Source organism: Mobula hypostoma, chromosome 5, assembly GCF_963921235.1.
Source record: "Mobula hypostoma chromosome 5, sMobHyp1.1, whole genome shotgun sequence".
Lineage (NCBI taxonomy): Eukaryota > Metazoa > Chordata > Chondrichthyes > Myliobatiformes > Myliobatidae > Mobula > Mobula hypostoma.
The window spans coordinates 145,489,333-145,561,421 of NC_086101.1; the positions used below are offsets into that span (position 1 = coordinate 145,489,333).

At 41.4% G+C, this 72,089-nt stretch overlaps 2 long non-coding RNA genes across 5 annotated transcripts; one reads left to right on the forward strand and one right to left on the reverse strand.

Moving 5' to 3' along the window:
• Positions 1-1,554: 1,554 nt before the first annotated feature.
• On the forward strand, positions 1,555-51,255 carry LOC134347069 (uncharacterized). 4 transcript variants are annotated; one of them, XR_010018072.1, is made up of 6 exons: positions 1,576-1,666; positions 8,674-8,737; positions 34,916-35,059; positions 40,163-40,305; positions 43,195-48,508; positions 50,741-51,255. It is a non-coding gene; the product is annotated as an uncharacterized LOC134347069 (long non-coding RNA). The 4 variants fall into 4 exon arrangements; XR_010018070.1 differs by having other exon boundaries at positions 1,583-1,666; positions 8,671-8,737; XR_010018071.1 differs by lacking the exon at positions 8,674-8,737 and having other exon boundaries at positions 1,555-1,666.
• Positions 8,730-12,813, reverse strand: LOC134347070 (uncharacterized). The gene is made up of 3 exons (XR_010018073.1): positions 11,777-12,813; positions 11,397-11,656; positions 8,730-9,898 (listed from the first exon to the last, which is right to left on the reverse strand). It is a non-coding gene; the product is annotated as an uncharacterized LOC134347070 (long non-coding RNA).
• Positions 51,256-72,089: the final 20,834 nt, after the last annotated feature.

Below are 72,089 nucleotides of genomic sequence, written 5' to 3' on the forward strand. Positions count from 1 at the left end.
CGAAAACAGAGGAGTGCCCCAAAGAATGAATGACAGCTAAATATTAGAACCCCACTGCCCCACCACACAGCTCCCCCCTCCCACACATAAGCAGCAGCAAGGAAACAAACCCCCTTCCCCACCAGCATAAAAGCATTGCTCCTCCCTCCATCGAGCACTCAGGCATGCAGCAAAGCATCAGTAAAGACACAGACTTGCAGTACCCCAAAGACTATTCATTCATCCGGTAATTCAACATACCCCAGGCTCTCTCTCTCCCTAATAAGGGAAAAAGAAATGTCCCTATTTCACAGAGAGAGGGGAGACATAACAAACAACTCACTGATTTATGGTGTTAAAAATCCGTTGCATCGCTTTCTCCGAGCTCTGTGCCCAGAGAACTCAGGTCTCTGGACACACAGCCCACAGCAGCTAACTGCTGCTCCTGAGGTTCCGTGTTCTTCCATGATGCCTCAGTCAGGCGCACTGGCCTTGAATCAGCCCGTCTCCAGAGCCACGAAAATCCAGGACCTTGAAGGCGTGTTAGTCTTCCAAGCCATGTTCTTGGGTTACTAGGAGTTTGAGGAGATTTGGTATGCTACCAAAGACTATACCAAATTTCTACAGATGTACTGTAGAGAACATTCTAATTGGTTGCATCGTTGCCTGGTATGAAAGCTCCAATGCACAAGATCAAAAGAGTCTGCAGAGCTTTGTAGACTCAGCCGGCTACATCATGGGGACCATCTTCCCTATCATTATCAATGTCATAACTTGAGGTGTTACGTGTCCACAGTTTTGTTGTCCTGGGAGTCTATAGTTTCGTTTACTGTGGGTGTCACGTGTCCTCAGTTTTGTTTTACTGGGAGTCCACAGTTTTGTTTCTGTGAGTGTAACCTTATGATGTATGCCAATGGTATAAAAGAAATGTGGTCATAGGCTGAGAATGAGTCGAAGGAAAGAGAGAGAGAGTGAAGACTGCACTTCGAACTATCAGGGAACAACTCACGATCGAGAAGGGTAGAGTCTAATGCTTACCCAACCCCAAAGGATTGGGTTAATCAGTGACACACTGTGCATTGTGGAGACGTGTCTGTCCTTCATATGATCCATGGGCGTGGATTTTGTGACAGTCACTTTGTGAAAAGTATTCTTCGGCTGGGATCTCCGGGAACCGTTTCTTCATTCACTAGCCGTGGAATCTTTGGAATTCATTGTGATCGCCTCGTCGCTGCATTGTGAATCCACAAATCTCTCCTCTCACCTATTTCGTGAATTACTGGAACTCTCTGAACTCCCACTTTACGACTGTGCTTCAGTAAGATTTGTTAACAACGGATTCTAAGTTTGACTGTTTGGGAGCTGTAAATGCATAACACTGTTAACTTCTGTTTAAGAAAGTAGTTTATTTAATTTTCTATATTTTTGAGTAGACGTAAATAAATATGGTGGTTTTAATATTAAAACCCGACTCAATTTGTCATCTCTTGCTGTTGGTACGTTACGGGATTGTAACAGAGGACATCATCAAAAGGCGTTTCCTCAAGAATGGGGCATCCTTTATTAAGGACCTTCATCATCCAGGACATGCTCTCTTCTCATTGCTACCTTCACGGAGGAGCTGCAGGAACCTGAAGATCATACTCAGAAACAAAGGTTCTGAACTTAAAGAGGGGTAACTTTGAAGGTATGAGACGTGAATTAGCTAAGATAGACTGGCAAATGACACTTAAAGGATTGATGGTGGATATGCAATGGCAAGCATTTAAAGGTTGCATGGATGAACTACAACAATTGTTCATCCCAGTTTGGCAAAAGAATAAATCAAGGAAGGTAGTGCACCCGTGGCTGACAAGAGAAATTAGGGATAGTATCAATTCCAAAGAAGAAGCATCCAAATTAGCCAGAGAAAGTGGCTCACCTGAGGACTGGGAGAAATTCAGAGTTCAGCAGAGGAGGACAAAGGGCTTAATTAGGAAGGGGAAAAAAGATTATGAGAGAAAACTGGCAGGGAACATAAAAACGGACTGTAAAAGCTTTTATAGATATGTAAAAAGGAAAAGACTGGTAAAGACAAATGTAGGTCCCCTGCAGACAGAAACAGGTGAATTGATTATGGGGAGCAAGGACATGGCAGACCAATTGAATAATTACTTTGGTTCTGTCTTCACTAAGGAGGACATAAATAATCTTCCAGAAATAGTAAGGGACAGAGGGTCCAGTGAGATGGAGGAACTGAGCGAAATACATGTTAGTAGGGAAGTGGTGTTAGGTAAATTGAAGGGATTGAAGGCAGATAAATCCCCAGGGCCAGATGGTCTGCATCCTAGAGTGCTTAAGGAAGTAGCCCAAGAAATAGTGGATGCATTAGTGATAATTTTTCAAAACTCGTTAGATTCTGGACTAGTTCCTGAGGATTGGAGGGTGGCTAATGTAACCCCACTTTTTAAAAAAGGAGGGAGAGAGAAACCGGGGAACTATAGACCGGTTAGCCTAACGTCGGTAGTGGAGAAACTGCTGGAGTCAGTTATCAAGGATGTGATAACAGCACATTTGGAAAGCGGTGAAATGATCGGACAAAGTCAGCGTGGATTTGTGAAAGGAAAATCATGTCTGACGAATCTCTTAGAATTTTTTGAGGATGTAACTAGTAGAGTGGATAGGGGAGAACCAGTGGATGTGGTATATTTGGATTTTCAAAAGGCTTTTGACAAGGTCCCACACAGGAGATTAGTGTGCAAACTTAAAGCACACGGTATTGGGGGTAAGGTATTGGTGTGGGTGGAGAATTGGTTAGCAGACAGGAAGCAAAGAGTGGGAATAAACGGGACCTTTTCAGAATGGCAGGCGGTGACTAGTGGGGTACCGCAAGGCTCAGTGCTGGGACCCCAGTTGTTTACAATATATATTAATGACTTGGATGAGGGAATTAAATGCAGCATCTCCAAGTTTGCGGATGACACGAAGCTGGGTGGCAGTGTTAGCAGTGAGGAGGATGCTAAGAGGATGCAGGGTGACTTGGATAGGTTGGGTGAGTGGGCAAATTCATGGCAGATGCAATTTAATGTGGATAAATGTGAAGTTATCCACTTTGGTGGCAAAAATAGGAAAACAGATTATTATCTGAATGGTGGCCGATTAGGAAAAGGGGAGGTGCAAGGAGACCTGGGTGTCATTATACACCAGTCATTGAAAGTGGGCATGCAGGTACAGCAGGCGGTGAAAAAGGCGAATGGTATGCTGGCATTTATAGCGAGAGGATTCGAGTACAGGAGCAGGGAGGTACTACTGCAGTTGTACAAGGCCTTGGTGAGACCACACCTGGAGTATTGTGTGCAGTTTTGGTCCCCTAATCTGAGGAAAGACATCTTTGCCATAGAGGGAGTACAAAGAAGGTTCACGAGATTGATTCCTGGGATGGCAGGACTTTCATATGAAGAAAGACTGGATGAATTGGGCTTGTACTCGTTGGAATTTAGAAGATTGAGGGGGGATCTGATTGAAACGTATAAGATCCTAAAGGGATTGGACAGGCTAGATGCAGGAAGATTGTTCCCGATGTTGGGGAAGTCCAGAACGAGGGGCGACAGTTTGAGGATAGAGGGGAAGCCTTTTAGGACCGAGATTAGGAAAAACTTCTTCACACAGAGATTGGTGAATCTGTGGAATTCTCTGCCACAGGAAACTGCTGAGGCCAGTTCATTGGCTATATTTAAGAGGGAGTTAGATATGGCCCTTGTGGCTACGGGGGTCAAGGGGTATGGAGGGAAGGCTGGGGCGGGGTCCTGAGTTGGATGATCAGCCATGATCATAATAAATGGCGGTGCAGGCTCGAAGGGCCGAATGGCCTACTCCTGCACCTATCTTCTATGTTTCTATTGTCAATGGTTTAGGAACAATTTCTTCAGCTCTGATATCAAATCTTTGAATGTTTCTTAAACCCATGACCTGAATATCACTTTTCCTCTTTTGGACTATTTATTTATTTTAGTTTTTATTTTAACTGATAGTAATTTGTGTCTTGCAATGTACTACAGAAAAGCAACAAATTTCATGATAACACACACAAATGCTGGAGGAACTCAGCAGGCCTGGCAGCATTTATGGAAAAAAAGTACTGTCGAAGTTTTGGGCTGAAATCCTTTGGAAAGACTGGGAAAAAAAAGGCTGAGGAGTAGATTTGAAAGGTGGGGGAGCGGAGAGAGAAACATCAGGTGATAGGTGAAACTTGGAGAGGGAGCGATGAAGCAAAGAGCTAGGATATTGATTGGTGAAACAGATAGAAGGCCATGGAAGAAAGATAAAAGCTGGGGGGGGGGTGGTTGGAAGGAGCACCAGAGGGAGGCGATGAGCAGGCAAAGAAATAACATGTGAAAGGGACAAGGGATGGGAAATAGTGAGGCGGCATTACTGGAAGTTTGAGAAATCAATGTTTATGCCATCAGGTTGGAGGCTGCCTAAATGGAATATAAGGTGTTGTTCCTCCAACCTAAACTGGCCTTTTCATGACAGCGGAGGAGGCCATGGATGGTCACGTCAGAATGGGAAAGGGAAGTGGAATTAAAATGGGTGGCCACTGGGAGATTCCACTTTTTCTGGTGCATGGAGCATAGATGCTCAGCAAAGCGGTCTCTCAATCTATGTCGGATCTCACCGATATACAGGAGGCCACACTGAGAGCACCGAACACAGTATATGACCTCAACAGACTCACAGGTGAAGTGTTGCCTCACCTGGAAGGACTAGTTGGTGGCCTGAATGGTAATGAGGGAGGAGTTTTAGTGACAGGTGTAGCACTTGTTCCACTTTAAGTGCCTGGAAGGAGATCAGTAGGGAGGTACAAATGGACAAGGGAATCGCGTAGGGAGTGATCCATGCGGAAAGCAGAAAGTCGGGGGCAGGGGGTAGGGAAAGATGTGTTTGGTGGTGGGATCCAGTTGGAGGTGGCAGAAGGTTCGGAGGATTACATGCTTGATGGGGAGGCTGGTTGGGTGGTAGCTGAGGACAAAAGGAACCCTATCCCTGGTAGGGTGGCGGGAGGTTGGGGTAAGAGCAGAACTTCCCTTCCCTTCCTTTCAAATCTACTCCTCAGCTTTTTATCATCAGTCCTCCTGAACTGTTTCAGCCGGAAATGTTGACTGTGCTTGTTTCCACAGATGCTGCCTGGCCAGCTGAGTTCTTCCAGCATTTTGTGTGTGTTGCTCAGATTTCTAGCACCTGTAGATTTTCTCTTGTTTGAAATTTCATGACATGTCACTCTGATTCTAACTTAACCTGTATTCATGGCCTCTTGCATTTTGGATTGGTCTCCCATGTGGGTTCTTGTCAAATGACTTACTGAAGTCATTGTACATATCAACCACATACCCTCATTGAGACAATCAGTTGCACCTCAAGCTATTCAATCATATTTTTCAGATAAGATTTTCCACTTATAAAATCACAGTGATTACCTTTGATCAATCCTTATTTCCTTACAATGACTCATATCTAGGGACAAAGTTAAACAGGCCTCTGGGCTTGGGCTGCATTACAAACTGCACTTGGCAGCTCATACACCACACACTCTCCAGCCTGCAGATTCAGATTTTTGTCTATAAATGCTAACATTTCAAACTTTGACAAACTTCTATAGATGTGTAATATGGAGTATATAGACTGGCTACATCACAGCCTGGAATAGAAACACCAATGCCCACGAATGGAAAATCCTATAAAATGTGGAAAATACAGGCCAGTACATCAAGGATAAAACCCTCCCAAAACATTGAGCACATCTACACGAAACACTGTCGTAGGAAAGCAGCATCCATCATCAGGAACCCCCAGCACCCAGTACATGCTCTCTTCTCACTGCTGCCATCAGGAGTACAGGAGGTACAGGAGCCTCAGGAATCACACCACCAGGTTCAAGAATAGTTATTACCCCTCAACCATCAGGCTCTGGAACCAAAGAGTATAACTGTAATCAACTTCACTTGAAATGTTCCCACAACCCATGGACTCAATTTCTAGGACTCTTCACCTCATGTTCTCTATACTTATTATTTATTTATTTATTTTTGTATTTGCAGAGTTTATTGTCTGAATGCCCAAGTTAGTACGCTCTTTCATTGGTTCTGTTGTGGTTATTATTCTATGGATTTATTGTGTATGCCTGCAAGAAGATGAATCTCAGGGTTGTATATGGTGACATATGTACTTTGATAATAAATTTACTTTGAACTTCAGCAAATGCAGGGCAACTGACAGTTTTGTTGATAAATCTGAAGCATTTAATTGCCTTAGCTTTTTATAGACCCTCCAATACATCTTGTTTATCCTTAAGATAGTTTTTTTTCTGCAGTGTCTGTATTTTCCACTCGTGTATAATAGGTATTTCAGCAAACATATTGAACACAAAACAACTTGTTTCACCACAATGAAATGTGATATCCAGCTCATCTCTGAAGACAGGTGTCAAGGCCCACTGCATGCTACCTTGTTTATGTAAAAGACTTTGCTATTTGAACCAGGGAACAATGAAGTCAAGCAGAGTTTATAAAGCAGCCAGGCTAGTGCTTCCTTGAGACTGCTTTCACTGGAGGTGGAGTGTTGAAACTATTTGAACTGTTTGCCATATCATGCCAAGGACACAATTCAGCACTTTTCAATGAAATTTAAGGGCAACAGACCAAACCGTGTATCGCAAATTGCAATGCTGAAAGCTCCTTACTTTTCTTCAGCTTTCCCCTTCCTCAACAATCTGCAGACCTTTTAACCCTCTCCTTGGCATTTTCTAACCAATACTAAGGAAAATTGATTTTTAATATTTATGACTGAAAAGACATCAATGATGAATGAGTTGAACTTTTTACTTTACATCACAGATAACATGGGTTTAAATGGGGTGAATAGGAAACCTTTCCCCATATTAGCAGTGCCTAAAACTGGAGGGTATTGGCTAAGGATCTCTAAATAAAATAAGGATAAGGAATCAGGGATAAAAGTTTTGGGGAGGAAATGCGAAGGAACTTTTCTACCCATGGTTGGAATTTGCCAAGCAGGTGGCTGAGGCAGTTACTCTCACAGCATTTAAGGTAGATCTAGGTCATCTGAAGTATGAGCGAGAAAGCCATGGACTAAGTGGTGGTAAATGTGATTAATATAGGTATATATCACCTCTGGTGAAGGGACTTGTCATGTCCTCCTGGGCAACTCGCTCACCTTTGGCGAACACCTGATACTCAGCTCTTAACTGTGGCTCCATTTAGCTGTTGGCATATGTCAGCAGCCAGTGCACTGCTTCAGCAGGAGGGCCTAACCAGGTGAGGTCAGCTGGCGGGCTTCATACCCCGGTGGGATAGGGACATGCCTATCCTAGTATATGAAGGCATCTCTGGTGGACTGGTAGATGAGATCAACAGCGAGATCCAATGGCCAGAAAGCAGTTTTGCAACACTTTAAGGGCAAGATAAGGCACAGCAAATGTCATAGTCATCTACTGCAACCAAGGAAGAACCCAGCTGTGATGACTGCTCATGTTACTGGAACTGGCCTTCCGTGGTTGAGAGGGTGGAACTGCCACAGCGCACTGGCTTTTCCACTTTTAAAACTGTCCCATACAAGTCCTCTGTCATTGTCGGATACTTCAGACAACCAACCATAGGTAGGTACTTGATAGACACCATTAGCCTGATGACCTGAAGGACTTGTTTTGTGCCTTGTTGAGTTTCTGTGACTCTGTAACATGCACAGATTACCTCTGAATACTATCACAAAGCAGTCCACTTGATTACCACATCACCTATGATCTGAAACTTCCACGCCCTTCCTCCCCCATGCACAATGATAGCAATGTGTACAAGCTGCAAAATGCATCACAATTACTCACCCATACTAGTGCATCAATGCCAGCCAAATATACATTCTGTCCTACCACAAAGAACTAGGTGAACATATGGTCAACCACCATCCTGACTTGGAAATATATCACTGGTCCTTCACTGTCATAGAATATAAATCCTGGAACTACCTCCCAAATGCAGTGTGGAAGAGCCTTCTCCAGAAGTACTGTGCCTATTCAAGAAAGTGTCCCATTAACACCTTCTCAAAGAAAATTGGCAATGGACAATAAATCCCAGTCTTGTCAATGGTGCTCATATCACAAACACAAATAAAAGTTAGTCATATTTATAGTGCAATATTTTAGCGGTGAATAATAGAAAATGCATCAAAATTTGGACTTCAAAAAAGCTTGCACTACTGCTAATTACTATTTTTGTAATTTACTTGTGTAGCATTTAAACTTTCCTGTGCATTCCCTATCCCTATACATAATGGAACTGCTATCCCTATACATAATGAGGGAAGCTAGTTTCCATGCCAGTAGGCATTACCAGATCAGTTGGGTTTTGAAATCACACTGCTGGTACCAATTTTAAAGTATCCTGTAAATTTTCAAACACCTACAGTATGCTGGAGAGCTGATATCTTGAGAATTACTAGACCAGAACTTTAATTGTTAAACCCTTCAGTCCTCAATACATATTTACCTGGAGAATTCCAATGAAAATATGCAACAAAATGCTCCAAAGTTACCATAGTATTTATTTTTTGCATGGGATAATTTATCTTTACCGATATACTGTTCAAAAATAACAATTTTCCATCTACTTTAATATCTTGAAAAGAATTTTTCAAATTTCCCAGAAGATGTGACTCCAGGACATTTCATGAAAACCCATTCCTTCGCTGACTTTCAGAAGTTGAGCCACAGGTCAGTTCTTGAAGAGGATTCCCTCCAAACCTCAGTATGGTTTTTGCATAATTTCTAAACCATTTCAGTCTCTGGATATGTTAATATGATGACATCAGTGACTTAAACCTTCAAAAAATTCCAGTAGTTTGAGGGCTATTCTAATACTGTTTTTCTAACATTATTTTTGTTATTCCTGGGACAGATTAAACTGGTGCAGCTTCTGTTGTAAATGTCAACTAACTTCTGCCAATTCTATCAATTCCTTTCTAAAGTAAGAAATATGATAGCTGCCTAGAAATTATCAGTTTGAGACATGATATCCATTTTCATGCAGTTCATTTGTGTATTTGGTGTATTTTGGAAGCAGAATCAACATCACATTCAGATTTATTATCATTGAATTATATCATGTGAAATTTAAAAACGCAAACACAAGGAATTCTGCAGATGCTGGAAATTCAAGCAACACACATCAAAGTTGCTGGTGAATGCAGCAGGCCAGGCAGCATCTCTAGGAAGCACCTCAGGGTCTCGGCCTGAAACGTCGACTGTACCTCTTCCTAGAGATGCTGCCTGGCCTGCTGCGTTCACCAGCAACTTTTATGTGTGTCACGTGAAATTTATTGTTTTGTTGGATGAAAACATAAAATTTCTGTAATTACTAAAAATAAATACTGCAAGTAAAGGAATACCAAGGTAGCAACACACAAAGTGCTGGAGGAACTCAGCATCCTTGGAGGGGAAACAGTTTAGGCAATGTTAATGGAGACATTGTTCATGGACAGTTCAGAAATCTGATGGCAGAGGGGAAGAAACCATTTCTAAATTGTTGAGTGTGAATTTTCAGGCTCAAAAATTCTCTGTGGGATAGTCACAGGGCTGGCAACAGAGTCACTACTTTCTTTGGCAATGATTATTTGAGAGGGAAACACATTTCTGTGTGTAGGCAAAAAGTTGATCTGCACTGCATCCGACTAGAAATTGACGGTGAGCCAAAAGTGCGATTTGGTACGATCTGTATCCAAAATATTGTAAATAGTTCAGAAAATATCTCAAATTAAGCTTCTCTAAAGTCATAATTTCAATTTGGAATTTCACATTGATCTTATAATGACTTTATCCTGCTGAGACTGGCTTAAACACAAAGATTCATATCCAGATGGCTCACTCCATGATTATCTGCAGAAAGAGAAAACAACTGCTAGTGTTTGAAAGAATGAGATGCAAACAATAATTAAAGAACAGGATACATATCTGAGAAGATACTGAGCTATGCATAGAGACATAACAAAGGGAGAATTGAGTAGATTCTGGACTTCTTGGCCTGTGAAGCAGAGGGGATCAAAAACAGTGTCTGCAAAGAAAACCAGTGCATGGAAGAGATGTAAAAAACAAAGTAAAGATAATAGATAGCAAAGAGCATTTGAGGATCAAATATAAGAAAGAATTCTTGTAAAACTAAAGGGGTACTGCTGCTATGAAGAAATGTAAACATTGTTTGATAAAGGACAAAGGATACCTGGATCACAAATACACAGATTAGTGAAGTAATTAATCATGTGTTGGAACACCCAGATCCCCCTGCGCCTCTGCAATTTCTCACCATTTATATTATGCTCCGTTTAAACATTTCCTATCAAAGAAGACATTTTCACATTTTCCCCCAATACAATCAATCTATAGAGACATAGAGTCAGAGAAAAGTACAGCATATAAACAGACTCTTTGGCCCATCTTGTCTGTGCTGAACAATTTGATCAGCTACTTCCATCAACCTGTTCCAGGACCATTGCCCTCCATGTCCTTACTATCCATGTATCTATCCAAACTTCTCTTAAATGTTGAAATCGAGCTCACATCCACAACTTACACTGACAGTTCATTCCACACTCTCATTCTCACTACCATATTTTTTCCACACAATTATCCTGATGTCCTCAATGTTCTCTTCACAACTTACTGTACTTTCTTATCTCTTCTTGTTTATTAGCAAATGTAGCAATCCTAGTTTTGGTGACTTTCCCCAGATGAAGGGTTTTGACCTGAAACATAAATTTTCTATTTCCTTGCACAGATGCTTCCTGAGCTGCTGAGTTCCTCCAGCATCTTGTTCTTTGCCTTTATTCAAGTTGAGGCTTCATGGTTAATCCATGTGGCATACCTCTTGTTGTATCTTGCCAAATTGTGAAAAGATGTATGTCAGAAACAAGGGAAAATCTGCAGATGCTGGAAATCCAAGCAACACACACAAAATGCTGGAGGAACTCAGCAGGCCAGGCAGCATCTATTGAAAAAAGTACAATTGCAGTTACGGGCTGATACCTTTTGACAGGTATGTCAGTCTGTGTTACTCACTAGCCAGTCCTCCATTACTTCGTCAGTTTTATTCCTTCCACTCCAGACACCACAGCTTTTAATTTTTTACAATAATATTTGATGTATCATCTTAAATTGATAGGTTGATTGGCTACTGTAAATTACTCCTAGTGCAGGTGGATGGCAGGACAGTCAGGAGAGCTGACGTGATGGAAAAACAGATTACAAAGAAATATGTGAGAATGAATAATGATAATGCTCTGAGTACTGGTATAGACTTGATGTGGAAATAATCTCTTTCAATGATGTAAGGAGAAGAGAAGAAAATATTACTTCAAAGAACCCAATAAATTGGTTATACCTGATTTCTCTTTTACAAAAGGGAGGGAGTGACCATGAGATTTGGCGGCCAACATCTTTAGTTCATCAGCCTCCTCCCATTCTGTCTGTAGCTTCCTGCAGGGTTACAATGAAGCCCATACAAGTTTGAGGAACAACATCTCATCTGCCTTCTGGGCATTTTGCATTCTGCAAGAGTCAGTATCAAATTCCTCAATGTCATTCTTCCTGTTTGTTTCCATTTCTCCCTCCTGTCCTTTTTTTATTTTCTGCATAGACAGGCTGTAAAACATTAGACAGACAATACAACAGTGCACAGACTATACAACATCGCAAAACCATACAACAATGGTAACACATTGCACAGAAGCTTAATTTTATCTTAACAGCACATTATTTTACCAGATCAAAGAAATTCCTTCCGTTCCACCAGCCTTCCCCAATCTTCTCTGACACCTCTTCTGACTTGTTTCTCCTTCCCAGTTCTGATGAGGGGTGTCATATCTGAAACACCCTGTTTATCTGTGTTTTCTTTTTATCTTTGCAAGGGCAGGTGAATGGTAAACAGAATAAGAGTATAATGTGAGTAAGGAACTCTCAGAAGGAAAATTAAGTCCATCTAGTTATGGGGTAAGGTACAAAGTGAGGAATAGATAAATATAGCAGGAAGCCTAAATTCCCAGCAAATGAGAAGAGTACAAGGTTAGATCACCCGTCCATTGAGATGTTCCCACAACCAATGATCTCACTCTAAGGACTCTTTATCTCATGTTCTCATTATTATTTATAGTTGCATTTGCACAGTTTGTTCTCTTCTGCACTCCATTTGATATTTCACAGATCCTGTTATGGTTACTCTTCTATAGATTTGCTGAATAAGCCTGCAGGAAATTGAATCTCAGGGGTCGTATATGGTGACATACAAGCACTTAGATTATAAAATTTACTTTGAACTTTGAACTTATTTTAGCGCAAGGAGTCTGATGAGTATAGCAGATGAACTGAGGGTGATGATTAACATATAACAACATATTCTTGATGTCACAGGGATTAGCCAACTAAGGTCAGTGGTAAGAAAATTACCGGAAAACAATCTGAGTGATAGGATTAATCTGCACTTGTAGAGGCTGGGATTGATAGTTAATATGGCACTGACCAATTTGATTGAATATTCTAAGGAAATCACTAAACGTGTTGCTCAGGCTTGTTCAGTTAATGCTGTTTACATGGAATTCTTTCTGTAAGGCTTTGACAAGGTCCCAAACGGAATACTCTAAGCTTCAGGATCCATGGACTTCAGATCAAGTTGATACATTGGCTCCAAAGTTAGTTTGGTATAGAAGGCAGATGGTAATGATTGATGGCTATTTTTGTAGTTTTAAGTCTGACCACTGCAATTATCATAGGAAGTTGCACTGAGCCCCTTATTATTAGTCATAATGTATATATTAACAGTTCAATATGCATATAGAAGGTGTGATTAATAAGGCATAAGTTTGCAGATAATATAAAAATTGTCTGGGTGACAGGTCCATCAGAATGGGGAGAAACAAAAACAAAGAGGAGGAAACAGAGAGGAGTAGTTTCCAGAAGTCAGAAAATTCAACGGTCATGCCATCACATTGGAGACTACCAAAATGAAATATCATCCTGGCTCTGCTATTCACCCACCACCCCCCTTACTTGGTCTCACCTATCACCTGCTAGCTTGTACTCCTCACCTGCCCCAACCTTCTTATTCTGGATTTTACATCCCTTCTTTTCCAGTACTAATGAAGGCTCCTGGCCCAAAGCATCAACTGTTTACTTCCCTCTACAGCTGCTATCTGATCTGCTAGTTCCTCTAGCATTTTACGTGTGGTGCTCATGGACAATATCCGGCATCTGGAGAATAGTTTGTGTCTTACATTAAACCGTCTCTGTTTTCAGATATTGATAGAACTTCTTACTATCTCATAGACACAACATGGTAAATAAGTCCCTGCTGACCATTCGTGCTAAACCTGCGCTTATGCCATTTTATTCTCTTCAACATCCCACCCAATCCCCACAGTTTCAATCAGTTACTTAATATTTACACTCGGGACAAGTTTTCAACAAATAAACCTACCAACCTGTAAGTCAAACAAAATGTAGGACAAAGTCAGCACACCTGAAGAACGCTCATACAGTCACAAGAAGAACATGTAAATTCCACATAAGTAAACTAGTTCGAACCTGGTTCACTGGAGATACAGTATGAGGCAACCATTCAATTGGCTGTGTCACTGTGCCAACCATCTCATTAACACTCTGGCTAACTTTATCTTGTACTCTAACTTTTCTTTGCTGAATAAATTTTACATTCTCTCTCACAGCCTTTTCCAGATTATAACATCTTCTTAAGAAACACAGAGTTCTTCTCACCTCTCCTTCATTTTGCTTGTTTGCACGTGAGGTGATTTAAATGTAATTTATGTTTATTTACTAAATTAGTTAGCGATACAGTGCGGAATAGACCTTTTTGGCCCTTCGAGCTGTGCCACCAGCAACCCTCGATTTAAACTTAACCTAACCATGGGACAACTTACATGGACTGATTAACCTATAATTAGTACATCTTTGGAATGTGGGAGAAAGCTGGAGCACCCGGAGGAAACCCACACACTCCAGAGGAGGATGTACAAACTTCTTACAGAGGACACCAGGATTAAACTCTGAACTCCCACACCCTGAGTTGTACTGGTGTTGTGCTAACCGTTACGCTACCATAGTGCCCCTTGTTTTGCAGCAGTAGTACAGTGCAATGCGTAAAAAATCTATAAATTACAATAAGAAATATATAAAAATAAATTAAATAAATAGTGCAGAAAGATAGCCAAAAGAGTAAGGTAGTGTTCATGGGTTCATTGTCCACTCAGAAATCTGATGGTGAAGGGGAAGAAACTGTTCCTAAAATGTTGGGTGTGTGTCTTTTAGGTTTCTGTACCTCCTTTTTAATGGTAGTAATAAGAAGAGAGCATGTCTTAGGTGATGAGTGCTCTTAATGGTGGATGTCGCCTATTTGAGGCAACACCTTTGGAAGACATTGTCAATGCTGGGGAGGCTAATGCCAATGGTGGAGCTGGCTAAGTTCATAACACTGCAACTTCTTTCCAATTTTGTGCATTGGCCCCTCCATGCCGGATGGTGATGAGACCAATTAGAATCCTCTCCATGGTGCTTAATAGAAATTTGTGACAGTCTTTGGTGACGTACCAAATCTCCTTCAAATACTGATGAAATATAATGGCTGATATGCCTTCTTTGTAATTGCATCAATATGTGGGGCTCGGGATAGATCATCAGAGATGTTGACACTCAGGAAGTTGAAACTGCTCATCCTGATCCCTCAATGAGGACTGGTGTGTGTTCTTACACACCAGCCTGAAGTCCACGATTATTTCCTGTGTAGCAACATGTACATAAAGGTATACAGAACTCTATAGCAACACACTGTTAGGAAATTGCTTTGAATATTACGCATAAAAAGTTAGATTCAGGAATAAGGCAGACTCAGATGGTTAAAGCATAAATCTGTCTTTTGGAAGATAGAGAAAGACTCTTATTCATAGGACAGTATCACTGCAAATGTATCACTACACAGCAGGACTTTGTATATTCAATGGAATGCATGTATTTTTTACTTCACATAAACTATCTGCATATGCAAGAACTACAAACTGGCAGTGAAATAATAGCCCTGTCTATCAAATCTACTTATAAAGAGACTGTAATTATACATTGCTTACCAAACATATAATTTGTGCCAAACTTTGACATTTCTTTAGTGACTATATGATTACATGTTTTCACATTTAACACAATTTGAGATTTCACTCGAACACTCATATACAGAGAAGGAAACCTAATAAGCCTTGATTTTGTGTGAATTTCAGAACTGGAGAAAGCCATTTCTAAATCTATGTCATAGTTAATGGGCTTTACTTGAAATGTTCTTGATATTAACAAACTCTCCCTCTTGAGCAAAGGGCTGAGGTAGCTGCAATTCAAAGATTGATAGATTATATTTGACACTTGGAGGCACTAGAAACTGCAGCTGCTGAAATCTGAAGCAACGTATATTTATGTCTCTGCATAGATGCTGACTGACCCGCTGAGTTCCTCCATACTGTGTTGATAGAATTAACACATGTTGGAAACCAACATACCTCAGGAGTTAAGACACTAGAAATAAGACCATAAGACCATAAGATATAGGAGCAGAAGTAGGCCATTTGGCCCACTGAGACTGCTCAGCCATTCAATTATGGGCTGATCCAATTCTTCCAGTCATCCCCACTCCCCTGCGTTCTCTCCATACCCTTTGATGCCCTGGCTAATCAAGAACCTATCTATCTCTGCCTTAAATGCACCCAATGACTTGTCCTCCACAGCCGCTCATGGCAACAACTTCCACAGATTTACCACCCTCTGACTAAAGTAATTTCTCCACATCTCTTTCTAAATGGACATCTTTCAATCCTGAAGTCATGTCTTCTTGTCCTAGACTCCCCTACCATGGGAAATAACTTTGCCATATCTAATCTGTTTAGGCCTTTTAACATTCGGAATGTTTCGATGAGATCCCCCTCATTCTCCTGATCTCCAGGGAATGCAGCTCAAGAGCTGCCAGACATTCTTCATAAGGTAACCCTTTCATTCCTGGGATCATTCTTGTGAATCTTCTCTGAACCATCTCCAATGTCAATATATCCTTTCCAAAATAAGGAGCCCAAAACTGCACACAATACTCCAAATGTGGTCTCCTGAGTGCCTTATAGAGCCTCAACATCAAATCCCTGCTCTTTATTCTATACCTCTAGAAATGAATGTCAATATTGCATTTGTTTTCTTCACCACTGACTCAGCCTGGAAGTTAACCTTTAGGGTATCCTGCACAAGGACTCCCAAGTCCCTTTGCATCTCTGCATTTTGAATTCTCTCCCCATCTAAATAATAATCTGTCCATTTATTTCTTCCACCAAAGTATGACCATACACTTTCCAAAATTGTATTTCATTTGCCACTTCTTTGCCCATTCCCTTAAACTATCTAAGTCTCTCTGCAAGCTCTCTGTTTCCTCAACACTACCTGCTCCTCCACCTATCTTTGTATCATTGGCAAATTTAGCCACAAATCCATTAATCCCATATTCTAAATCATTGACATACATCATAAAAAGCAACGGTCCCAACCCCTGTGGAACTCCACTGGTAACCGGCAGCCAGCCAGAATAAAATCCCTTTGTTCCCACTCCCTGTTTTCTGCCAAACAGCCAATGCTCCACCCATGCTGGTAACTTCCCTGCTGACTTTGGCCTATCTTGTCATGTACCTCCAGGTACACTGTAATCTCATCCCCAACAACTGATTTCAACAACTGCACAACCACTGATGTCAGGCTAGCAGGTCTATAGTTCCCGTTCTGCTGCCTCTCACCTTTCTTAAATAGTGGAGTAACATTTGCAATCTTCCAGTCATCAGGTACAATGCTAGAATCTATTGATTCTTGAAAGATCATTGTTAATCCCTCTGCAATCTCTCCAGCTACTTATTTCAGAACCCATGGGTGCATTCCATCAGGCCCAGGAGATTTATCCACCCTCAGACCATGAAGCTTCCTGAGCAGCTTCTCAGTCGTAATTTTCACTGCACTTACTTCACTTCCCTAACACTCTTGAATGTCCGGTACACTGCAGATGTCTTCCACTGTGAAGACTGATGCAAAATACGCATTCAGTTCCTTTGCCATCTCTGCTTCTCTCATTACAATATCTCCAGCATCATTTTCTATTGGTCCTATACCTACCCTCAACTCTCTTTTACCCTTTATATACTTAAAAGAGCTTTTATTATCTTCTTTGATATTAGTTGCCAGTTTCCTTTCATAATTCATCTTTTCCTTCCTAATGACCTTCTTAGTTTCCTTCTGAAAGTTCTTAAAAGCTTCCCAATCCTCTATCTTTCCACTAGTTTTGGCCAAAATACAGCTTCTGCAGTATGTCCAGTTACGTGTGTGGCATTGGCCCAGTAAGTATATGCTCTGGAACTAAACATAGTTGATAATTTGTCGGCAGTGGGAGAAACAGAAGGCCAACTAATCATAATTATTCATGTTTCCCTCTAATGGCCTGAGTCTCAGAAGCAGAATCTGGAAATTTACTCTTGGAACAGCGATATCTAGTTGTAGGAAAGACCATAGGAAGGTTGGGGAATGAAGTAAAAGAGTGGCAGTGAATTATAATATGTTGCTCTGTCAGATCAAACATAGAACAATACAGCGCAGTCTGCGTCCTTCAGCCCATGATATTTTGCCAAGCTATATAAACTACTGTATGATCAATCTAACCCTTCCCTCCTACACAGCCCATAGCTCTCCATTTTTCTTATATCCATGTGCTATCTAACAGTCCCTAAAATGCTGAGGTATCTTTTTTTAACCCGCTTGAGATACAAATGAAGAATTGAAATAAAAATCTTACAGGAGATATTTTTTGAAATGTTGAATAAGCCAGAGTCATAGCGATATGAATCACAGCTCAGGAATCTGATTTGAATTTGCAGCCATGCATTGCAAGCTGAGATTTGATGGAAGGAAGTTTATGTTGCTTTATATACATATGTATATGCTAAACACTACATGAATGTGAAATTCTAATGGAGCTGGGCTACTAAATATGGAAATAGAAAATTTATTTGAATTGGTAATCAAAATTATTTCCATCAGAAAGGAAGTACAATGGTTATTAAAAAAGATTAAAATCTAGTTACCCTGCAAACAGAACTTTTACCCTTCATGTGCAATTACATACTGTGATGAATAAATATCTTGGAAAGGTAGAAGAGGATCACCAACAAAAAATGACCAGGGGCATACTTGGAGACAGTTGAATACTCTACATGCATTGGCACACACTGAGAAATTGGGTGTAACATCTTGTGTGTGGTTGGTTCAGATTTCATTTTACGTAATTCTGAAAGTGAGTCATTTCCTACTTAACTTTAATTATTTCTACAATCAAATTATTTTTCCCACTACAAAATACCTAAGTCTTTGCTGATTTAATCAAATTATGAGCTAAATTAAATTAGCTTATGATAATAGTGATCCCATTTGTTAGAATGCTTTTGTTTTTGAGACCAGGCAAGAAAAATAATAATATTTTAAAGCCACGTTTGGAAGACACTTTGCAATAACAATATGAAGAAGTTTGATATGGTTTGATTCAGCAATAGATTATTTTTAATGATATGTCAAAATGCTTTGCACTCATTTCATCAAAATACAAAATGCATGTACCAAGATACTACCTGTCAATTAACATTATGCATTAATGCTACACCTCATTCCAGCACTATCAGAAACACAATGCCTAAGACCTAAGATAGTAGCTTCTGATAAAAACAAGAATTAATGGAAATGTATAATGGTTATTATGACTTCTAGACTTTTCAAACATATAGTCCAAATTTAACAAGGTTCTTCTCTGAAGTTACTATTTGCAAATGAAAATTAACTATTTATTACACTGGACTCCCCCAAGGCTGTGTGCTAAGCCCATTGCTGTACACTCTTCCTACACATGACTGCATGGCCAAACACCCAAGAAATCACATTGTCAAGTTTGCCAATGACATGGCAACGGTGGAGTTCATCACCAACTACGACGAGATGGCCTACGGAGGGGAGGTGGAAGAGCTCGAGTCCTGGTGCTAGGCAAATAACCTCTTCCTCAATGTCAACAAGACAAAGGAGATGGTTATCAACATTAAGAGAACTTACACCACTCCATCCCTCTTTACGTTGGCAGCACAGCAGAGGAAACTGTGAACAGTTTCAAACTCTTGGGAGTGTACATCTTGCACAACCTCTCATGGTACCAGAAAACATTATACACAATCTGGAAAGTTCAACAATTCCTCTACTTTCTGAGGAGATTGAAGAGAGTTGGAAAATACACATCTATAATAATAATAATTTATTTCTACATCCAAGAAAGTAAAAGTTTTTATGTTGCTTCTCCGTCGCAATGTACAAGCAATAAAGAGGATATTTCCCAAACACTAAAAGTGTATACATAATTATTTTGTGTACAGTATGTACATTCAGATACAATCAGATCAATGTGTATTGATGAATCTGATAGCCTGATGAAAGAAGCTGTCCCAGACTATACTCATGACAGTAGAGAACATGCTAACTTGCTGCATCATTGCATGGTACAGGAACTGCAGTGTGGCAGACAATGCATCACCGGGAGCCTATCTGCCATCATATATATAGAAAGGTATTGGAAAAGGGGCTGTAACATCATCAAGAATCTCACCAATCATGCTCATGAACTGTTTGTCTCACTCCCATCAGGGAGGAGGCTACGTAGTGTCCACGCCTGTGACTCTCCCCAAGGACGGCTGACAAACACCTCTACCCACTAACCCACCACAAAACAATCCCCAACACCACTATTTTATAACTTCCTTTCAGTCATCTTCTGTACAGACACTTCAGTGCCTATCATCACTTTATGGAAATAAAATCAATCTATCTTATGTATTCATATTATTGTCTTTTTTAATTATTGTATTCTTTATCTTATTGTATTTTTTGTGCTGCATCGGATCCGGAGTAACAGCTATTTTGTTCTCCTTTACACTTGTGTACTGGAAATTCATTAAACAATCTTGACAATCTCATCAGAATGTAGCTGAAAATTCTGTTAGCATTTCATTGCTAATTGTCTTAACTTATTTTAATTGATTCAGGGAAAATGATTAAACTTTCCTGTTACTTAGAAAGAATGTATGCAGAGACTGGCATGAAGAATCGCACTACTTTTATTCATCAGGATCTGATGAATCTGGGATTTTGATTTTGCTGGTACAACTTTTCTAAATGATAGCTTCAGCTGAACTCTTACACCTTCAGAGACATAAGACCATAAGATATAGGAGCAACATTAGGTCATTTGGCCCATCAAGACTGTTCCACTGATACATCAAGGCTGATCAATTTCCCTCTCAGCCCCAATCAATCCCATAACCCCATAACCCTTTATCCATTTATCCCCTGACAATCAAGAATTAATCAACATCTGCCTTAAATATACCCAATGTCCTAGCCTCTGCAGCCACCTGTAGCAATAAATTCCACAGATTCACCACTCTCTGGATAAAGAAGTTCCTCATCATCTCTTATCTAAAAGGACGTCTCTCTATTCTGAGGTGGTGTCCTCTTGCTTTGACTCCACCACTAAAGGAAGCATCCTCTTCACATCCACTCTATTGATGCCTTTCAACGTTCGATGTTTCAATGAGGTCACCCTTCATTCTTTTGAATTTCACTGAATATAGGCCTAAAGCCATAACATGCTCCCTCACATGATAAGCCTTTCAATTCCAGACCCTACTTTGAACACTGTCCAATGTCAGCACATCCTTTCTTGGATAAGAGGCCAAAAACTGCTCACAGTACTCCAAGTCAGGCCTCACCAGTGCCTTATGCTGCCTCAGCATTACATCCTTGCTTTTATATTCTAGTCCTCTCCAAAGGAATGCTAACATCCCATTTGCCTTCCTCACCACCTATTCAAACTGCAATCTAAACTTTCGGGAGCATAGAACATAGAACATTGAAATCTACACCACATTACAGACCCTTCAGTCCACAATGTTGTGCCGACCATGTAACCTACTCTAGGAACAGCCTAGAAATACCCTACTGTATAGCTCTCTATTATTAAGCTCCATGTACCTATCTAAGAGTCTCTTAAAAGACCCTATTGTACCTGCCTCTACCACCATCGCCAGCAGTGTACTCCACACACCCACCACTCTCTGTGTGAAAAACCTACCCCTGACATACCCTCTGTACCTACTTCCAAGTACCTTAAAACTATGGCTCCTCGTGTTAGACATTTAAGCCCTCGGATAGCCTTTGGCTATCCACACAATCAATGCCTCTCATCATCTTATACATCTATGTTAGGTCATCCCTTTATCCTCCGTCGCTCCAAGGAGAAAAGGCCAAGTTCACTCAACCTATTCTCATAAGGCATGCTCTCCAATCCAGGCAACATCCTTGTGAATCTCCTCTGCACTCTCTCTATAGTATCCATATCCTTCCTGTAATGAGGTGGCCAGAGCTGAACACAGTTCTCCAAGAGGTGTCCAGCTGAGGTCTTATATAGCTGTAACATTACCTCATAGCTCTTGAACTCAATCCCATGGTTGATGAAGGCCAACACACCATATGCCTTCTTAACAATACTGTCAACCTGTGCTGCAGCTTTGAATGTCCTATGGACATGGACACCAAGATCCCTCTGATCCTCCACACTTCCAAGGGTCTTACCATTAATACTATATTCTGTCTTCAAATTTGACCAACCGAAATGAACCACTTCACACTGATCGAGGTTGAACTCCATCTGCCACTCCTCAGCCCAGTTCTGCATCCTATCAATGTTCCGCTGTAACCACGCACAACCATCCAGACTATCCATAACACGCCCAACCTTTGTGTCATCAGTAAACTTACTAACCCACTCTTCTACTTCTTCATCAAGGTCATTTATATAAATCACAAAGAGGAGGGATCTCAGAATGGATCCCTATGGAATACCACTGGTCACTGCCCTCCATGGAGAATACAAACCATCGACAACCACCTTTTGCTTTCAGTGGGCAAGCCAATTCTGGATCCACAAAGCAATGTTTCCTTGGATCCTATGCCTCCTTAGTTTCTGAATGGGGAACCTTATCAAATGCCTTACTGAAATCCCTATACACTACATCACTACTCTACCTTCATGGATGTGTGTTTTATTACATCCTCAAAGAATTCAATCAGGGTTGTAAGGCAAGACTTGTCCTTGACAAAGCCATGCTGACTATCCCTGATCAGTTTATGTCTCTCCAAATGTTCATAGATCCTGCCTCTCAGGATCTTCTCCAACAATTTTCCCACCACTGAAGTAAGACTCACTGGTCTATAATTTCCTGAATTATCTCTACTCCTTTTCTTGAACAAGGGAGTAACATTTGCAATCCTTCGGTACTTCTCCCGTCCTTATTGACGATGCAAAGATCATCTCCAGAGGCTCCACAATCTTCTCCCTTGCTTCTCACAATAACCTGGGGTGTATTTTGTCCAGTCCCGGTGACTTATCTAATTTAATGCTTTTCGAAAGTTCCAGCACATCCTCTTTCTTAATGTCTATATGCTCAAGAGTTTCAGTCTGCATTCCACAAAATCCCTCTTTTAGGATCCAACACCAACCTGATTTTCCCAATCTACCTGCATATTTAAATCCCCCATGACTATCATAACATTTCCCTGTTGATATGTATTTTAAATCTTCCTTTGTAATTTGTAGCCCACATCTTTGCCACTGTTCAGAGGTCTGTATATAACTCCCATCATGGTCTCTTTACCCTTGTAGTTTCTTAGCTCTACCCATAAGAACTCTACATCTTCCCATCCGATGTCACATCTTTCTAAGAAATTGATTTCATTTTTTTTTAACCACAGATCCATGCCATCCCTCTGCCTACCTGCCTGTCTTTTCAACACAATATATATCCTTGGATATTAAGTTTCCACCTATAATCTTCTTTCAGCCATGATTCAGTGTGCCTATAACGTCATTCAAAGATTCAAAGTATATTTATTATCAAAGACTGCATAAATAATACACCTTGAAATTTGTCTGCTTACAAGCAGCCACAAAGCAAGAACCCAGAATAACCCAATTTTCAAAAAAAGCCCAAAAACCACTGGGCAGAGAAATAGAGAGGGAAAAAAAAACACATCATGCAAGCAATAGAAGCAAGCCAATAGCACTCTGAACCAGACTGAGTCCCAGAGTAGGCCCTAGCCAAGCCTCAGTCCCCAGTTCATCACGTCAGCGGGGTAGAAACGCATAGCAGTTGGAACAATTCACAGAGAAAGGAATAAACATTTGCAGAAGAGTGAATGTTATCAGCCCAACCCTTGCCTCTGTACCTGACACTCCGGCTTTCGAGTCTATCTGGACTGGCGTTTAAACTGTCCAAGCACCGAGTAGTGCCACTTTCTAGGAGCAGGATCTCGGTGCCCTGATACGTCTGGGCTGCCCAGCCCAAAGCCATTCTTGATCTCGCCAAATCAGCTCAGCGCTTGGAGCGATCCAACCTCACAGCTGGGTTTGGTGGGTGGGCATTGAAACTTTTCAGCATTGATTCCTCTCCAAATCACTCACTCCATCTCTGGCAGTGATATGAACTCTGTCTCTGTCTGTGGTTTGAACCTGTTGCCCTCACAATGCCTCAGCATGGCTCATCCCCTGTACCAGCCCTGCCTCTATCTACCTCCTCAATGCCTGCGGCAATAGTTCACCACAACTTTTTTCATAAAAGATGTCATAAGTAATGTTTTCAGTTGAATCTCTTGCTTTATGATTTACCAGTAAACTGTCACCCATCTTCAGTAGTGTCATTCATGCCAATCTGTAACTGTGATACAAGTTCATCTACCTTATATTTATATGTAGCACCTACAGTCCTGTATTCATTATCCTTTTTGATTTTGTCTGCCTTTTACATTGCAGCTCACCCTGTTGACTGCAATTTTGCCCTATCATCAGACTCTCCTTTTTAGGGGGTTTCACTACACATTACCTCTGTTTGTAAACCAACTGCCTCATCTTCAGCACTATCACTTTGGTTCCCATTCTCCTGCCCAATCAGTTTAAACCCTCCTTAACATTCTGCTAAAACTGTGAAGCATGTCTTGACAACTTTTCCAAAAAAGGCAGCACATGTAGTTTCATATATTCATGAGTAATGTTCAGGTAAATAACTTATTCACCTTTAGAAATTTTGTTTCATATTTAATGGCTAGTGATTTAAGTCCTCCAGCATCACAGTGTTAATCTGCTACACATGAAGGAGGATATTCTAAATAGATTCTAATATACTGATTAGAATCTTGATTAATTTCTGGGATACAATCACTTCCCCTTGCTCACCAAACACTTTTGTTTTGTTGGACTTCTTGGTCCCCTTTGTTCCAATGTCAGAAGAATTCCAGGCAAAGTTCCACTTTTTCGCTGTATACTTATTCTGTTTTGCTTTTGTGCAGGAGAAAGCCAGTTCTATGAGGTTATGAAGCAGTAAATTTAAAACCTCTGTTAAGAATGGTGTGCAGAATCTAATGTTCACTTAGATTGTTTATTCGGAGTTCTTACATTAAACTGACCAGCTCAGGATTGTAAACAAGCTGCCAGAGGAACTCAGTTGGTTGAGCAGGATTTATGGAGGAAAGGAAATGTTGACCTTTTGAGTGAGACCATTCATCAGGACTGAGAGTGGAACAGGAAGATAGTCAATATAGAGACAAGAGGCTGAGTGGTGAGACAGGGGTCTGTAGAAAGATGATGGGATTACTGAGGAAGACTGAATGATGACAGGCAGATGGAGCTAGATGGGATGGGGGGCGGTGAAGTAGTGAAGATGGACACAGGCTAGGGGGTGATAAGCAAGTTCTCTAAGGCTACCACCACTGGAAATTGATAAGTAAGAAAGGTGATAATGGGAATTTTTGGGTGAGAGATGAAGGGCAGATGGAACCAGATAGAGGAGGGGACCTGTTAGGTGAAATGTGAGGCTAATTGGTTGATAGAATTAGGAAGACAATCGGAATGAAAATAGCCTTAATGGACTGGAGGGGATACAGGAAAGGGAACAAAAGTGGGAGCACTGATGGGGGATTGGAAGGGGAGAGAAGCATTGCCTGAAATTCAATGTTCATAGCATTGAATTCTCTGGATAATTCAGCAAGTACACTATCTTAAAGAAACAAATATGCTGTAAGAGCATGGTGGAGGCCAAGGGATGGTCACCATTTCAGGTCAAGAACCTGCATCGGGTATAGTAGCTGTTGTTTACATATCAGGCAAATGATGCAGCGGGGCAGACAATTTTATAATCACATTGCACTGCATAAAGTAACAAACTCAACTGTTGAATGTAAGCAGCCTTGAAATACCTACATCTCTCATTTCTTCAGTCACTGTGCCTGATAGCACAACACAAATCGTTTGAGCAAGTCTTAATGATACATAGGAGTTCTAGTTTCAAATTGAATTTAATGTCATGTGCCGAATTAATGCAGTCTCAACAGTTTCTCCCAAATTATTTTACATTTCTCTAACATTACACTTGTCATTCCATTCACAAACTGGGTGCCAATAGATGATATGAATGTCACGTAAGCACAAAATGTTGCATTTTTTTTTGCTCCGAAGTGAAAACAAATGAGAACTGTTTGCTGAGAATGGGTTTGTAAAGCATTAGGGTTTGCCAAAGGTTAAATTGGATGCAACATCTCAATTAATTCTTTCCTCCAATAGCAATAATAATTCTTCAGGATAGGCTTTGAGCTATTCTTCTGTAATGAGAGATTATAGTGAGATCCAAGTTAACCCTTTTATTTCTTCTCTAAAGTACATGACCATACATTTCCTGGTACTGTATTCCATCTGCCATTTCTTTGCTGATTTTCCTAATCTGTCTAAGTCCTTCTGTAGCCTCCCTACTTCCTCAAAACTATTGCCCCTCCACCTATCTTCATGTAGTTTTTCAAAGAATTCCAATAGATTCATCAGGCAAGATTTTCCCTTGAGGAAACTATGCTGACTACGGCATATTTTATCATGTTCCTCCAAGTATCCTGAAACCACACCCTTACTAATCGACTCCAACACTTTCCCATCCACTTAGGTCAGACTAACTGGCTTATAGTTTCAATTTTTCTGCCTCTCTCCCTTCTTGAAAAGTGGAGTGATATTTGCCATTTTCCAGTCTTTTAGAACCATCCGAAAATCGAGTAATCATCTATCCTCTGTCTCTCTCTCCCGCCTTCTGCCTCAAAACCCCGTGCATACAATATCTTACAGATACACCAAAAACATAACAACCATCCCAATTGGTTCATAACATCTTCTTATCAGTAATGTGATTCAACAAACTGCTAGCAGGAGGACTTTCTCAACGTTTAACATAACAAAGAAGCCATTTTAATTAGCCTACACAGTAACATAAAAGACGAAACCCCCTTACACTTCTTAATGACTTTTTTATTTACCTTCTGTTGGTTTTTAAAATTTTCCATTAATTTCCTCTCTATTATATGCCCTCTCTTTGGCTTTTATGTTGACTTCGACTTCTCCTGTTAGCCTTGGTTGTGTCATCTTGCCTTTAGAATACTTCCTCTTTGGGGTGTATATATCCTGTGCCTTCTGTGCCTTCTGAATTGCTTCCAGAAATTCCAGCCATTGCTGCTTTGCTTTCATCCTGCCAGTGTTCTTTTCCAATCAATTCTGGCCATCTCCCTTCTCGTGCGTCTGTAATTCCATTTATTCCACTGTAATTCTGATACATCTGACTTCTGCTTCTCCTTCTCATAATTCAGCATGAATTCAATCATATTATGATCATTTCCCCGAAGGGTTCTTTCACCTTAAACTCTCTAATCAATTCCGGTTCATTGAACAACACCCAATCCAGAATAGCTGATCCCCTAATGAGCTCAGCGACAAGCAGCTCTAAAAGCCATTTCATAGGCATTCTAGAAACTCCACCTCCTGGAATCCTACACCAAACTGATTTTCACAATCTACTTGCATATTGAAATCTCCCATGACTATTGTAACATTGCCCTTTTGGCATGCGTTTTATATCTCCCATTGTAACTTGTAGACCACATGCTTACTACTATTTGGGTGTTGGTATATAACTCCCATTCGGATCTTTTTACCCTTCCAGTTCCTTAGCTCTATCCACAGTGATTCAACACCTTCTGACCCTATGTTACCTCTTTCTAATAATTTGATTTCATTTTTGAACAACAGAGCAATGCTGCCCCCCTGCCTTCCTGCCTGTCCTTTTGACCTCTTCTCCCCCTCCCTTCTAAGTTGCAGAGCCAGACTCTGTGTCAATTTATTCATTTCCGTAGATGCTGTCTGACCTACTGAGGTCCTCCAGTATTTTGTGCATGTTGCTTTGGATTTCCAGCATCTGCAGACTATCTCATGTTTATGATTAAGAACAAGTGATTTCTTATTCCAGCATCATTCACATTGTCATCAAACACAATATCATGATAACGAAGTATTGCCAGGAATGAGTGTCATAAGGAGGTGGCTGGGAACGTACCCAAGTGCAAGACACAGACACTGAAGTACTAGGGACAGAACTAGGATACAGGCTGAGATCAAGGACATGGACACAAAAACTGGGAACCCGGATAAGGACTGGACAAGAGAGCTAGGAGCCCGGGCTTGGACTCTGATCCAGAGACTGGACAAGGACCCAGTACCTGGGTCTTGCCTCTAGCTCGGATCCCAGAACTAGGCAAGGATGAGGCTTGGCAGACAGGCAGGACGAGGCTGGAGTCTTCAGGCTTGAGGCTAGAGGCGAGGCTTGGCAAGAGGCAGGAGGTTGGAGTCTTCAGGCTTGAGGCTAGAGGCGAGGCTTGGCAGGAGGTAGGAGGCTGGAGACTTCAGGCTTGAGGCTAGAGGCGAGACTTGGCAGGAGAAAGGAGGCTGGAGTCTTCAGGCTAGAGGCAAGAGGCGAGAGGTGAGGTTTGGCAGGAGGCTAGAGGCTAGAGGCAAGGCTTGGCAGGAGGCTAGAGGCTAGAGGTGAGGCTTGGTAGGAGGCTAGAGGCTAGAGGTGAGGCTTGGTAGGAGGCTAGAGGCTAGAGGCGAGGCTTGGCAGGAGGCTAGAGGCTAGAGGCGAGGCTTGGGAGGAGGCTAGAGGCTGCAGTCTTCAGGCTTGAGGCTAGGCAGGCTCCTCCTGGGCAGGGCGAGGTTCACCTGGGCAGGGTGCAGTACTCCTGGGCAGGGCGCGAATCACCACCCGACGGAGGCATGGGACAGGAAGGGACAGAACCAACCGCAGGTAACGGCAAGACGGCCTCGCTTACCTGGGTGGAGGCAAGGGACAGGAAGGGAGCTAGGTACGGGGTGGCTCCAGGACAAGACTGCAGGCGAGACGAGGCGACAGTTACCAGCAAGACAAGGCAAAGCTTCAGGCAATGCAAGTCGAGACGAGAACTTCAGGTGTGGCGAGATTTACCGGCAAGACAAGGAAGGCTTCTGGCAAAGCAAGGTGAGACGAGAACTTCAGGCGAGGTGAGAGTTACTGGCAAGACAAGGCAGGGCTTCAGGCGAGGAAATAGAAGGCAGAGGAAGGGATACAAGGAGTAAGGACAAGAACAATCCGGCAGCCACACCCTGGTCTCTGGAGGTATTTATGCAGCCAGCCCCAACGAGCATCAGCTGACTCAATTAGAGCTCAAGAAGAGCAGAAACATGGTAGACAGGGAAACCTGGAGCAAGGGCCGATGGACCGGACCGTGAACCGGAATACGGACTTCATGGACCTGACCATGACAATGAGAGGTTTGCAAAATTATTTCAATCCTGATTGCATTGTGACTAAGTAACTTTAGCACATAGATTTCACAAGATCTGCTTCTGGACAAAAGATACCAATGGGTGTAAATGCACATACACACCTTCCACAAATGTCTATTAGTGCAATGTGAAACAGCATTGTCAAGGTGCTTCACTGAATCAGTCCCTGAAGAGAGCAGAGAATTCAAGAAGATATGCAAAGAATGCCATGTGGTTAATAACTTTCCACCAAAAGCTTCTTCCTGAGAAGTAAATCAATTTGCTGCCAAGAAGGTTATGTCTACCAGAAATGAGAGGAGCACAGACACAGTCTACTGTTTCAGAAATCAATCTACATCCCTTTGCAGAAAGTGCACCTCATCAGATGCTTTCCAGCCAGTCACACCTTTAAAGGATCAACTAAATCATCTTCAATGAAATACCAGATTGCCCTACCATCCCTCATGGAATAGCTGACTAATCTTAGGAATACACATGCACATCAGCCAGCCATTCCTTCCCCTGTAGTCCATAGGGGATACTTGGTACTTCTTCACAGATAACATCTGCAGGATTTATTAATATGAAATCTGAGGTTCCTCTAAGTGTATTACATCACACATTGATGTGGTATAAAGTTATTAAACGCACGTTGATGAGGTATAGTTTATGTGGTATAAACTATCTTTTCTTCTTTTATTCACTATGCATTATGAAGAAGGAAAAGGACATTAATAATTTTCAGCAAAAATCAGAGCACATTTTTGCTTCAAGCCCAATGTCAGCTTTCAGTCTTCTGCTCACCTTTTTTCCTTTTTGTGGAGTTTTTCTCTCTCCATATAAAATTTGATTTCATAAGGAGTTTGAGGAAATTTTGTATGTCGTCAAACACTTACATACTGTATTTCAAGAGGTGTACTGTGGAGAGCATTCTAACTGGCTGCATCACAGCTTGGTATTGAGTGTCGTAGAATCACAAGAGGATGCAGATGGTTATAGACTCACTCTGCTCCATCACGGGCACAACCTTAAAGATATCTTCAAAACATGGTGCTTCATGATGGTCCTTCACCAACAATCCTCACCATCCAGGGTATGTCCTCTTCTTGCTACTACCATGGAACAGGTACAGGAGCCTGGAGACCCACACTCAAAGTTTCAAGAATAGTTTCTATCCCTCTGCCATCTGATTTCTGGGTGGTTCCTGAATCCATGAACACTACTTCATAATTCCAATTTTTGAACTTTTTTTTGTAATATATAGTATTTTATATCTTTTCACTGTACTGCTGCTGCAAAATGCAAATTTCACATCACAGAAGTCAGCGCTATTAAATCTGATTCTGTTTCTGACATTCCCTCTCCAATAGGTAAATACGAAGGAAGCTGGAGGTTGGCAGACTCAAGGTCCAGACTTTCACACTTACATTTCAGTACAAAGTCTTGAAAGCTCAGTCACCAGATTTGAAGGGGCCATCCATTAAGCTGCCTTTAAGTAGGAAAATTCCAGTATGCAAACATCCTTGCACAAGCAAATCAAGGAAAATGTTGATTTATCTAGTAGGATATTAACTCTGAAATTATATTCCAGCTGCTCATTTTCAGTTCTCTCATGCTATTAACATACTCTTCACTTTATTCCTGACCTAATGCAATAAGAGTACATGTTACATTTTAATGATTTATCCACCTTGAAAAGACTTAATTCCTCTGGGAATCTGCATTACAAATAAGTATATAAATCAGCCTTAAATATAAGTAGAAAGTACCGGAAATACTTAATAGTTCAGGTCGTGTCTGTGGGAAGAGAAACAGTGTTAATTTTCAGGCTGAGGATCCTTCCTGTGAAGAAGAATACATGCTCATGAGTCTTCTGTCTCTTTGAGACAACATATTCCTCATGATGGCATTCTTAGAAGGAGCTTGAACAATAGTTTTAGAAACTTTCAAGTTCCTGGGAGTAAACATCAACAAAAAATAGCCTGTAGTAATCTAACAAAGTAGATGCCATGGCAATGAAAGCCGACCAGGACCTCTGCTTCCTCAGGAGACTAAAGAACGTCAACTGTCTCTGTTGATTCTCACTGATTTTTATAGTTGCATCATTGAATGGATCCTTTTGGGATGAATCACAGCTTTGTATGTTAACTACTCTGCCCAAGACAGCAAGAAACTGGAGTGAGTTGTGGACATGACTCAGCACACCACAGAAACCAGCCTCCCTTCCATGGACTACATTTTATGTTGTCTCAGTAAAGCAGCAAACATAATCAAAGACCCTTCCTGCCCCAAATATTCTCTCTTCTCCACTTTCTCATGGGGTAGTACAAAAGCCTAAACACACATAACACTAAATTCAAGGACAATTCCTATCCCATTGATATAAGGCTCTCAACCAGGATAGAATCTGTCCTGGAAACTGGTGGTACAATAAGATGAATTCTTGACCTCACAAATCTACCTCATCATGGCATGTTATTGTCTACCTGCACTTCACTTTATCTATAATTATAATATTTGATTTTCCTTTGTATTACCTCAATGTACTGATGTGTTGAAAAGACCTATATGGATGGCAGGCAAAGCAAGGCTTTTTATTTACATCATTTCATGTAAAAATAACAAACCAATTACTAATTTACTATTGCTGATTTGGAAATGTGAGTTCTTACAAGCCCTTACCTTCTAACAGCTCTCTGTTGATGTTTCGTGCTAACAGCTACTCCTTACCCTTCTCAAACTTAAGTATCAAAGCTTACCCTTTCTCTTCATGCTCTGTGCACAGAACAAGAACCAGAGATACAGCTATTCTTTCTGATATCCCAGGTCCATTCATCTTTGTAAGGCAGCACACCAGTTCCCTGAATTCTCAACCATGGGTCTAATCAGTAACAAACTGTAAGTACAGCAAACTACAACAGTAATAACACATCGCCTGTGGTAAAATATTTCCTTCCAACAGATCAAAATCTCCTCTCTCTGAGATGTTTGCTTGCATGAGGACATTGAGTGCATAACCCCACCCAATACAGCTGTAATTATCATCGGGGTATCCAAGCACAGGAAATGAGAACATTTGCTGGTGACATCATGTCATTATTTGCCTTCATTAGCATACCCACTATTTCACTAAGAGTATCCCATAATAGAAGTGTGAAGTATCATGCTTCAAGCCTCACTCCACCTATAGCTGGATGTACTTGTTGGAAATCAGGTGGCAGTTACATTTTCTTAAATACATCGTGAAGACTTACAAAGGTAGAGAGATTTCAAAAATAGTCCCTGCCTAAGGATGTCAATGGTGAGAGCTACAGAAGCAAATCAGAATTAGATTTATTGTCACTGACATATGCTTCGAAACTTGTTGTTTGCAGTACCAGCATGGTGTAATGCAGTAGATTCCACTTAATTGGGTTATCACTTATTTGGGACAACTCTTAAAGACCAATAACTAATCAAGGAAATAGTTAGGATTTCCTTATTTCATTTGGGATACTACAATGCTTAATTGGGACAGGAGACTTCCTGAACAATTTCTAACTAGTGTCAGTCATGTGCACTTGTTGTGGCTGTTAGGCACTATACCACAATAGAGCAACACACATAAAAGTTGCTGGTGAACGCAGCAGGCCAGGCAGCATCTCTAGGAAGAGGTACAGTCGACGTTTCAGGCCGAGACCCTTCGTCAGGACTAACTGAAGGAAGAGTGAGTAAGGGATTTGAAAGTTGGAGGGGGAGGGGGAGATCCAAAATGGTAGGAGAAGACAGGAGGGGGAGGGATGGAGCCAAGAGCTGGACAGGTGATAGGCAAAAGGGATACGAGAGGATCATGGGACAGGAGGTCCGGGAAGAAAGACAAGTGGAGGGGGGACCCAGAGGATGGGCAAGGGGTATATTCAGTGGGACAGAGGGAGAAAAAGGAGAGTGAGAGAAAGAATGTGTGTATAAAAATAAGTAACAGATGGGGTACGAGGGGGAGGTGGGGCATTAGCGGAAGTTAGAGAAGTCGATGTTCATGCCATCAGGTTGGAGGCTACCCAGACGGAATATAAGGTGTTCTAGGACGAGGGAGATGTCTTCCTTTTTTAAAGAAAGGGGCTTCCCTTCCTCCACTATCAACTCTGCTCTTAAACGCATCTCCCCCATTTCACGTACATCTGCTCTCACTCTATCCTACCGCCACCCCACTAGGAATAGGGTTCCCCTGGTCCTCACCTACCAGCCCACCAGCCTCCGGGTCCAACATATTATTCTCCGTAACTTCCGCCACCTCCAACGGGGTCCCACCACTAAGCACATATTTCCCTCCCCCCCCCTCTGCATTCCGCAGGGATCACTCCCTACACAACTCCCTTGTCCATTCGTCCCCCCCATCCCTTCCCACCGATCTCCCTCCTGGCACTTATCCATGTAAGTGGAACAAGTGCTACACATGCCCTTACACTTCCTCCCTTACCACCATTCAGGGCCCCAAACAGTCCTTCCAGGTGAGGCAACACTTCACCTGTGAGTCGGCTGGGGTGATATACTGCGTCCGGTGCTCCTGATGTGGTCTTTTATATATTGGCGAGACCCGACGCAGACTGGGAGACCGCTTTGCTGAACATCTACGCTCTGTCCGCCAGAGAAAGCAGGATCTCCCAGTGGCCACACATTTTAATTCCACATCCCATTCCCATTCTGACATGTCTATCCACGGCCTCCTCTACTGTAAAGATGAAGCCACACTCAGGTTGGAGGAGCAACACTTTATATTCCGTCTGGGTAGCCTCCAACCTGATGGCATGAACATCGACTTCTCTAACTTCCGCTAATGCCCCACCTCCCCCTCGTACCCCATCTGTTACTTATTTTTATACACACATTCTTTCTCTCACTCTCCTTTTTCTCCCTCTGTCCCTCTGAATATACCCCTTGCCCATCCTCTGGGTACCCCCCCCCTTGTCTTTCTTCCTGGACCTCCTGTCCCATGATCCTCTCGTATCCCTTTTGCCTATCACCTGTCCAGCTCTTGGCTCCATCCCTCCCCCTCCTGTCTTCTCCTATCATTTTGGATCTCCCCCTGCCCCTCCAACTTTCAAATCCCTTACTCACTTTTCCTTCAGTTAGTCCTGACGAAGGGTCTCGGCCTGAAACGTCGACTGCACCTCTTCCTAGAGATGCTGCCTGGCCTCCTACGTTCACCAGCAACTTTTATGTGTGTTGCTTGAATTTACAGCATCTGCAGAATTCCTGTTGTTTACCACAATAGAGCAAACAGTTTTTAAATAGTGGTAGTTGCATGTGTCTATATTCAAAAAGCAGTGATTTTTTTTACAGATGCTTCATGAGAAATAAACAGTAAGATGATTCAGAACTGTTTTGCTCACTGTAGTTTCAAGCATTGAGGCTTGGAGATGCCAGAAACAGCCAGGAGTGAAATTATATGACTTCATTACTTCAGCATGTTAGGAACTATGACGAATTTAAAGGTGTCGACAATTATTTTGAATGCTACAATGAAATAAAGGTTTGGAAAATGCAATTGTTGAAAGCATGTATGAATATATGAAGGCAGTCTGTTATCTGCACTTGGTGGTTGCACTGATTTTGTCCATTTACAGTCAATCAAAACATGGCAGCATACACTAGATCAATTCCTCCATTGATCACTATTAGGAACTAATACACAGATTTATAGTACTGTAGTGGTATTGGTTGTGCTCCAATTTGTTCTGTATTTCCTTGAAATACATAATTTGTTACTCAGTTAAACAGTAATTTGTCTTTTTATACTTTTTTAAATATTTCCGTGAAACCTTGGCTAATTGGGCCAGAAAGTACTGGTTCCGATGTGTCCCAATTAACTGGAATCCACTGTACATAAAAAGTTACTATGTTACAACAAGAAATATTATAAAATATATAGTGTAAAAAAGAAACCAAAAAGTGAAGATAACAACCTGTTATTTTGATAGTCCTTAAGTGTTCTCTCAAAGTACCATGTTTAATAACTTCTCTTGCAGAGGTTCCAGCATTCACAGGGAAGGCTAGAAAAAGCTTATGAGATTAACATGCTGCACTATTTCAGATTCTTTTTCTTTCAGATCCTCCAGTTTGCTTTTGTACTCAATGGATGGCTGAGCAAATACCCTTCCTGATACTTGGAAAAACAACTGTCAGGTGTCACAGCTAGAGGCCTTCAAGAGGAGGATGGAGAGGGATGATCATGAGGATTGGATGAGATAGAGGTGAAGGTCAAAGTTCAAAGTAAATTTATTATCAAAGGACATGTACTTCATCATATATTACCCTGAGATTCATTTTCTTGCAGGCATTCAGAGTAGAACAAAAAATACAATCCAATCAATGAAAAACTACACACAATGATTGACAAACAACCAATATGAAAGAAAGACAAACTGTGGAAATACAACATAACAAATATTACTAAATATATGAGTTTGTGAGGCTAATGGTTACTGTTAGGAATTCAGGAGTCATGGAATTATGCAAATAAAACAGGCATTTATTCAAATAAGAACAAGTCTTCAGTTCTTAATTTACATTGCAAGTAGTAAGAAGTTAAAAGGACAGCTTTGTAAACAACCAAAACTGCCTACAGAGCACAGATTACTGTCCCACAGTCTGGCTGCATAAGTGATGCGGTTGTAAAATTATGTGACCATGACACATTTTTGTATGCATTAGTCGAACATAAGGCAATGGAGGTATGTTAATTGGCATCAAACTGGCAACACTGGTGAAGTGGTTTTGCACCATTGTGATTGAGATCAATAAAGCTTCCAGACCAGATTGTTTTTATTATTTAACATATCAAATATTTTAGGACTATTTTCTCTATCACTAATTGGGATGTTTGTGTAATCAGAGAGTCATCCCTCAGAACACCAAATTTCTATCCTCAGAAGCTATTAGACCACCAATATGTGTTACTTTGTCCTAACAGAGATGTTTGAACATTCAGAGATGCCAAGTAATTTATATCATTGCCCCATTGTAAAAGTACAGTATAACTCAATGCAAGACTTAAAATATTGAAGTTAATAATGTAATTGTAGCTATTCAATTTGCTTTAAATCACCTGCTATCATCTTTAATCTTAAAAAGTGTAGCACTTGATATACATTGAGTTTTAGAGAATCTGCTGAGGGAGTATCCTGGAGAATGCTTGCTTGTAGTGATGAATAGAGACTGTTCATATCAATGAGGTTCAGTGTCTCCCCTGTGACTCAGTTTACAGTCACAACTATTGCCTCAAGGGATATGGCTCCCCTCCCTCTCAAGAAGCCCTCATTAACCACTACACCTAAAGTTCACTGCACAGCCATTCAGCAACGAGATTTCCTCCCCACATCACAATTGAGTTTCTGAAATGATATTTTGTCAGCTGATTGAAAAGTATATCAAGCGCAAGCATTCGGAAGACACATCACAATCGAAAGCACATTGATGATGTGCGATGACATGTGATGAAAAGTTTTCAGATAAATTGCCAAGATTGAAGAACCACTCTACCCATTGCTGTTTCTCTGCAGTTTTTCAATTGTATTGAGATACAGAATAAAACTCCCAGAAAGTTACATTTAAACTAGACTTCCAAATGTAATTCTATTTAAATGTATATTTGTTCCTCCTCACTTTATGCTCCATCAACATCCATTGGGGGAAGAGAGCATTGTATAAACTTAAGGTTGATGTTGTTGCTACATGGAGATGTTAGAGAAAGTGGTATAAAGCTAATATATTAATATACCCATAAAGCAAGGATATAAAATTTATGAAGAATTCTTGTATTTTTTCCAGACGTAAACTCATTACCAAGGTACAATATAAGGTAGTAAATTGAGACAATGTTAATTCAGTGATTTCAAGAATCAGGCTGAATAGCTGACCATCCTACGTTCATACAGAAACAAAGTATTTCAGCTGAAAATATTCACAGAAAGTTAGATGAACAAATGTTAGCTTTTCACAATCAATGTTGCTGTTGTTAAAGTTGCTAAGCAACTTTGTACAGTGCATACGGTGCCCTTTTAATATGATGTGCTTAAAGGGTTTGCACTTAAGCCCAGTTCCTGCAGAGTCAAACAGAAAATATGTATAAAGATGAGACATATACCAAGTCAGAATTAATTATTAACTTAGTTCAACAAGAATGTGGTAAATATTTACACAAAGAATATGCTGTACAAAGGTCTGGTGATGTTTTATAACTTTGTTTGTAGAGTCACAGCATGGTGTAGTACAGAAAACCACTTGGACATTGAGTCTGTGCCAACTGTTTCAACCAGAAATCCAGTTAATCCTTGAAAGCAAACAACTTTCAGATACTGGATATCAGAAATCAAGTTAATTGTGTTGGCTTTTTCTTTCTCGTCTTCTGATTTTTTTCCCCTCTCCTTCAGACTTAAGTACTTCCCTATTGAAATGTGCTATTAAATATGTAGTCACCATGTTATGTAGTATTGTACACCCTACATGCTTTCATTGAGGAAAAGTTGCTCCTAGGATTCTTGCTAAGTCTGACTATCAAACTTCTAGTCACTAGAAAGTTTCTCTTTCTTTATCAAAAGCCATCCTGATATTAAACAGCTCTTTGAAGCATCTTCATTCCTTGTTGGAAAACAACCACAGTTTCTCCAGCTGGTTTTACTGTTCTTTGGAACCACTCTTGTAAATTTGTTTCTAGCTGCATTGTCCTTGAGGCTTCCGCTTGCTTCACCTTCATTATCAAAGTTGGTGATGACGCTGCCTATAGGAAGGAGACTGAAAATCTGGTTGAATGATGCAACAACAGTAACCACTCACTCAATGTCAGCAAAACCAAAGACATGATTACTGACTACAGGAGAAAAAAAATGGGAGTCCATAAGCCAGTGCTCATTGGGGACTGCAGATAGGAGGGTCAGTAACTTTTAATTCTTGGACTTTATCTTATCAGAGGATCTGTCCTGGGACAAGTATGGATGTGCCATTTAAAGAAAACATGGTATTGCCTCTACTTTCTTAGAAGTTTGTGCAGGCTTAGCATATTATCTAAAACAACGGTCCCCAACCACCGAGCCATGGACTGGTACTAAGTCGCAGAGCATGTACTACCGGGCCGTGAGGAAACGATGTGAATCAGCTGCATCTTTCCTCATTCCCTGTCACGCACTGTTGAACTTGAACATAGGGTTGCCAACTGTCCCGTATTTGCTGGGACATTCCGTATATTGGGCTAAATTGGTTTGTCCCGTATTTTGACCACTAAGGTAGAGCATTCCCATGAAACCTTTTGTGCCGAAATGGCGTGAAGTGAAGAAGCAATTACCATTAATTTATATGGGAAAAATTTTTGAGTGTTCCCAGACCGAAAAATAATCTACCAAATCATACCAAATAACACATAAAACCTAAAATAACACTAACATATACAAACTGTAGTTAAAGCAGGAATGATATGATAAATACACAGCCTATATAAAGTAGAAATAATGTATGTACAGTATAGTCGGGAAGATGAAGGCAAAATCGATTTGTGGGGGAAAAAAATCGGCACGTACGCACATGCGCACATTACATGCACACGTCACGCATGTGTACACCGGTGCCCACGTAAGGCTTCATGGTCATGGTAGTCTCTCCTGGGGTAAAGTGTCCCGGGATTTGACTGCTCCTTTTGTCCCTTATTTGGGAGTGAGAATGTTGGCAACCCAAACTGTAAAAGACATGTTGAGGTGAGTTTAACCCTACTTGAACACGCACCCCCCCCCACCTCGCCAGTCGGCCGGTTGGCAAGAATATTGTCAATATTAAATCGGTCCACGGTGCAAAAAAGGTTGGGGACCCCTGATCTAAAACTTACACAGGCTTCTATAGATGCACAATATAGAGTATCCTGACTGGTTGCATGACAGCCTGGCATGGAAACATCAGTGACCAAGAATGGAAAAGCCTAGACGTTTGACCTCCCCATGATTGAGCACATCTACAAAGAGTTCTGCCACATGAAAGCAGCATCCATCATGGAAGGCACCCACCATGCAGGCCATGCTCTCTTATCGCTGCTGCCATTGGGAGGGAGGTATAGAGCATAAGACCCCATGCCACCAGGTCCAGGAACGGTTATTACCCTTCAATCATCTGGTTCCTGACACCAGTGTAGACGATTTCATTCACCACACCATGGAACTGATCACTGAATACAGCCTATGGACTCACCTTTAAGGGCTCTACAACTCATGTCCTCAGTATTATTGATTTGCTTAGAGTCATAGAGAAGTACAGCACAGAAACAGGCCCTTCAGTCCATCTAGTCCATGCCAAATACTATTTAAACTGCCTACACTCATCAACCTTCACTGGGGCTATCACCCTCCATACCTCTACCATCATTACTTATTTATTACTATTTTTATTTTGCATTTGCAGTTGGTCTTTTTTTGCACATCAATTGCATGTCTGTCTTGTTTCTGTGTAGTTTTTCATTGATACTGTTGTATTTCTTTGTTCCACTCTGAATGCCTGCAAGAAAATTAATCTCAGATAGTATTTGGTCACATAAATATAGTTTGATAATCAAGTTATTTTGATCTTTTCTTTCTATATCATAGTACCTAGAAATAACTCCTTGACTTTTGCATCTAAGCCTCTATGTGCAAGTCTCGCTCAACCATATGCTTTATTAGAACACCTTGTAGTTGTTCCATCTTCCACCAAGTTTTTGCAAACAGGTACTTCATGAACTCTCTTTAAAATTGTACAATTTAACTTGTGTTCTCAAACTGATCCAGTTAGCATTAATCGCTGTCCAAACCTTCAGCTGGATTTTTTAGAGAGGGAGTTTCAAAATACAAAAGACTACAGATAGTAGAATATGAAGCAGAGAACAAGTTCCTGGAAGAGCTTGAGCAGTGACATCAATGGGAGGGAAAGGAATGGGTGACATTTTTGGGTCGAGAATCTGCATAGGACGGATGGTGTTGTGGGAAGTTAGCTAATATTAAAAGGGGAAAGGAAGAAGTGAAGCAGCTTCTGGTAAGTGATTGGTGGAGCCAAGTAAGGTAGAGACGATGGGCAGATGGAGAGATCCTGGCTAGGACCAAAGTAGGAGACCTGAATTTTCAAGATGGAGCCAGCAAACAACGCAACCAAAGGTGATGTCCTGCACATAGCTCAGGAAACTACTTATTTTACTTCTTTTTTTCAAATATGATTCTACTGGCGCTGAGCATGGGTCCATGTTGTGTAGTGAAAAGAGGGAGAAGTGAGGAGCAGTAGTGATAGGGGAACAGACAGGAGATTCTGTGGATGTGAATTGGATACACAAATAATATGTTGCCTCCTAGGTACCAGCGTCAGGGACATCTCGGATCACTCCACAGCATTTTGGAGGGGGAGGGAGAGCAGCCAGATGTCTTGGTACATATTGATACCAATGATATAGGAGGGAAAAGCAAAGAATCCTGAAGACAAAATTGCAGCCAGCAGGGTGAGTATCAGTACATTAGGGATGCAGAACCAAAAAGGGTAGCAAATGTAGTACTCAAAGTGTTGTATCTCAATATACGGTGGATGATCTTTTGCACTACAAGAGGTAGTCAGGTATGATGTTGTGGCCATCACCGAATCATGGCTGAAGGATGGTTGTAGATGGGAGCTGAATATCCAAGGTTACACGTTGTATCACAGGGATAGGAAGGTAGGCAGAGGGGTGGTGTGGCTCTGCTGATAAAGAATGGCATCAAATCAGTGGGAAAATGTGACATAGGATTGGAAGATGTTGAATCTTTGTGGGTTGAGTTAAGAAACTGCAAGGGTTAAAGAACTCTGAAGGCATTTATATACATGCCTCCCAACGGTAGCTGGCACGTGGATCACAGATTACAATGAGAAATAGATAAGGCATGTCAAAAAGGCAATGTTATGATAGTCATGGGAGATTTCAACTTGCAAGTCGATTGGGAAAATCAGCTTGGTAGTGGAGTGAGTTTGTTGAATACCCAAGAGATGGCTTTTTAGAGCAGTTTGTCATTGACCCTACTAAGGGATCAGATATATTGGATTGGGTGTTATGTCATGAACTGGAGGTGATTAGGGAGCTTATGGTAAAAGAACCCTTAGGAGACAGTGATCCCAATACGACTGAGCTCAACTTGAAATTTGAGAGGGAGAAAGTAATGTTGGACATAACAGTATTTCAGCAGAGTGAAGGAAACTATAGTGATATGAGAGAACTGTTGGCCAAAGTAAATTGGAAGGAGATGCTGACAGGGATGACAGCAAAACAGCAATTGTGTGGGCTTCTGTGAAAATGAGGAATGTGCAGGATAGATGTATTCCAAAAAGGTAGAAATCCTTAAATGGCAAAATAGTACAACTGTGGTTGACAACAGAAATCAAAAGAGCAGGCACACAACAAAGCAAAAACTACCGGGAAGAGAGAGGATTGGGAAGCTTTTAGAGTCCTACAGAGAGCAACTAAAAGAATCATTAGAAGGGAAAAGTTGAAATATGAAAGCAAGTTAGCAAATGGGTAGTAAAAGCTTTTTCAAGTATGTAAAAAATAGAAAAGAAATGAGAGTGGATACAGGACCACTAGAAAATGAGACAGGAGAAATAGTAATGGGGGACAAGGAGATAGCTGATGAACTAAATGAGTATTTTGCATCAATCTTCATTGTGGAAGACACTAACGGTATGCCTATTGTTGTAATGTGTGAAGGAAGCGAAGTGAATACAGTTACAACTACAAGGGAGAAGGTGCTGAAAAAACTGAAAGACCTAAGGGTACATAAGTCACTTGGAACAATTGAACTGCACCCTAGGGTTCTGAAAGAGGTAGCAGTAGATATTGTGGAGGCATTAGAAATGATATTTCAAAAATCATTGGACTGTTGCATGGTACCAGAGGATTGGAAAATTGCAAGTGTCACCCCACTCTTTAAGAAAGGAGGAAGGCAGCAGAAAGAATATTATAGACAGGTTAGCCTGACCTCAGTGGATGGGAAGATATTGGAGTCAATTGTCAAGGTTAAGGTTATGGAGTACATGCTGACGCAAGAAAAGATAGGACTAAGCCAGCCTGGTTTTCTTAAGGGAAAGTCTTGCCTGTTAAACCTATTGGAGTTCTTTGAGGAGATCAGAAGTCAGATGGATAAAGGGAATGCAGTGGATGTTGTATACTTGGACTTTCAGAAGGCCTTTGACAAGGTGCTACTCATGAAGCTGCTTACCAAATTAAGAGCCCATAGTATCACAAGAAAGTTACTGGCATGGTTAGAGCATTGGCTGATTGGTAGGAGACAGTAAGTGGGAATAAAAGGATCCTTTTCTAGTTGGCTGCCAGTGACTAGTGATGTTCCACAGGGGACAGTGTTGGGATTGCTTCTCTTTATTTTGTATATCAATGATTTAGAAGATGGCATAGATGGCTTTGTTGTCATGTTTGCAGATGATATGAAGATTAGTGGAGGGCAGGTCATGTTGAGGAAACAGAAAGGCTGCAGAAGGACTTACACAAGTTAGGAGAATGGGCAAGAAAGTGGCAGATGAAGTACAATGTTGGAAAATGTGTGGTCATGCACTTCGGTAGTAGAAATAAATGTGCAGACTATTTTTTGAACAGGGAGAAAATCCAAAAAATCTGAAATGCAAAGGGACTTGAGAGTCCTTGTGCAGAACACCCTAAAGGTTATCTGGCAGGTAGAGTCAGCGGTGAGGAAAGCATATCCAACGTTAGCATTCATTTCAAGGGGTCAAGAATACAAGTGCAGAGGTGTGATGCTGACTCTTTTTAGGTATAGATGAGGCCTTACCTTGAGTATTGTGAAATAATTTGGGCTCCTCATCTAAAAAAAAAGATGTGTTGGCATTGAAGAGGTTTCAGAAGAGGTTCGCAAGGATGATTCCGGAAGTGAAATAGTTATCAAACGAGGAAGGTTTGATAGCTCTGGGTCAGTACTTACTGGAATTTAGAAGGATGAAGGGGAATCTCATTGAAACCTTTTGAATGTTGAAGGCCTAGACAGAGTAGATGTGGAAAGGAAGTTTCTAATGGTGGGGGATTCTTGGACGAGAGTGCACAGCCTCAGGGTAGAAGGGCATCCAATCAAAACAGAGATGCGGAGGAATTTCTTTAGCCGGAGGGTGGCAAATTTGCTGGAATTTGTTACTACAGGCAGCTGTGAAGTCCAGGTCATTGGGAGTATTTAAGGCAAAACTTGATAGGTTTTTGCAGGACAAAGCATCAAAGGTTATGAGGAGAAGGCCGGGGAGTGGGGCTGAGAAGGGGAAAAAAGGATCCACCATGATTGAATGGTGGAGCAGTCCCGATGGGCCAAGTAGCCTAATTCTGCTCCTATGTCTTATGGTCTTATAGTCTTGAGTGACCTGGTGCTTTGCTGTCTCTGAGGGAGTTTGATGAGGTTGGGAGTGGAGCATGTGGCCTGGTGGCTTGGAAGAGTGGACATGGGGCGCAAGCCCGTGATCAACTCCACTGTTTCTCTCCAACCGAGATGTCGAGCAACGTTGAAGTTGGTGAAGACAAGAGCAGAGTGTAGGTGGGTATTCAGTGTCATCTGCCTGTGTTAGACCAATTGTCCTCTCCTCCTTGCTAGCTGCTGTCAGAGGAAATTGTAGGAGACTTGTGTTCCACACTGCAAGGATTGACATGTGAGGCTTGGAGCTGTGGACTTATTCTGGGAGACTTTAAGATTCATGTTGCATTTACTCCTGGATCCTGCTTTCTCTTTTGTTTTCTGTTTTTTAAGCGGTTTGATTGGGGCAATCGGTGCAGACTGGGGCATCTCGGTGAAGACTGTCAATGCATCCTACAGACGGCTAGCCATGTGGAGATGACCTAAACTAAACTAAATACTCCTGGGCTCCTAGTTTTATGTGTGATATTATTTGTGTTGTTTGCTTGCTTCCTGCTGTTTGTGCAATTTGTTCTTTTTTTTGTACATTTAGCATTTGAGGTTTTCCTTTGTACAGGTTCCAGTCACTTTGTTTTGTGGCTGGCTGCAGGAAGAAAATCTCAGAGGTGTATTCTGCGTACATACTTTGATAATCAATGTACTTTGAATCTTTGAATCTCTTGAAAGAAGAGCTGGAGACACTACAAGATGGCAGTAAACTCAAGGGTTAAGTAAAGATTGTGTGCAAACTTTTTACCAAAATGCTTCCAAACATTTTCAATTTTAAAAGATATTCTTTCTATCTTGGAACATTCATGCATCTGGATTTAGCTACAGATGTCTCCAGAATATGATCAGAATGCAATAATATTCTAGGACATAGCACATGGAATTAAAGTGGCACAGAGGGCATCTCTCCTCACCATCAGCAGTATGTACAAGAGATGCTGCCTCAAAAAGGCAACATGCATTATCAAAGCTCCCCACTACCCAAGCCATGCCATCTTCTCGCAGTTGTCATTAGGCAGAGGGTATATATACCTGAAGTCCCACATCACCTGATTCAAGACAGCGACTTCCCTTCAACTATTCAGCTCTTGAAGAAACTGGTACAACCCTTAATTACTATAATTCAGTAACACTCTGACAACTTTGATCATTTTGCACTAAAAAAAGACCTTTTTTTTCTAATTGCATTCTCTCTTGTAAATATTGCTTAATTTATGTTTTTCATATGATTGTTGCTTATAAGTTACCATGTGCCTTTGACGCCAGTGAAAGTAAGTTTTTCATTGCTCCTGTGTATGCATGTTGTAATGGTTACTTGAAAGCAAACCAAACCACTCAGAGACTAAGCACAGGGGTTGACATTGTATGATGTGCTATCCACAATAACGAAGTTCCAAAGTCGAAGAAAGTAGGATCGCTCCTTTATTAAGAAGACAGCAAAGAGGAACAAACGTGTAGTGATAAAAAAATGAATGTAATGGAAATTAACAATATAACAAAATAAGTGGTCTAATAACAATGTAATACTGATCTCGCTGTAGCATTAGCATAAGCAATCAACAAAAAATATCATTCTGGCTGCCTCACTGGCTCTAGCTAGACTAAACGAAACCTAGACGAAGTGTGTATATGTAACTACACTCACTCACTTTGACCTCAGACCCAATTACCTATAATAAATGTGCAGCACAATACATAAAGACAGACAGAAAAATAGATATGTGGCTCCAATTCATGCATCGTGTACAGTACTGTGCAAATGTCTTAGACACATATAAGTATGCAGCTAATATGCCTAAGACTTTTGCACAGTACTGTAAGCTGTTTTTATAGCAATTCCTACATGGGTTAATTTTGATTTGATTTGTAGTACATGGTGGAAAGACATCCATCTCCATTCTCTCTTTACTTGTCCTTGAAACAGCAGCATTTGTGAGTCTTAAGTTTTTGTTAACTGACTTTGTAAATCAAAAGTGTTGATGGAATTGATGATGTTTTCATTCTGTGGTTTATTACCTAACATTATTTTCCTGTCTCCATAGAGATTTGCTTTATTTATTACGTGAGAAAGAGGTAAAGTGTATGTCTGTACTCACAAAAGTTCTACATCCTTTCTCCCTGTACTAAAGGAAGAGCTTGGAAGAGAATGCATATTTTTCTGGTATGATCTGATGCCATTGTAAATCACAGATGTGTGGAAGCACAGGAGAAATAGGCTCAGAAGCTACTGGACGCATTCCCAGGACAGCACCTAAATATGGTGCAACAATAATTTTCGTGCTAATCTTTGGAGAAATTTGTACGTAAATGAATAACACATTTTTTGCACTAATCTAATTATCGTCAATCTTTTGCAAAAAAAAATCCCCTGAGGCTGTTCTCATTAACGAAAAACTTTGGATAAAACATACTGACAGAAAATTCAATTGGGAGAAGTGTGCAGATGCAGTAGCTCGTCATCGCGCAAGGCGGCTGAGAAGATTCTGGGATAAAAGGGAGACACCACCTAGCGGAGCAGTCGTCAAAATAGTGTGAGTCAGAGTAGTAGGGCATTGGCTCATCAGGCTTCGGCGAGGATGGGCCTAGGTGAGGTAAGGAGGTAAGTTACTTTCATATCTCTTTTTTCCTCTAACTTAATAACAGTGGGTATATCTGCAAGGCCAGTTTTCTGCTCTGGGTGTCAGATGTGGGATATCTAGGAGACTTCCAGCCTACCTGATGGCCACATCTGTGCCAGGTGCATGGATCTGCAGCTCCTTAGAGTCCAAATTAGGGAACTGGAGCTGCAGCTTAATCACCTTTGGCATGTTAGGGAAAGTGAGGAGGTGATCGATGGGAGCTACAGGCAGGTAGTCACAATGTGACCACAGGAGACAGATAAGTAGGTGACTATTAGGAGAGGGAAGGAAGAGCAGCAGCTAGTGGGGGGCACCTCTGTGGCTGTCCTCCATAACAGTAAGTACTAATGGGCAGGCACGACCTACCTGGAGGAAGCAACAGTAGCCATGCCTCTGGCACTGAGTATGGCCCGGTGGCTCAGAAGACTAGGGAAGAGAAGAGGATGGCAACTACTGGGACTCTATAATTAGGGGGACAGATAGGTGATTCTGTGGGTGTGAAAAAGAAACGTGGATGGTAGATTGCCTTCCATGTGCCAGGGTTCGTGATGTTTCTGAACGCGTCCACAATATTCTGAAATGGGAGGGTGAGTAGCCAGAGGTTGTGGTACATATTGGTACCAACGACATAGGTAGAAAAAGGGAGGAGTTCCTGAAAGCAGAATACAGGAAGTTAGGAAGGAAGCTGAGAAGTATGACCTCAAAGGTAGTAATCTCAGGATTGCTGCCTATGCCATGTGTCAGTGAGTATGGGAATAGAATGAAGTGGTGGATAAATATGTGGCTGAAGGATTGGAATTGGTTAGAGATTTGGATTTCTGGATCTTCTGGGGCAAGTGTGGCCTGTACAAAAAGAATGTGTTGCACTACAATCCGAGAGGGACCAATATCCTGGCAGGAAGGTTTGATAATGCTATTGGGGAAGGCTTAAACTAGATTTGCAGCGGGGTGGGAACCGAAGTGAAGAGGCAGAGGATGGGACAGTTGGGGCAAAAGTAGATGGTTGGCACCTGATGGTTTGAGATGTATCTATTTTAATGCAAGGAGTATCATAAACAGGTAGAATGAACTTAGAGCATGGATCAATACATGGAACTATAGTGTTAAAGCCATTACAGAGAATTGAGTGTCTCAGGGGCAGGAATGTCTGCTGAGTGTGCCAGGCATTAGATATTTCAAAAAAGACAGAGAGGGAGTCAAAAGAGGTGGGGGCATGGCATTGCCAATCAGGGATAGTGTCCTGGCTGAAGAAAAGGAGGAAATCATAGAGGGGTTATCTACTGAGTCATTTTATATATTTGCATGTATCTTAAATTTTTAAATGTCCTTGATGCCCTTGTTTTCTTTAGATACACTGTGCCTGATAGTTTAAGGGTTTCAAACCACTTTTTCATAAGCTGAAAGAGACAAAGAAGGAATGTACTATGTGTATCCTTGGGCCTGCTTCATGCAAGTGCATAATTGCTATGTTCAAGTGTCTAAGACCCCTGGGAATTTGCAATATAACTTGCAGACGGAATGATTGCCATTCCTTTTAGAGTGCTATTTTAGGATGTTTTGAGCCATATTTCAGCTCAAGAGATTTGAAACTCCAGGAATACATGCAAATGTTAAATTATCCTTGTAAAAGATGGGGGATTTGCAATTATGTGCTTCAATGTGGTAATCTTAACCAGATCTTTCTGCATATTTTCAATCTGCTTCATAAGGTATTGTCACAATGGGGGTGCTGATGGCAGACCCAAATGCAAGACACAGACACTGAAGTACAAGGAACAGGACTTGACTAGAGTAGGGACATGACAGGGTTCAGACCAGGAGCAGGGACAAGAATGCAGACTCAGGCTAGGGAAAGCAGGACCAGAACTAGAAACCATGGACTAGGAGGCAAGGCTTCGACTCCGAGCCCAAGACTGGACAAGGACCCAGAACTAGGGTCTTGCCTTGGGCTCGGGCCCCAGAACCAGGCAAGGACATGACATGACTGCAGGACTGGAGGCTGGGGTCTGCAGGCTAGTGTTCTTGGAGCTTGGCTTGGGATCCTCGAGGCTTGGGTTCTTGGAGCTTCTGCTGGGCAGAACGCGGAACTCCTAGGCAAGACGCGGAACTTCACCCCACAGAGGCAAAGACAGGGAGGGACGGACCCAACCACAGGGTAACGGCAAATGGCCTGCTTACCTGATGAAGGCAAGGAACAGAAAGGGGCAGAACCAACCACAGGGTAATGGCAATCGGCCTGGCTTACCCAACAGAGGCAAGGGACAGGAAAGGAGCTCAATCCAGGGTGGCTCTGAGACTCAGGGCAGCCAGCAACCTTGGCTGGCTACAGAAATGGCCAAATCCATACCACAATGACTACTCCGACGAGTGGCAACAAGGATCCATGAAGCGGTGGTCCTCCAACCAGGCCTAGAGATCACAAATGGTTTCACTAGCCTTCTATCAGCAGGTTGCTCCAAGGGGGACTGACAATACAAATCAGCAGCCAACACTCAACCCTAAGGATACTTATATTCCAAGCCCCAAGATGGGAATCAAGTGCCTATGCTTAACTCAATCAAAACAAGGGACAACTGGAAGACCCGCAGTCCTGAGTCCACGGACCGAACCATGAATTGGAATGCGGACTTCACGGACTGGACCATGACAGGTATAATGATTCCTTGGTATTCAGTATCACTGATGGTTTTATCTTTATTAACATAAATAAGTGGATTTATCAGTAGATTCACCTTAGTTCTGATGACACCTTTGCATTGGTCTCTGCATGTGATAAGCTCAGTTATGCAAGCAGTCAAAAAGTAGCGATCAACACACATAAAATTTGCTGGTGAATGCAGCAGGCCAGGCAGCATCTCTAGGAAGATGTTTCCGACCGAGACCCTTCGTCAGGACTAAGTGAAAGAAGAGCTAGTAAGAGATTTGAAAGTAGGAGGGGGAGGGGGAGATCCGAAATGATAGAAGACATCAGGGGGAGGAATGGAGCCAAGAGCTGGACAGGTGATTGGCAAAAGGGATATGAGAGGATCATGGGACAGGAAGCCTAGGGAGAAGGAAAAGGGGGAGGCAGGGGAAAGCCCAGAGGATGTGCAAGGGGTATAGTCAGAAGGACAGAGGGAGAAAAAGGAGAGAGAGAAAAAGAATGTGTGTATATAAATAAATAACGGATGAGGTGGGGCATTAGCAGAAGTGTGAGAAGTCAATGTTCATGACATCAGGTTGGAGGCTACCCAGACGGAATATAAGGTGTTGTTCCTCCAACCTGAGTGTGGCTTCATCTTTACAGTAGAAGAGACTGTGGATAGACATATCAGAATGGGAATGGGACGTGGAATTAAAATGTGTGGCCACTGGGAGATCCTGCTTTCTCTGGTGGACAGAGGGTAGGTGTTCAGCGAAACGATCTCCCAGTCTGCGTTGGGTTGCACCAATATATAGAAGGCCACATCGGGAGCACCGGACACAGTATATCACCCCAGCCGACTCACAGGTGAAGTGTCACCTCACCTGGAAGGGCTGTCTGGGGTCCTGAATGGTGGTAAGGGAGGAAGTGTAAGGGCATGTGTTGCACTTGTTCCGCTTACAAGGATAAACGCCAGGAAGGAGATCGATGGGGAGGGATGGGGGAGACGAATGGATAAGGGAGTCACGTAGGGAGTGATCCCTGTGGAATGCAGAGATGGGGGGGAGGGAAAGATGTGCTTAGTGGTGGGATCCCGTTGGAGGTGGTGGAAGTTACGGAGAAGAATATGTTGGACCCAGAGGCTGGTGGGGTGGTAATTGAGGACCAGGGGAACCCTATTCCTAGTGGGGTGGCGGGAGGATGGAGTGAGAGCAGATGTACGTGAAATGGGGGAGATGCGTTTAAGAGCAGAGTTGATAGTGGAGGAAGGGAAGCCCCTTTCTTTAAAAAAGGAAGACATCTCCCTCGTCCTAGAATGAAAAGCCTCATCCTGAGAGCAGATGCGGCGGAGACGGAGGAATTGCGAGAAGGGGATGGCGTTTTTGCAAGAGACAGGGTGAGAAGAGGAATAGTCAGGATAGCTGTGAGAGTCAGTAGGCTTATAGTAGACATCAGTGGATAAGCTGTCTCCAGAGACAGAGACAGAAAGATCTAGAAAGGGGAAGGAGGTGTCGGAAATGGACCAGGTAAACTTGAGGGCAGGGTGAAAGTTGGAGGCAAAGTTAATAAAGTCAACGAGTTCTGCATGCGTGCAGGAAGCAGCGCCAATGCAGTCGTCGATATAGCGAAGGAAAAGTGGGGGACAGATACCAGAATAGGCACTGAACATAGATTGTTCCACAAACCCAACAAAAAGGCAGGCATAGCTAGGACCCATATGGGTGCCCATAGCTACACCTTTAGTTTGGAGGAAGTGGGAGGAGCCAAAGGAGAAATTATTAAGAGTAAGGACTAATTCCGCTAGACGGAGCAGAGTGGTGGTAGAGGGGAACTGATTAGGTCTGGAATCCAAAAAGAAGTGTAGAGCTTTGAGACCTTCCTGATGGGGGATGGAAGTATATAAGGACTGGACATCCAAGGTGAAAATAAAGCGGTGGGGGCCAGGGAACTTAAAATCATCGAAAAGTTTAAGAGTGTGAGAAGTGTCATGAACATAGGTTATGTAGAGGATCAGGGAGGTGAGTCATAGGGAGTTAGTTGAGGAGAGGAGTTGAGTACATGATTGGTGAAATGAGTAGGGGAGATGACACGTGTCCTAAGAAAATTTCTGAACTTTCACTACATAGAAGCAGGTCTTAACACTAGTTGAGGAGTACTTCTTGAGTTAAGCATTATACATTCACATTTTAATTTTGCTTAAGTGATCTCAAATTAATATTGCATCCTCGTTGACATTAAGAACCAATTTTTTTGTTACAGGTACACTCTCCCAACTCAAAAGGCCAGCAGCACTTTTGCCTCTATTATACAATAACTCTGCAAGCCCTAAGATTAGGTCATCTCCAGTCTGTTATGTATAAACAAGTGGACTGCCAGAAGTAGTGTAATTCTGCACCATGTGTAAGCCTTGCCTCATTCACTTTATCCACTGGGGTCAATTCAGAACTGTATCTGAAGCTTTTTGGTTTCAGAACCACTCTAGCTTCCCATTACATTGCACTAATGGGGAAGGTCTGCATTTTTGGTTAAATAACTTCTCACGAGGAAATAACAGGTTATATGGCGTTGTCACTAAGAAAAGCAGAAATATTATTTCCAAAGTAAAAGACTTTATTTATCTTTTAATTAACATCAAATATCTATCTGGTTGTTAGATCTACCTGTGTTATGTCTCCCCTCTTGCTGTGAAATGGGAACACCTCTTTTCCCCTATTAGGGAATTACCAGGTGAACGAGTAGTCTTTGGGGTACTGCAAGTCTGTGTCTTTATTGATGCTTTGCTGCACACTTGATGGCTTGGTGGGGGGGGGTTGTTGCTTTACTGTTGCTTATGTGTGGGAGGGGGGAACTGGGGAGGCTTGGGGTTCTAACATTTAACTGTCAATCTTCTTTCTCCACTGTTTTCGTGGATGTTTGTGAAGAAAAAAAATTTCAGGATGTATATTATATACATTTCTCTGACATTAAATATACCTATTGAAACCTATTGAGCATGTTACTGTTCACCTACTTCTCACTGTAAAGTCGAGTTTGTCGTCATGTGAACAAATTCATGGGTACTGATTGACTTGCAGTAGAATCATAAGCACAGAATGCATAACCATGCATAATGTTTGCATGAAGAACACAATTAGAATAAAAGAAGTCCCTTGGAGTGCAAAGCGATCGAAGTGATCACCAAGTCGCTCTTGCTTGGGGTTGTGTGGGGAGTTTCAAGAACCAAATGGCTGAGTTACTGTTCTTGAACCTGGTGGTGTGGAACTTCAGGCTTCTGTACCTTCTGCCTGATAGTAGCAGTGAGACTTCATACTTGATGCTTGTAGAGTTCATGGTGACGTGAGATGAAAAATAACAACACCTTTTTCTTCTCAGTAAAAAAGCTGGCTGCAGTATTCCTACATTATTACAGTTACTACACCTCAAAAGAACTTAATTAGCTATAAAACACTGGGGTAATGTGAGGACATGAGAAGTGCCATTTCATTGCCAAGACTTTATTCCTCTAAATGAGAGAAAAGGGATAGGCTCTAAGCATTGTGTGAAAACCAGTGTTGTTCTGTGACTCTGTCAATAGATTCTGCACAAGTATGAAGCCAGCAGACTATTGTTTTTCCTTTATTGACACTTCAGATGCATGCAAAGGTAATGCTGATTTAATGTTTTCTGAAATACGGTCCATTTTCCATCTATATAATTATAAATGCTGCTAAATCTCTAGCTCTAAAAGAGGACAAGATTTTAAGTATCTGCTGGAACAGATAAAAATAAATGCCCAACAAACTCATCCTTTACTAATACAGTAAATGTACCTGCTATATTTCTCATCACACTTCTCAATCATTTTCCCTCGGCAGGATCCAGATAATTTTCCATATTTGCCTTTTGGCACAAAGCCTCACACTCCAGGAATGAAATTGCAAAAATTACATGTGAGCAGCCTTGATTTTTCCATCCATTAAATTTAAAGATTGGAATTCCATAGGCTGCACCCTGGGACTCTGCACTCCTTACAGCTATTCATTGGAATACTTGTGTGTAAAATTACCCATTTAATTCCCTCTTAAACTTGGATTTGCCTGTTCACATACCACAACTCATCTCGTTTGAGTAAAAAAAATTATGCCTTTTCCAAATTTGCTAAGGGTTCTTCAATCTGAAATACTAACTGTTTTTCTTTCCATAGATGCGGCCTGACCTGCTGAGATTTTTCCAGCTTTTTCTGCTTCTATTTCAGATATCCGACTAACAATTCTATACTGCTGTAGTATTACTTTTCTGTTCAACCTGATGGATTACAAATTTACTGCAATCAGCTGGAAAATCTGTTTAAATGTTGCACATTTATTTATTAATGCATATTATTATTTGCGAGAAGGATTCATAAGTACATTTACAGGTTTTTTAAACTAGTGAAGGGAAATGGAGTGCTTTTTTGAACCATTAGCAGATTTGTAAAGATACACCATTTCAGAATTAGAATCAGGTTTATTATCACCGGCATGTGACATGAAATTTGTTAACTTAGCAGCAGCAGTTCAATGCAATTTATAATATAGAAGAAAATCAATCAATCAATCAATCAATCAATCAATTACAGTATATGCATATTGAATAGATTCAAAATTGTGCAAAAACAGGAGTAATATATATTAAAATATGTGTTAGTGTTCATGAGATCAATATCCATTTAGGAATCGGATGGCAGAGGGGAAGAAGCTGTTCCTGAATCACTGACTGTGTGTCTTCAGGCTTCTGTACCTCTTCCCTGATGGTAACAGTGAGAAAAGGGCATACCCTGAGTGCTGGAAGTCCTTAATAATGGACGTTGCCTTGCTGAGACACTGCTCCTTGAAGATGTCCTGCATACTTTGTAGGCTAGTACCCAAGATAAAGTCGACTAAATTTACAACCCTCTGCAGCTTCGTTTGGTCCTGTGCAGTGGGCCCTCCATACCAGACAGTGATGCAGCTTGTCAGAATGCTCTCCGTGGTACATCTATCAAGTTTTTGAGTGTATTTGTTGACAGACCAAATCTCTTCAAACTCCTAATGATATATAGTCATAGTCTTGCCTTCTTTATAACTGCATGGATATGTTGGGACCAGGTTAGGTCCTCAGAGATCTTGACACCCAGGAAACTTGAAAATGCTCACTCTCTCCACTTCTGATCCTTCTATGAGGATTGGTATGTATTGCTTCGTCTTACCCTTCCTGAAGTCCACAACCAGCTCTTTCGTCTTACTGATGTTGTGTGCCAGGTTGTTGCTGCGGCACCACTCCACTAGTTGGCATATCTCACTCCTGTACACCCTCTCGTCACCACCTGAGATTCTACCAACAATGGTTGTACCTTCAGCAAATTTATAGATGGTATTTGAGCTATGCCTAGCCACACATTTATAGGTATAGAGTAAGTAGAGCAGTGGGCTAATCACACACCCCTGAGGTGCACCAGTGTTGATTGTCGGTGAGGAGGAGATATTATCACCAATCCGCACAGATTATGGTCTTCTGGTTAGGAAGTCGAGGATCCAATTGTAGAAGAAGGTACAAAGGCCCATGTTCTGTAATTTCTCAATCAAGATTGTGGGAATGATGGTGTTAAATGCTGAGCTATAGTCGATGAACAGTTTCCTGATACAGGTAGCCTAAAGCCACGTGAAGGGTCATTGAGATTGTATCTGCCGTTGACCTGTTGTGGCGAAAGGCAAATTGCAATGTGTCCAGGTCCTTGCTGAGGCAGGAGTTCAGTCTAGTCATGATTAACCTCTCAAAGCATTTCATCACTGCAGATATGAGTGCTACCGGGTGATAGTCATTAAGGCAGCTCACAATATTCTTCTTAGGCTCTGGTATAATTGTTGCCTTTTTGAAGAAAGTGGGAACTTCCGCTCCGTAGCAGTGAGAGGTCGGAAATGTCCTTGGATACTCCTGACAGCTGACAGCTGTTTGGCACAAGTTTTCAGAGCCTTACCAAGTACTCCTTCAGGACTTTCCACCTTGCGAGGGTTCACCCTCTTTAAAGACAGTCTAACATCGGCCTCTGAGACAGAGATCACAGAGTCACAGGATACAGCAGGGATCTTCACAGCTGTAGTTATATTCTCCCTTTCAAAGTGGGCATAGAAGGTTTTGAGTTCATCTGGTAGTGAAGCATCGCTGCCATTCATGCTATTGGGTTTCGCTTTGTAGGAAGTAATGTCTTGCAAACCCTGCCAGAGTTGTTGTACATCCGATGTGGCCTCCAACCTCATTCAAATTTGTCTCTTTGCCCTTGAAATAGCTCTCTGCAAATCATACCTGGTATTCTGGGGCAGACCTGGGTCACCAGACTTGAATACTACAGAACTAGCCTTCAGCAGACGACGTACCTCCTGGTTCATCCACGGCTTTTGGTTTGGAAATTTACAGCCAGTCTTTGTAGGCACACACTCATCCACACAGGTTTTAATGAAGTTGGTAACAACTGCAACATACTCATCCGGATTTGAAGATGAATCCCTGATTACTGTCCAGTCCACTGATTCAATGCTTACCGTACCATTCCATGCTTTCACTTTGGGAAGTCTGATCCCCTGGCTGTACTTCTACTCCCTGAGTATAGGCAGAGACTGAAGACTGCAGCACCATGCATACGTCATGAAATTTGATAACTTAGTGGCAGCATTACAATGGAATACATGATAATATAGAAACAAATAAGTAAATCAATTACAGCAAGTACTGTATATATGTATAATAAATAGCTGAATTAAAAATAGTACACAAACAGAAATAATATAAAAAATGGGGTAGTATTCATATCCATTTAGGATTCAGATGGCAAAAGGGAAGAAGCTGTTCCTAAATCGCTGAGTGAGTGCCTTTGGGCTTCCATACCTTCTTCCTGATGGTAACAATGGGAAGAGAACATGTCCTGAAGACATTTTGAAGTTATTTTGAAGAAGGAAATAACTGAACTGTTGAAGACCATTTTACATGTAAAAGAAACATACTGAAAATATCGTTTCAATATACAAGTGGGCTTTGGTACAATTTCTATCCAAATATCCAAATACTTGATAGATTTAAATTGACTAGAAGATATTTGTAAGTGATTCTCCCTTGGTAATTTACTTTTCACGCAACATGTAAATTTTATTCATGAAGTTAACGTTCATGGAGAGCAACACTTGTACAAGTAGTTATTATTCATTTTTGAATTCTAGAGGTTACTAGGGCATGGACCTTATTTTTATCAACACTTGACATTTACACACATGCACCTTCAGAAATTCTTGTTAATTAAGAGCATGATTAGTATCTTTGAGCAATAACATAAGGAGTTTGTTATTCCCTAATTCATGGATGAAATTTTTAATTACAGGGTGCTCTCACAAATCCAATTCAAATAAATTATCACAGCCAGACATTATAGGTAGAACCTTAAACACCTGTAAGTTCTATTTTTACTTTCAGAGGCATGCTTAACAAACACAAGGTGTCTCCAAATGCCAGTGAGTTTGGAAAGAGTGCAGGAACTAGACTACATTGAATTTGAATGTGGTCCCTAGTCTATTAGAAAGAGTGCAGGAACTTGAGCCTCAGCAAGTAGGAGAGCGTGTGGAAGCCAGGCCCCTGGAGAGAGTGGAGCAGCTTAAGCCTGGTGTCTAAGAGATGGTGTGGGATTGGGCTTATTATGTTAGCGGGAACACAGAAACTGGAGGCTCACTGGGTATAGACAATGTGCAGGAATTGGAACTTGAGTGTGAGAAATGCAGGAAGTTTACCTCAGGTGTGTGTAGAGAAAGTGCAGAAACTAATTTCTGGCATGTTTGAGGGAACACAGGAACTGTAGCACTGGCATATTGAAGAAAGGTGGGATTCAAGGCTTCGGTATTGGCGGGAACATGGAAGCAGGGCTCCCTGTGAATTTAGAGTGATATTAGGAACCAGGAACTGGAACTGGTGAGTATAGAAGGGGGGAGGGAACTAGGCTCCTGGTACATGCGAGGAAATGCAGAAATCACACCCGGTGAGCCATATGCCAAACCATCAGGAGCTCCACATGGCCATGGAACATAGAACATAGACCAGTTCAGCACAGGAACAAGACCTTCAGCCGCATCTGCATCAACAATGATGCCAATCTAGACTAATCCAATCTGCATTCATATGGTCTGTGTGCCTCAATTCCCTGCCTGCTTATGTGCTTGTCTAAAAGCTTTTTAAACATTGTTATCAAATCTGATTTTACTATCTCCCCTGATGACAAGTTCCAGGCACCTATCATCCTCTGTGTAGAAAGAAAACTTGCCTTGCAAACCTCCTTTCAACTTTTCTCCTCTCACTTGAACATCTGCCCTCTGTTACTTGACGCACCCACCATAAGAAAAGTACTCAATCTACATACCCTATTTATGCCTCTCATAAATTTGCATATTAAGTCAGATGGCTGGTTACTTAAGTTTTGTCTTTGTTAGGTCCTATAGAGATGTGTTAAGTCATCATGTTTAATAGCAGCTTATAAAAAAGGATTGAGTTGAATTCCATCACTTAAATCAGAAAATAACTTTCAGAACCAGTCTTACTTCCTAAGGAATGGAAGGTGTGTTGTGCAGAGAGGTGACTAAGTAAATATAATGAAGATGGGCAAAGAATAAAGCACACGCCTTGACTAATCTGAGTTGTCAAATACTGATGCGTCACCCAGGAGGCAATGCTGAAGATTTCTACTTACTGCAAGGAGAAGTCAAAAAGACCAACCTACCTCAATTATATAAAAGAACATATAGGGTTTAGATGGGTGTGTGTTGGGAAGCAGTGTGGGAGCTGAAAGACCTAAAGGTACATAAGTCACCCGGACCAGAAGACTTGCACCTTAAGGTTCTGAAAGAGGTAGTGGTAGTGATTGTGGAGGCGATAGTAATGATCTTTCAATAAACGTTGGACTCGGGAATAGTTCCAGAGGACTAGAAAATTGCAAATGTCACTCCACTCCTTAAGAAAGGAGAAAGGCAGCAGAAAGGAAATTATAGACTGATTAGCCTGAACTCAGTGGTTGGGAAGATGTTGGAGTCATTTGTTAAGGATGAGGTTATGGAGTAAGGGGTGACTCAGGACAAGATACAGTAGTACAAAGTCAGCATGGTTTCCTTAAGGGAAAATCTTGCCTGACAAACCTGTTGGAATTCTTTGAGGAGATTACAAGTAGGATAGATAAAGGAGATGCACTGGATATTGTATATTTGGAATTTCAGAAGGCCTTTGATAAGTTCACACCAGAGGTTGCTTACCAAGTTAAGTGCAAGTGGTATTACAGGAAAGATGCTGGCATGGTTAGAGCATGGGCTGATTGTTAGGAAGCAGCAAGTGGGAATAAAACGATCCTTTACTGGTTGGCTGCCAGTGACGAATGGCGTTCTGCAGGGGTGAATGATGGGACCACTTCTTTTTATGCTGTATGTGGAATTTGTTACTACAGGTAACCATGGAAGCTAGGCGTTAGGTGGATTTAAGGCGGAGATTATCGGTTCTTGATTGGCCACGGCATCAAAGGTTAGGCGGAGAAGGCCTTATGGGATAAGAGTGACATGGGAGTGATCTGGCGGGGAGAAGACTGCTTGACTAATTTCGGGAAGACCAACCTACTTCACTTATAGTAGAAACACACACAAAATGCTAAGGGAACTCAGCAGGTCAGGCAGCATGTATGGAAAAGAGCAAACAGTCAATGTTTCAGGCCGAGACTCTTCATCAGGATTGGGAAAAAAAGTTGAGAACACAGAGTAAGAAGGTGGGGAGAGGGGAGGAAGAAATATCAGGCAGTAGGTGATAAGGGAAACTGGGAGAGGGGAAGGAGTAAAGTAAAGGGCTGGGAAATTGATTGGTGAAAGAGATAAAGGGTTGGAGAAAGGGGAATCTGATAGGCGAGGACAGAAAGCCATGAAAAAGAAGAAATCGGAGGAGCACCAGAGGAGCATCAAAGAACAGAGGGAGGTGATGAATAGGTAAAGAGATAAGGCGAGAGAGGGAAATAGGAATAGGGAATGGTAAAGGGGGGGGCAATTACTGCAAGTTCAAGAAATCAATGCTCCTGCCATCAAATTGGAGGCTACCCAGACGGAATATAAGATGTTGCTCCTCCAACCTGAGTGCGGCTTCATTGTGGCAGTCAAGGCCATGGACCTATATGTCAAAATGGGAATGGAAAGTAGAATTAAAATAGGCGACCACTTCACCGAGCACATCTGCTCCATCCGCCAGAAAAAGTGGGATCTTCAGATGGCCACCCATTTTAATTCTACCTTCTTACTCTGACTTCTCATCATTTTTTTTTTCAGTCCTGATGAAGGTTCTTGGCCCGAAACATCGACTGTTTACTCTTTTCCATAGATGCTACCTGGCCTGCTGAGCGTTCTCCAGCATTTTCTGTGTGCTGCTTGGGTTTCTAGCACCTGCAAATTTTCTTTTGTTCTTTGATAATTTGTTAGGTTTGTGCAATTAAATAAGTATAACATGGCTCTCCTGTTTCATAATATAAGGTCTCAACAGTTTTTTGGATTTCAAGATATAATGTTACATCAATGTGTATTTTTTTTAGTTTTTTTTACAGAATTGTTGACCCATGGAGACATAAGGTATTATAGCCTGGAAACAGGTCTAATGGTCCAATCTGACCAAGATCGGACCAAGATGGTACCAGTGAACAACGCAACCTATGGTGATGTCGTGCAGACAGTTCAAGAAGCTACTTCTTTTTCTTCTGCTTTCAGATATGTTTCTAGAAAGAAGCTGAGTGTAATTGGAACCTCTGATGGTGTGTTTTTGGGCCAATTGAGCGATCTGGTACTTTGCTGTCTCTGAGAGAGTTTGGTGAGACTGGGTGCAAACTGTACGGCATGCAAGTCTGGAGACCAAACCCATGATCAACTCCATTGCTTCTCTGCGATTGAGGCATTAAAAAAGTTTGAAGTCAATGAAGATGAGAGAGGAGAATGGGTGGGTGTTTGACTCTGTCGGCTTACATTGATCGCCCTTCCTCTCCCTCTCATTAGCTGCTGCTGGAGGGAAGTGCAGGAGTCTAGGGATCCAAGTTGCAAGAAATGCTCGGAAAGGCTCAAAGTAATGTTTTCATTCTGGGAGACTTTGAGATTCATGTTGCATGTGTTTCTGGATTCTGGTTATTCTATTTTGCTGTTTTTGAATGGTTAGATTGCGGACTGGAACACTTTGACAAAGACTGGCTCCGCGGCCTACAGTCAGCTAATGGCGCTGAACTGAATACACCTGGACTCTTGTCTTGATGTTGTATTCTATGCATTGTTCACTCATTTTTGCTGTTTGCAAAATTTGTTCTTTTTTTAATGTGTTGGATGTTCCTATTTTTCTTTGATTGGGTTCAATGGTGTTTCTTTGTTTCATTGCTGCCTGTGGGAGGATTAATCTCAGAGTAGTATTTTGTATACATACCTTGATAATGTACTTATAATCTTTTTGAAGATTCTCATCTAACCTATGCCCCTTTGCTTGCATTTGGCCCAAATCTCTCTAAGCCAGGAGTTCACAACCTTTTCAATGCCTTGGACCAATACCATTCAGCAAGGCATCTGTGGACCCCAGAATGGGGACCTCTGCTGTAAACCCTTCTTTTCCATGTACCAGTCCAAAGGCCTTGGCAACGTTGTTAATGTACCTGCCTCGAGCATTTCCTCTGGCAGTTCATTCCACATATGGTCCACCCTCTGTGTGAAGAATTTACCCCTAAAATTTCTATTGAATCTCTCCTTCGCACTTTAAACCTATTCCCTCCAGTTCTTGATTCCACATCGGGCACAATGACCCTATCTGTACTCCTTATGACTTTATGCACTTCCATAAGATCAGCCTGTCCAGATAAAGGGTCTTAGCACAAAATTTTGACTGTTCATTTTCCTCCATAGATGTTGTCTGACCCATCGAGCTCCTCCAGCATTTTGTGTGTATTGATCCAGATATCCAGAATCTACAGTTCCTCTTGTATTTCTCTGAGATCACCCCTCACTCTCTTGCGCTTTAGTGAATAAAGTCCCAATCAACAGAAAAGTTTATTGTTTACTTTACCCAATCAACCAAATTTCAAGGTGTTTTTCCTTTAAGCTTTGATCAACACCATGAGTCAAGGAAGGGTAAAACAGTCAAGGAATGGAGACATAGAAACTGACTGCAGGGTGACGGTGTTCAAATCTCTTTGATTAAGAAAATCAAATTAATAATCCTAAATGAGCAACACAGAGGAAACTGGATGATGACACTTGATTATTTTATATCCTGTAGTTTGTTTATTTTAGACTAAATATATAGGAGCTAAAAGATGAATTATGTGAAGTAATTTTGTAGTTATTTTTGAACTCAGGCTGAAAGTTAAATGCATGTTAAAAGGTCATGGGAAAAAGTGGGATGCAGCTTGTAATCCACTCCCAGAGTGATGTTGACTCTTTGTATCATATTATCCGGCTTGATGAAAGGACAGCATTTAACTCCTTAGGGATCAGCTATTTGTGACCAAAAATATGCAGATTTACATTTGGATATAATCCCTGCCTGCCCAGGGAGAACCCCACAGACTGTAAATTTGTGACATAAGATAAATCAGATTATGATCTGATCCTTTATATATATTTTCATGCACGGTTTGTATTTTTAGTATTGATATTGGTATTGGTATATTATTTTCATATGTATCAAGATACAGTGAACTATTTAGATTTGCAAGCCATCTAAGATCATTTTACAAATACAAGTACTTGATATCGTACAAGAGAAAGGCAGAATATTGTGTTATGGTTACAGTTTCAGAGGAAGTGTAGTGCAGGCAGACAAGGTGCAAGGTAGATTGTGAGATCAAGAGACTATCTTTTGTACCAGGGGCACGTTCAGTAGTCTTATAACAGTGGGATAGAAACTGTCCTTGATTCTAGTGTTTCATGTTTTCAAGATTTTTATCTTCTACCCATTGGAAGGGTGGGAGGGGTGGAGAAGTGATCATGTCTGGTATCTTCAAAGTGAATCGTAACAGCTGCTCTATGGATAAGGTGTCTTTATTTTGTTAAAGTTATTGATGCACAGCCCGCTGATCTCCCAACTATTTGTTCGTGGACATTTTGATTTTACTCTATGTCCTGCTCTATGGCTTGCCTATAGACGTCCTATATTTTTCTGGAAAGTTGCTGACTGATCACAGATAGTAACCTGGGATGAGCTGAACCAGCATTCTGTAGCTTCAGTCTTGTATTCTACCTCTTCACCATGCACCTAAGTGAGATATTTCAAGCCCATCTATTGAGAGCCCATGTTTCACCATTAACGATGACAAAAAGGCTGATGTTATGTTCAAAGGGGTCAATGACTGGGTAGGCACTGCATCTACCCGAAAAACAAACAATGGCCAATTTCAGCAGTGTCTTGGTCTGAAACGTCGAATGCACTCTTTTCCATAGATGCTGCCTGGCCTGTTGAGTTCCTCCAGCATGTTGTGTGTGTAGCTTGGATTTCTAGCATCTGCAGACTTTCTCTTGTTTGTGGCCAATTTCCATTTAGGTAGTGCCGTTAAAATATCCGATGTCACTATAATGACTTGTAGCCCAAAATCAAAGTCAAGTTTACTGTCATGTGAGGAGTGACACATATGCACAAGTGTAATTATAAACTTAGTCAAATTCTCTTTCCCAGTGTCGAAATGACAAATACTAAAGTGTATAGCTTTAAGGAGAAGGGAGGAAAATTTAAGAGAGATCTGCAGGTTATGATTTACACAAAGGATGGTAGGTGCCTGAAATGTGCCCCCCGCTCCCCAGGTTGGTGGCTGAATCTGATATGACCGTGGCATTTAAAGTGGCTTTTAGACAGATACATAAATATGAAGGGAATGGAGGGATATGGGTCGTGTTCAGGCAGATCAATGGTTCAAAGTTTCAAAGGTCCAACTTAATATCAGAGAAATGTATACAATATATATCCTGAAATGCTTTTTCTTCGCAACTATCCATGAAAGCAGAGAAGTGCCCCAAAGAATAAACAACAGTTAAATGTTAGAACCCCAAATTCCCCCCCCAGTTCCCCTCCCTCCTGCAAGTAAACGGCAGCAAGCAAGAATACCCTCTCCCCCTACTGGAAATAAAAAGCAACGGCACTCGCCACCGAGCACGCAAGCGTGAGCAAAGCAATAGCAAAGACACAGACTTGCAGTTACCCCAAAGACTTATCGTTTCACCTGGTATACGATGTTCCACAGGCTCTCTCTCTGTTACTAGGTTCGGATATGGCCCAAGTGCAGAGTGAGAGACACTGAAGCAGGTCGATAGTTCATAGACGTTAAAACGAACAGTGTTAAAGGGAAAATAAAATAATAAATGCTAGGCCAAACAGGGCCATTAACTAAAACACTCAAAAGCAAAACGAAGTCTACATTGCGGCTGAAAAGACCATCTAAACATTAAACGAATCCCGCTAGTTTTCAGAGTCAATTGACTTGAAAGTCCAAAATCTCAGGGAAGGCCGAATGCAGAACAGCAGTGAAGCGTTGCTGTGCTCTGTCCAAGTCTCGACAAGCACTACGATGACAAGTATGGAGTTAAATACTATCATGATTAAGTAATAATTGGCTGACACGTGCAAATTCACAAGTGCTATTGCCGTATCTACTGCGATGCCAAATCAGTGGTTGTGACACTCTGCACCAGAAAATCTCAAAGAGCTTGGGTCTCCAGGCACACAGCAGATATCTCGACTCCCCTGATGACATATGGGTCTCCTGCCATGACACCGACCCTCGATCTGCCTGTTTCCAGAGCCCTGAGATCCTAGGCTTCCAAATCTGAGCCGGACTCTTAGGTTGAGCCCTTGGCGTGCCGAACAATAACAGTTGTTTATGAAACCTCGAGAACTGGTCCCATTCCTGCAAAGAACTGAAGTCAGTGTGGAACTCCAAGCCAGGGTCTTCCAAAGAACACTGAAAGGGAAAAATAAAGATATTAAAGATGAAAATAGAGCTGTTTCCGAAGATGCAAGCAAAGGAGTCGCCATTTAGCATCATCATTAGATTATGAAGACACGTAGTCCTCTTTTATTGTTATTTAGTAATGCATGCATTAAGAAATGACACATTATTTCCTCTGGTGTGATATCACAAAACACAGGACAAACCAAGACTAAAAAAAACTGACAAAACCACATAATTATAGCATATAGTTACAACAGTGCAACAATACCATAACTTGATGAAGAAGTCCATGAGCACAGTAAAGTTCAAAGTTTCTCAAATGTCCCACATCTCACTCAAACAGGAGAAGGAAGTACTCTCCCTGCCATGCCGACCACAATCCGACTCTGAGTCATCCGAAAATTTCGAGCTCTGATCAGCTCTCCGACACCGAGTACTGAGCGCCATCTCTGTCCGAGCGATTCAACCTCTTTCTTGGTCACCAAAAGCAGGCAAGGCCGGGGATTTTGAGGCCTACACTCCGAAAGATTCCCGACCGCGCAGTAATGACAGCAGCGAACGAGCATTTCAGAAATTTCTCCAGATGTTCCTCTGTGCTTTCACGTCTGTCTCCATCAAATCAGAATTGCCCACAGCCCCTATTTAACAGATACGATATCGTTTTTCACCAGAGAGCTGTGCACGCGCAGCGCGCTGCCATCTTCTCCTCCCCCCCTTATTCCTCCAGGGATTAGTTTCAATTGGAATCATGATTAGCTTGGACATTGTGGGCTGAAGGGCCTTTCCTGTACTGTACTATTAGTTTTGCCCAGTTTAACTCCACAATAGTCATTCACTTACCATACACAGAAATTTGTGGTTAAATATATATGTTTTATTGATGCTATGGAAATGAAATATAGTTGATGAGATAATTGCTGGAAACCCAGGGGTGCAGTGCTAATTTTTTAGGTGCCGGAGCTGACAAAATGCTTGCCATTTCCTATATCCTCTCTCTCTCTATATATGTCATGCCCAATTTGTGTACCTGCTCATTTCATGTACTGGGCAACTTCCTTGCCCCATTCATGTAATGAGCAGGTACACAAATTGGGTGTGACATATATATATATATATATATATATATATATATATATATATGAATAGGGCTTCTTATAATGTCAAGCACTAAACCAAGATGAAAGAAATATATGAATTCCAGAGCTCCACAGAAATATAGTGATACTTAAGACAATAACAAGATTATAGCCTATCACTACATTTCAGTGTATAAGTGGTACAATAAAACATATAATACTTAAATTAATAATATGATGAAGTATTGCATGGTTGGACTCAATAATTATCATAAAATATACTTGGCAAGCAACTAAAGAAAAAGACCTAATCATGTATTTTACCAATTTAAAAGTAATTACCTACTTACCAAATGCCACCAGTGAGAATTTTCACAATAATTTCGACAAAGGGTCAGGTGTAATATGTGTTCGGGGGTCTGAAGCAACTCTTGTCCTGGTGTCATCTGCTGATCTGTGGTACCGCGGCCATGATGTGATATATGGCTCAGGATTCCACTGAACTAGAGGAGGTCCGTGTAGTTTAAGAAACATAAGTGCTGATACATGACTTATGAGAATTCTTGAGCGTGTTGTTGTTATTATCAAGTTTATTTGACTGAATCCTCTCTCACACTCAGCAGTACTAATAGGAATAACTTGCGAACAGCTCAGTAATGGACGTAAATCTTGGGGGATGCGGCATCCACTATCCTCCACATAATCTCTGAAGGCATTTATTACAGAGGAAGAAGAAAGCTTAAACCTCTTACAGAGAGATGATATTGCAACTTCTCCATAATTAGGCGGTATTTCAGCAGGCCAGTTAACTTTATCAAGGTCACACATTTCATTTAGCAGAGACTTATACATACTTCAAGGTTTAGAAGTTTGAGAACCTTTCAAGGATGTTGTCGTGAACATACAGTGCTGCAAATTGTTTATAAGACTAATAAGAAACTGTAGATAATTAATGGAGACAATTTTGTTGCTGCTTGTTAAGGTAATTTCTCCAAACTTCCCCTTTTGAACTGCCTCTTGAGCTTCTAGAGTTTTTGTACCAGATTGCTCTTTCAGTCCATGCAGTGATCTTATGCTCCATTGGATCAGTTTGTCTACATAAACAATCATAGTAGTGCGTTTCTGTAAACATTCTGACAGTAAACCAAGTTCATGCAATGTGCCATACATTGGAGCTAAGTCCAATAGAAACGTTCTGAAGAGAGTCTCTTCAACAGATCTTCATAGATTTTTATGTTACTCTCAGATCTTGTTTCATCCTTCACTGCTTTTTCAAAATGAAAACACTGTTCTTCATAATTTTGCCACACTGTTGAAACTGTTCAAAACGAACTAGCTACCGACCTGGTGCCCAGAACACGGCCTATTTTGCAAATTTGTTGTTCTATTTGAGAGGCACATTCGGACCGTTCCTCTTGATTTACAGGTGATCTACTGTAAGCAGTGTACAATTTGTCCATAAATGATTGAAAATGATTTATTCCATGAACGTCTCTCACCGAATGACCTACTGCAAGTTCTAATCTGTGATTAAGACAGTGCCAAATTATCACATCAGGCCCCGCAGGAGGAGGCGACAGCAGCGCACCGCGCACGCACAGCTCTCCGGTGAAAATGATATCGTATCCGTTAAATAGGGGCCGTGGGCAATTCTGATTTGATGGAGACAGACGTGAAAGCGCAGAGGAACATCTGGAGAAATTTCTGAAACGCCAGTTCTCTGCTGTTGTTACTGTGCGATCGAGAATCTTCCGAAGGGAAGGCCTCAAAATCCCCGGCTTTGCCTGCTGCTGGCGACCGAGATTGAGGTCGAATCGTTCGGATAGAGATGGTGCTCGGTACTCGGTGTCGGAGGGCTGATCGGAGGCTCGAAGTTTTCGGACGACTCAGAGTCGGACTGCGGTCGGGCATGGCAGGGAGAGTTTTCTTCCTTCTCCTGTCTGTGTGAGATGTGGGACTTTTGAGAAACTTTGAACTTTTTTACTGTGCCATGGACTGCTCTTCATCAAGTTATGGTATTGTTGCACTGTTGTAACTATATGTTATAATTATGTGCTTTTGTCAGTTTTTTCAGTCTTGGTCTGTTCTGTGTGACAAGAATACACATAGATTACGATGTAGCTGTCCTGTGCTGGCACCAGTGGGATCAGCAGTTGATCTGCCACCTGTCTTCAGGAGAGAGAGAGATAAGGAAAACAATGGAGCAGCATTTGGAGATGTTAATGAAGAGGAAGGAGAGCTGTCAAGATCGGCTCCCCCTTTGAACCCCGAACTGTTTGAAGTGATGGACAGGCGATACCCCAGCAGGGGGATAAAAAGGGACAGGTTCGCTAAGGCAGGACACACACGACACCCGAGGTAACAAGACCCTGGAAGCGGTGCGTCTCTCACAAGTCGGTGGGAAGTATCGGGCCATAGACGCACAGGGTGGAAAGGCACGATTGGCGGGAACCTGGTGTGTGTCCACCCTTGCCTGGGTGCCAGGTTCACCGCAGGGAAACGATCGTATCTGGAAACGGAGGGGTCACGGTCGGTGACCTCAGATGACATCACAAAGGACTCGCCCGAAAGCTGACTGCGAAGGTCTGTGTGGAAGCCTTGAATATTCATTCGTTTTGCTCTCTCTCTCCTTCCCCCCACTGTCCATCGCCACGGCAGCGATTACTGCGAACTGAACTGAACTTTGCGTCACTTTGAAACTGGTCATTTACCCCTAGACAACGATAGAGCTTGATTGATCCTGTTATCTTAACTCCGTGTACATGTATGTTTATCATTGCTGAACTGTTGCATTCATTATCCTTTTGATTAGAGTGCTGTGAGGCTTGTTTCTTTAATAAAACTTTCTTAGTTCTAGTAATCCAGACTCCAACTGCGTGATCCATTTCTGCTGGTTTGGCAACCCAGTTACGGGGTGCGTAACATTTGTGTTTTGTGATATCACACCGGAGGAATATTGTATCATTTCTTAATGCATGCATTACTAAATGACAATAAAAGAGGACTGTGCGTCCTCATAATCTATTCTAATCTAATGTTCCTTGAGAATTATAGCATCACCAGTTTTGACACCAAGCATTACGCTCGCCCCATCACGAGCAAATGCTACAAGGTTCTGTTTCAAGTAAGAGTCATCAAACCCACCGTTATTGAGACAATTTAATAGATGCTTAGCAATAGTTGCAGCTTTCTGATCAGGCAATTCAATTAGATCTAAAAACATAAAATGGGAATCACCTTCCTTATCACTTTCACACTTTAAATAAATTATTAGAGCGGTCTTAATGCTCAGGCTTGTTGATTCATCAATGAGAACAGAAAATTTGCCACTTATCTGCTTGATAAGCTGGCAAATTTTCTTTTTCATATTAATGGCTATGTGATTAATTATCTCTGTAGCACTAGTGCGGGAATGCAGTCCAATTCCAATGGCAATACTATTTTTTTTGAAGTACCAATAAGCCAAAGTGATCAGAGTATGGTCTGTCATTCTGTGTTAAATAATATGCAGAATGAAAAATTGAACATGTTGCCTTTAGATGCGATGCATTCATGGTGTCATGTAATTTTCCAAGAGCATCTTCACTAGCTATATTTTCAACAGTTAGAGCAGCAGTATGAGCTTTTGATAGTTTGTAATCAACAATTTTTTTTCTGAGAGACTTCAAGCGTGTACTTCAATCGGCTCCATAATAGGATACCTGGTACATCTGCCATTCATTTAACAGCCTCAAACTCTTAGAAGTGAAAAGTGTCAGATTGCTTTTGTTCGCACATACTTTATCACGAACCAAAGAGACCATTTTTGCCATTGTACAGGTAGCACTAACACTTCCACGAATTTCACCTTCTTTCTGCTTTATTATGTGAATGCTCGATTCATTCTTACCGACCTTCAGCCCACTTCGGCAAGCGACATGCCACTTTTCAGAAGATCTAAGATTTTTATTTTCTCAGTGAACGATACTCAAACAACGAGTGCTGGAGAGAGACTGAGGATCTGTGAAATGGCCGGAGGCTACAGCAGGGTATGCTGGGACAACGGATTGAGCGAGGAGGAATTTCACAAATATCTAAATAAAAAACAGTCACAGCTCCAGGATTCCACCAAAAACAATCAAATATCCTAATGTTATTAGTGGTATTTTCCCCACCAGCCACCACCCCCTTTCCCCAACCCCCGCTTCCGTAAAATTCCCTCTATTTAATATGCGGCCGCTGTTAAATTCCCTGCTTGTTTATTTTGACTATTTTTTTACACAGGTGCTGGAGCAGCACTCTGGTGATCTCGGGCAGCACTGCACCCCTTTGCAAACCTGTTTGTTTAGTTTTGATACCACATCTAAAAAGCAGAAATAAAACACAAATATTAATTGCAGAGTATGTGCTTAATGAGCACAATGTATCTTGAGTAAAAGCTAACTTGGAATATTCTTGCCATCTGATGCTGAGGTTTCAGTAATGAGGGTTATGCAAAGCAGTTGAACATCTGGTGAAGACTGAGAATCACAGGGCAAAGCCATGTTGAGGTAAATTGCAGTAATTTGTCATTCATGTAAATGTCACATAAAAACACATGGAATGTTGAAGCTTGAAGATGTGTGCATCAAGCCTTTGCTGAGATCCTCCAGTAAAATTTGAATCTTTAATTCGGAAACAACTTTAGGACAATTTTGCATCAGTTTTGAAAACAAATTTCCTTGCCAATTTGAAATAATTAATAGAGCACTGGTGAAGACTCCGATATTATGATAGAAATATCAATGCTATAAAGCAGAAATATCCACTTTTGTAAATTGAAATATTGAGCTTGACTCTTAAGTCTTGTTGGGCTTGTGGATTATAATCGACAGAATTTGACTTTGTGTCAGGAGTGACAAGGCTGGAACTGAAAAGTGCACTCATCTGTCCTGTTGGTTCACTGGGTCCTAACACCTGGTGAAAACAAGTCATATTGATGTTATTGGAAATATGCTTTCTTTCAAATATCACGACGTCACACAGAAGAGCTCATTTGTTTCCAAGTCACTGGCGCAAACCCAACAAAGTGTCTCGCTTATTTAAGTACCTCACTGAAACATCTTATCATATGCCAGCAAAGCTGTGTCCTAGAGGAAATAATTAGTGTCGTACACATTGAATTACCCCTTGTTCAATTCTGGTGCCTTGTAACAGCTGAAGTCTGTGACTCGCTTTCAAACATCCTTTCCCTGTCTCCTGCTTGGCTGTCTGGACCTTGTTCAGATCCTCTAATATTGCTAACATTCTGTTTGGCAGTAGGTTTGGATTCCTCTCACTCAAGCAGAACAACATATGTGCAAATAAATTGCTTTGAAGAATGCATAGTATATGGATTCCTTTATACAATGAAATAGCTACTTCTTTATCTCTTCCAATTTTTATGTAATGTGTTCCCAACCAGCTAATCTGACCTCTCTTCACTCAGGCTCAAGGCAATTACAAAGACAACTGTTAGTTATATATGCCTAGTCCATTTGGCTTTTTCTACAATTTGTCACACAGAGTTGTGCTGGTTGCAGGTGAGTCAGAATATACTACCAGTCATTCAATAAGTTTTTGATCTGGGTACATAGCTACAATTGTGATCAAAACTATACCATAACAGAAAAATTAGCAAAACTATACTTGAATTCCACTTATAACTGGCTGGAATTATGGTTGATGATTGGCATAATCATGATGCAGAACAAATCAGCAGCAGACGTTAAACTCCGCATGATATTCTTTACTATTGAAGTTATAGGCAAAGAAAATAAGGCATGGTCTATAACATGGACTGTTGAGTTCTTATGTGCTTCCCGTTTATTTTAGCCGCACTGAATTCTAAGGTTTTAAATCCCATTCTCACTTCAGAATTTGAATATATGTTCCAGGTTTCTGGAGTCATGATACACTTTGGAAGAATAATTGTGCAGAAGCAATTTTAAACTGAGTCTGATTTTGCTTCCTCAAATTAATTTAATTTAATCTAGATTAGATTGCATAGGAAAACAGGTGCAGATGTGACAGTGAATTGTTCCAAATCTGCATGTCCCAGAACAGCCAAGAATGCAAGCCATGCTGCCTGCTCGCTATCATGATTACTGCACTAGCTAACTCCGGCCTGTGCTGTTAATTTTCTTAGCACAGTTTTGTGAGTAGCTGGCACCATCTTAAGCACCACTTAAAGCCACAACATTGCTAGTTATTTAACCACGGCAGACACACCACCCATAGTGGCGCATGGGAGGTGTGTGGGGTGATTGCAAGGAGATGGACCTTTGGGAGAGGGTGTGCGGAGCGCACAGGGCTACATTACTTCACTCTCCAGGGGAAGGATATGCAGGCTATTGTAGTGAACATATCCAGCAGTGTACCGGACACTGCTGCAGGAAGAGGTAATCCTCCGATTTATCTAGAAAGAATGGACAAAAGCAGCATATTTGTGAAAGTCAGCTCTGAGATTGATAAGATTTCAACTTAAAGACCAAATGCACACTAACAACACTGAAATCCTCATGTCACTAGCCTCTGCATGGCATCTTGCACAGCGGACATCGCAAGCTGAGAAAATTGAAATGATTCCAAAGACTACAGTGATTCATGGCAGCACAACTGAGATAATGGGCCATTAGCAAGATTGCTAGATGACTAAATTGCAGAGAGTACGCCATGAAATGCATGTCCTCATGAGGTGGATGCTATTAAAGAAGCAAGACTGCACAAATATTGTTGAAGAATGGGAAAGATTCACCATCTAGTCAATGGTGATTCATCGAGGTATGGACTGCACTGCGGCAAAAATGTCAGAGATATCAAAACCAAAAGGAATATTTATAAGTCCTATCAAAGCTACAATGGCCAGCTTCCTCAAGCCTCGAACCTGCCTGCACTCACTTTGAAAGAGATTCCTCTCAAAACTGGGCATTGGTTAGAAAAAAGTTCACCAGAACTTTTGATGTACTTCAAAGTGATGGCCAGCTTCGTTGTTGGATGACAACATGGAGATCACGGAGATCATCAGCCATTGAGGAGAGTGTGAAAGAACAAAATGGAATCAGTATAGAATAAGTGTAAATGCTCAGCGTGGACTTGGTGGACTGAGAAGACTTGTTGTACCACTCTGTAAGCCAATATATAAAAAATAAGGGTAGTAGTTCCTTCCATCTCCTAAACAATGGATTTATCATTCATGTTGAGTACACCACTGTATTCTAATTTGGTAAAAATAATGCCAAATTAGCATTGCATGGTGACTAATGTCATAACCTATTTACTTTGCAAGCTTCCATTGTGTTTTTGAATATTTCCTTCACAATATTTCAAAGAATGTGACTCATCCCACAAATGTGTACGTATGCATTCCATGCCAATTTGCAAACAAGCTCACAGCATCAGCCCCTAAAAATCAAGCAATGCACAGAAACATTTTATGTCTCCTTTCCATTTTGTGAAGAATGGAGATTTCCAGATTCTTGACCTACACAAACACCTCAATCAATATTTTCAGAGCAGTTTCATAGTTTTCATCTTATTCTTACACTGGGGACACAGGGGAAACAATTAGAATTGA